Source organism: Parasteatoda tepidariorum, chromosome 1, assembly GCF_043381705.1.
Source record: "Parasteatoda tepidariorum isolate YZ-2023 chromosome 1, CAS_Ptep_4.0, whole genome shotgun sequence".
NCBI classification, from domain to species: domain Eukaryota; kingdom Metazoa; phylum Arthropoda; class Arachnida; order Araneae; family Theridiidae; genus Parasteatoda; species Parasteatoda tepidariorum.
Genome location: NC_092204.1, coordinates 77,355,119 through 77,422,887, shown reverse-complemented (window position 1 = coordinate 77,422,887; position 67,769 = coordinate 77,355,119). Strand labels below are relative to the sequence as shown.

Sequence of the window (67,769 nt, the reverse complement as noted above, 5' to 3'; positions counted from 1 at the left end):
ATGCCGTCTTATATCATTGTTTGCCAAGCACAGGCCAATACATGCATGTGCAATTCGATTTATATATTTATCAAAATTTTTGCTTGCACAACCCAAAAATTAGGCACAGGGAAACGTCCTCACGTCAAAATATGTAATATTTTTTTAACAGATATTAAAATTAAAGAGGTATAATTAGCTCTTAGAATCTAGATTTACTTTAGCAATAATTCTCTTTATAAGCTGACTTAGTCCATCTTATTTACACTTTGACATTGCAACATTTATAGTTTTTCATAACTTTTATTTATTAAACTGACTAGCTATTGTGAGGACGCTTCTAAATGAGTTGGCTGTCAAAGTAACATTATTAAAATTTCTTACTTTTGGAGAAATGACTTGATTTTTCCAAATTACATGAAAGCGAAACTAGCAATTTCGCAATCCATATTCAGGAGTCTGTCCAGGCCGAATTTACTACCGTTTGGTGGTACCTTCACAAATTCAATTTTAGGAAAAACGGTAGTTTCACAAAATGCTTTTTCTTAAAATTTTATATTTGTATCCCTTAAAAAACGATAAATCCATATTTTTGTGTTGATTTTTTTATTTAATTTTTCACAAAATAGGTACCTCTCAGAAAAACCTAGACAGACCCCTGATATTTCAAAGTGACTTATTTTGATAACCACTAGTGTCAGCTGGGGGATATTTCCGTTTTGTAGTCTGTCGCGCCAACTACAATCACCAAGGTTCCAAATAAACTTGCAAATTTAAAAATAAATTTAATTAAAATTGCAAATTTAAAAATAATAAACTTGCAAATTTTTAATTAACCAAAAACCATTTGCCCAGGGGTGACTACGAGTTATACCTTTCGAGTTGGTCCTTTTCTGCGATGTTGTTTTTTGTAGTTTCTCACGGGCCACTGCCCGAAAGTTTCCAATATTTGGCGATTATTCTGCTACAGATCACGATATATAAATCTCCCCATCAGCTGGACAGTCAGGGCTAGATCTGTCATTAGGTGAACTAAGGCAGTTACCAGATATGCATAATATATGGGAACATAGTTTGTGAAAAATATGTCACCGAAAATGATCGCAGAATGCATTTTAATATTACTGTTTACTCCCAAAATGTATTTTTTCTGCCTTACAGTTAATTTTAGAAACTTAAGATGAAGCGGAAAATTTTTTAAGCAAATTACTTGCCCTTCTCAAAAATTAGTTCAATGTTAAGATATATAGAGAAATAATCAGTATGGTTCAGTCAAAAGTTTGCGCTTGCTTATTTTGTGAGGCACTATTTAGAAACAGATAATCTTGTATTCCATGAAAGAAATTACATAGTTTATTTTAAAAAAGTTTTTTTTGTTTGTAGTCCTGATTTGACCCCTTTTTACTATATTATCACTATTTGTTCTTGTAATCCGTGCACCGTCATAAGTTAGTGTTATATGTATGTGCATGAGTCCCTTCGAGTTTTTAATAGGGGTGTAACGAATATTCGGTATTCGGCCCTTTTGCCGAATACTGTAGTTATTCGGCCGAATAATGAAGAAGTATATGCTATTATTAATTATTTAGATTTGTGAAAGCCTTATTGTTGGCATCAAGATATTTAAAATATTACAAAAAATACATCAAGTTGTTACATTTTTTTAAAAATATACTAAGTTTAAAAAAGCAAATTTGTTAATATTTATTTAATTTTTAATTTAAAAATTATTTAATTACAAAATTAAAATTTCAAAAGTGAAACTTTTAAAAAGTTCTTACTTTTCTGAGTTTTAATAATTTTTCTGACAAAAAAAATAGTTAAGAATATATTTAACAGTAGTAAGTAATGACTTCTTATCTTAAATAAAATAGCATATAAATTACAAGTATAACTATAACTAAAATATGCTATTATTAATTATTTAGATTTATAAAAGCCATATTGCCTTGTTATTGGCATCAATATATTTAAATTATTACAAAAAATAAAACAAGTTAAAAAATTTTTAAATATGCGAAAATTAAAAAAGCAATTTTCTTAATATTTATTTCATTTTTAATTTAAAATTTGAAAATTACTTTAATTACAATCAAAAGAGAAATTAAGTATTCGGCCACCGAATATTCGGTATTCGGCCCCGTCACTATTCGTTACATCACTAGTTTTTAAGTGTAGAACTCATTGTAAAGATAAATAATAAATCGGGTAACAAACATTATGTATACAAGAGATACTACTCAAGTAAGTATCAAAGCTCAATGATCCAGATGTGAGCCAAATGGCCACAAAATACACCAGAAACAGTAACTTGTAGGTATTAGGAGTAAAAAGTCTGCAACAGTTCATAGTGTAGAAAACATCATCCATAGAGTTGAATTAAAATTGGAACATTTAGAAACTGTAATTTTCGAATTAATTTTGTGAAGATTAAGTGGTAACGAAAGAATTGAAACTTGTTACCCGAGTGAATAAACTACTTGCAGGAAAATTTTTAACCGAGTTTTAGCAGCTGTCTTGGGGTGTTCCCAATTCAATATCTGATATACTTAAAATGTAGGATTTTTTTCTAACGTCGCTGGTATGCATGTCGCCTTAGACTGAAATTATAAAATTACTGTTAATGATTAATTGAAGATTTAATATGTTATCAACATTATAAGTGTTTGAAAAAATGGAAAATTTTTCTTTACATTAGTAAATTTTATGTACTTGTCTCAAATATGTCTGGACCTAGCAAGGGTCTGTCCAGGGCAAATTTACTACTGTTTAGCGGTAGTTTCACAAAATAATTTTAAGATTTCCCTCACCCCCTTGTTAAATTTTGTTGTATCCCCGTAAAAATGATAAACACCGAGATAATTATAGTTTGTCTAAACTAAGAACTCATCCTACCACAATGTCTGAGGCTGTCTGGTGCTAGGGAATCAAGAATGGTGCACTTTAGGGATGGTAGCTTCCGTCTAGGACTAACACAATAGACAGAAGGAGACCCCCTTTCTCTCGAAACCACTCCAAAACAGTGACCCCCACCCCTACTTGAAATAGTCATACCTCATTACCATAGTCACCGCAACAGGTCCAGAAAAATCTCTGGAGGAGTTTTAATTTTAGGCAAACTATACGCATTTGTAATGGAACTTTTCCTGTGGATTGCTATTATGATGTAGTATAAAAATTCGCTTCCCACAAAGTTTGTAAGTAAAGCGCATTTCCTCTCTATGCATGGTAACTTTTCGGAGTAAAAAGTGCTCTTCTATAAATAGGCAGCACATGTTTGTTCCGTTAGTGTGGTGTGCTAAGCTTAACCCGTCGCTTACGCCATATTAACACAAGCTTTTTTTTAAAAATGAAATGACAAGACTGTTTCTCTGCAAAGTTAACAGGAAGTCATAATTTGAACTATTATTTTAAACATTATTCTACTAGGACTTTATTTTTTTATGAAATTTTTTTTTCTGTATGACCCAGTCAAAAAAATTTTCGTAATGAAGATAACTTTTAAATAACTTGTTTTTATTAAATTCAAGTTGAAATTTAACTATGGACAGTGATTTTAAAGTTTGGATACAATTTTAAGCCCAAAATTTTAAAGTAGCAAAATTGTTTTTGAACATATGAGAAAAATATGTATAAAAATTTACCAGTCATAAATGATTTTTATTTTTAGTGACAATATTTTTTTACTTTACCATATTTTTGTGTTGAATTTTCAATTTTCACAAAATAGGTACCTCTTAAAAAAACCTAGACAGACCCTTGCCTAAAAATTTAATATCCCTTGAATTTTCATTCTTCATAATTATTAGTTTATTTTGAATAACAATTTGATTAGTTATAGATAATTGATTTAACAATTGAATCAAATACTAAGTAATCATATACATAAAAAAAAATAAATGCTCACAATTGCAATAATTAACAATCCAAACAAAATTCAGAAATAAAACATCAACATTAAATAGTAATTCATGCTGTGCTACAGATTTTCTTTTACATGCATCAAACTATGGTCATTTGTAATTTTTTTAGCCATTGATCCTACAGTACAGAACCTCTTATCCGGAAATCAGAAAGAAATTCGATACATTTTCCCGCCATTTAAAAAAAAATAAATTATTTTTTCCTCAAAAGATTTCAGATTTCTTTCTTTTTAAAAAATGTTTGCCATTTCAGAAAAAATCATTAGTTCCCTACACTGTCAAAAGAAGTAAGAGTTTTTAAAAATTATTCTTAAGATATATTTTTTAGTCGAGTTTGACAATAAAAAAAAAAAAACGGTTTTTTGTAGCGATTCAGAAAACCGGAAACAGTTATCCGGAATAGCGATGGTCCCGAATAATCGGTTCTCTACTGTATTTGTTGTTTCTAATAACATTTGGTCAAGCCAAGCTAACCAGCCCCTGGCCATCTGTGAATCAGGTCAAGAAGGTACACCTTTCGTATGACCAAAGAGAGTATCACCATCACAAGGGTGTAAGTACGTCTTAGAATCTCTCGCATGGAAGGCAGCACCACTCATTCGTGAGGCTACATCCTCAATTTCGACATTGATCTGGAGAAAATTCCCTACCTCTCCAAATTCCTGTAGCCATGGTACTTAAAATTCCTAACATTTTACTAGCATCAGAAAAAGTACCTAGTTCTAGTACTTGGCAAATCTTAGGGGAATTGAGGATCAAACCGCAGCCTCTCCAGACCAGAGTTCAGTTCTCTAAGCACTGATTTTGAAATACACAAGATCACATATTTTTCTCATATAAGATACTTTTTTTTAAGTGATTATTATTTCATAGTGGTCTCAGACCAGTAGTCCGCCAATTATTTTAAAAGTTGAGTTAGTCAAACACAAAAAATGAATGGATAGAATTTGTTTATAATACATATTTAATCAACCCCATATAATAATTAAATAACCAACTCTTAACTACCTAACCCTTTCTCTTATGCTCCATTTTTTGTCTGAGGAGTCAAAACTGAACTCAATAAACTATCAATTTGAAGAAAAAGCGCATATTAATTTATTATCTCTCAGCATTCATAACTTTCGGAAGTTCAATTAAAGTTGTTTATTTGAATTCATTGCAATCTTAGTTATTGTTTGGCTTTGAGAAGAATTTCTTCAGACTAAAAGTTTAGCTGCCTTCTGGTATAGTAACAAGATAAAACTATTTACCCCCATATAACTATATTACCCGCAGAAACCCTCCTTAAATTTCTACTCAGATAATGTAGCATTATGATGGAGGGAAAGTTTTACAATTGAAATTAAAATGTTTATATTTTAGGAACAGTGGACCTTAAAACTGTAAGAACCTAATTTATTATTAAGATATTCAAGGTATTTTATATGCAAAGTTTTATAAAAAATATAAGAACTTGCGGGATCAGTTCCACTCACTTTAAGAGTGTTGGTTGTTTAAAATAAAAGGTGAGCTTTTTATTCATTCAATCTAAAATTAGAACATAATATTCTTATCACTATTTTAAATATATCCCTGAAATTTTGAAAAGTTTTAAAGCAACATTATTTTTTCATAACTTTTCACTAATTTTTTAAATCTAAATTCGTAGTTTCAGCAATAACATATCACAAGGGAATTTTCAGACTATCAAATACTTACGGTTCGTTGGCAAAATTTTGCCCAAGATAAATAGCTTCAAAATATTTTTTACGACTATTTCGATAGTTTCTTATAGTGAGAATCCTAATTTTTACTTTTCTGTTTACAAAAATGTCATTTAATTAACATTCTACAATCATTGATTATTATTAATATTTTGAATTATTGATTGAAGTAAAATTATCTTTAACTTTACAAAGAAATACAATTTCCTATTACCCTTATAAAATTTTGAATCACTTTGTGCATGGCCCACCAGTTGAACATATTAATTTACTTAATTTCAGATTCGCTAATCTTTAAGAAAATCAGTCTGAAAATGCAGTTAACAATAAAATTTAAAAAAAAAAAAAAAACAATTTTAAAGAAAATAGGATAGCCAGGCGCTGAAAATTACTGTCTTTACCCAGACAAGGCGAACGAAAAAAATATAAACGCCTGCTTACCTTTATTTTAAGCTAACACTTGTCATTCATATTGTCTAAAACAGTTGCTCCCTACTAAATCTTTTGATAGAACCCAGACTTTAACAAGACAATTTGAACGTACTAACCAATTAAAGACTGTTAAATTTTTAAAATATTTCAAAAAGAGATCAATTTTTTTCATAATTAACAGTTGAATTCACAACCCTGTAGCTGAAAATGAATAAGATAGCTGTATTATGATTTTCGTTGATTTGTAAATTTAAAAAAAAACCGCCATAAAATTTTTTTTTGGCGTGCTGTTGAGACAGCCAAGGTCTGCAAAGGGCTGTTGCGCTCCTAAAGAAGAAGAAACATTTTTTTGTTAACACGTTGACTTGAAAAAGCGCAAAAGAAAATACTATTTTATAAATACACGTCTTAAAATGCATTCCATAAATTCGAATTTTCTCTCTTTATTTTACTTCAATTTCATAAAGGCATAAATACATTTAGAGGTTTCAAAATGCCTAAAGAAACTGGTTTAAAAACTAAGTTTAAGTCCTAGAACCTCTAACTCTTACACAAAACACCACACTTATTTAATTTCCAACAAAAAAAATCCTTGTTTAAAAAACTATTACTGCAAAATATTAATGAAGACAATAGCTATTTGTTATGCTGTGAATGCAGAAGACTTATTTATCCAAAAGAATTAGCTTCTACGTAAAAGAAAAATTAAGCATTAAAGCAAATACACCGTAGCCTGTTCTTTGATTTAAAATTAGCTTGAGAATTAAATATTTTATTCTTATCTTGCATCAATTCTCATGGCAGAGTTTGAGATGGGAACAGTTAAGTTGCATGCGGCACTAATTAAACTTAAAAAAATGCCTTAAGAATAAGACTGTATGTATAGTGAATCTCAAAGTAAAATAAGTACGACTACACAACTCAAGTACATTATAACACAGCTCTTATAACTTGATAGACTTGTTTCACGTATTTTGAAAAGTAAACTGTTTTTTGCCTGCATCAGTTTAATTCTTGGGAAAGAGGGAACTTAATTGTTTTTACAATTTAAAAAAAAAAAAAACTCATTGTGGTGCTCACTTGTGGATTTCAAGATCAACACATAAAAACTTCTAAAAATAACAAGGCCTTAAAAAATAATTAATATTCTCTCACACCAATATTAAATTGAAGCTAGTTATCAAATAATTTAGACTGCTCCTCAATTCATATTTTAAAAATTAGATGATAGACATCAATTTCGAAACTACTTAACTACAAAACCTATAAGAATTGCCACAGATTTCTTAATCTATCACTATAATTTAAAAAAGGAAAATTAATGAGTTTTCTATTAAAGGACAATAAATAAAATGTTCAAAACAAGAGCTGCCTGAACGAAGTATATAATTATTGGCTTATCCGAAATTTTTTAATTAGTTGAAATTTAAGGATCACGTAATATAATGAACATATATGTATTACTATGCATCACATAATCATAAAATATATATGAATGAGCTTTTGTTTGAATTTTCACCCCCCCCCAAAAGAAATGTTTTTAATTGTTGAAAATTAATATATGCTCTACCACACATTTGCAAATGCAAAATATTTTTGTCAGCAAGTAGCTTTTGCTTGACCTATTGGCAGTGACTTCCCTGCAATGCACCCAAGTTTTATCTTAAAACTAGCTGCTTTGAACTTACCCAGACAGCTAATTTACTGATATAAAATGTTTGATTGATCAGTCACTGCATAACTGGAAGTCCCCCCCCCCATCGAAAGCTAGAACTTAAATTTTGTAATTAACGAAGAACGCAATAAAAGTATTTTTAGTAGAAATACACGGATCATATCTATTCTGTTATTTGATACATTCTGTGGTAGATCAATCAAATCTACTTAGCCATTGGAAGTAATAGTTTAAATAACCACTATGTGGAAAGCAGTCTACAAGGATCGACTTCATCCAAAAAATTGGTTTGAGCCGATCATTAACATATTTACAAAATAACCTATTCAAAACAATATATCTGAATGCTATCTTACATGAAAATAAGGTCATTTTCGATGTACGATTAAAGGACTTTACACAGTATGAGACTCCTGCCCCTCTGAATGACAAGGACCTTGATCAGTAAATCTAAGAAAAGCATATACAGTCAAACCCCACTATAGTGAACCTTCAAGGGACCGAAATTTCGGTTCACTATATCCGTTAAGCAGGCAATTTCACCAATGGTTCCCAAACTCCTCCCTTCTATTACATTATATTCATATAAATGACTGAAAAATATTATGTAGTAGCAAAAAATGTATTATTTTTCATCACTCTTCGTCTTGCGCACAAATAAAAATTAGTAATCTTTAGCTAATGAGCAATCCTCTACATCAGATATGGAAACACTTCCCGACTCTCAGATAATTTTTCCTGAATTTCTGGTACTCCGCTTTTTAAACCTGTCTAACCAGCCATTCGAGCACATAAAAGTAGTTTCTACAGATGGTTTTAAAAATCGCTATATGTATTTATTTTGAAGTAGAATTTCAAAATTATTACAAAGAAAAAAAAAAAAAAAAAAAAAAAAAAAAAAAAAAANAAAAAAAAAAAAAAAAAAAAAAAAAAAAAAAAAAAAAAAAAAGGGGGGGGGGAATCAGCCAAAGACAGAAAAAAGTTCATTATATTCAACTTCCTCACTTTTTTGGTTCACTATATCCACTAAAAATAACATTATACGTGTATAGCAAGGCACAGGACCGTGTCTTTCGTTCATTATAAGCCGTGTTCACCAAAGCGGGGTTTGACTGTACTTTTTGCCACAATTCTTCTTTAACGGCCAGAAGTGCACAAATCAAAGCAGCACAACTTTTTTGAGTGTTTGCATCCAAAATTATAAACTTTTAATAAAACATAACAGCCAATATTTTTTCACAATCTTTATTTTTTTAAACAAAATTTCAATTTATATGATTCCAATCTGCAAAGAAAAGAAAAAAATTAGTTTTTATATGACATTGTTAAAACACAATTAGTTGATCAAGCAAAAGAAAAAAAATTATGCTAACTCTTAAAATATCTAAAATATTTTGGACATGAGAAATTCATGTAAAAGACAAAAAATATAAAACACTAATTAAGAACTATAAATTTAACCTCATAATGGTTTTATAATTGAGTCTATACAATATATGTATTTATTTTTAATTTTTTTTTTGGACAAATAGTAAATGAATGTTTAATGAGCACAGGCACCTAGTTTAAAATGAACTACCTCTAACCACAGTACAAGTAGTTTGGTACCATTATCCGGTCTATAGATTAGATTTCAAGAAATACCGATTAAATTTTCTTGATGAATTACTTATGAATGAGCATGCAAAAGAGGGTGAAACATCACCCCATCATATCAATATTTGAGATTGTAAAATGCTTTGCTCTAACAATTTTATAATCTTTAGAAAATGTATAACTTTTATTCTGTGTGATTTTTATTCCCAGTTCAACATGTTTTTGTAGTTTCAAATATGCCATTCAATTAAAATTAATTAAAAAAATTATACTATACAATACAGACAGACTTACACTACCTATTTGAAATTCTATTAATGCTATATAAAAAAATTATCACGAAAGAAATGATACTTGCAGATTTAACATTAATCTTGTTTAAGAGAGGGAAAAAAAAAAAAAAAAAAAAAACAATTTGAGTAAAATTTTTAAGATATTAAGGTTTAAAATTCTTAAATAATTTTAAATATGAAATAACAAAGAAAAGAAATTTACTTTATTGGCTACATCAAGTGCATCATAATCAGGAGCTAAACGCACATAGGCCTTTTTCTGTCCATCGGGCCTGCAATAAAATTATAATGGCATAAGTTACCAGTTCAACAGTAAAAGAATTCAAAACTTATCAGAATAAAAAAATTATTCACATGCTTTAACAAACAAATGCATATAGAATCATTGACATTGATAATTTAAATAAGTTTGACCAACACAGCCAGATTCCTAAGGCAGTTTAAATTTGAAAGAAAGGGGAGTTAGGTTTTGGCAGCTATTAACAGATCAAAGTTAATAAAGACAAAAAAAAAAAAAAAAAACACCAAAAACTTTTCAGAACAAAAGGATTATTAACTTGTTTTAAATAAAAAATTAAGAGCTAACTACAGTATAATCTGCAACTGCTGATAATTAAGTTGTAAGAAAGCCACGATGTTGCTCCTAACAACTGCCACTGAATCAAGTCTTCTGCTATGACTTAACTCACGGTTGCTTACAACACTGCCTCATCCTGACACACTCAGAGATACCTAACTTAGACGGAATAGTATTGTTATTGAAGACCACTGGAAAGTAGCGAAACGCCCCTCGACCAGAGATGGATCCTCCCGACGGTCTGCAACCAATAATCGGATACCATTAACAGTGTAGTTGCAAAAGTTGGTATTTTGCTTGATCATGCATATAGTTTTTAGCTAGTCGTAGGTAATAGAAGAGCTTTCAATACAGGGCGCTTTTGCGAGTTTTCATCCCCAACGGAATATCGCCGAATAGCACCTATTCGGAATTCATATTATGCTAAATTATACAAGTCTTGATTTTTTTAATAACAGGCATGTGTGCAAAAACCTTTTACTAATTTGTTAGAAACTTTTTTTATCAATCAATAAACTTAATAACTAATAATGTTGAACTTTAAATTAGATGCAGGGGTGACTGTCAGCCCACATCAAAATTCCGGAAAATTTCTTGAGTTAAAAAAAGTTTAAATTGAAAAAAATTTAAACTAAGTTTTTCCCCCCTTTCTCAACATTTCTTAGTTTACTTAAAATATTTTCAAAATTTTACACATACCTATGATGACCTGGAGAAGAAATTAAAATTTACAAATGTGTCTTTCTTTCTCGAGTTCATGATTATAACAACTATTTACAGATAAAAAATGAATATTAATCATGAATATAAGCTTATAAAGTATAGCTCTGGCTCTCCCTCACAACCAAATAAAATAAAGTGTTTAAGTTCCACCCTTGAAAATTTGATTTCTAGAAACTTCCGTGATCAATGATTTTCTGAAACGTCTGGACCTTCGATCTCCAGAAACTTCCGGATCACTGTTAGCGAAAAGTCTGGAAATCTGGAGCACTATCAGCCCTGTAGATGCAAACATACAAATATTTGGTATTTAGCCTATGCTGCTGAAAGCAGAATATTAATTTCGGATTAACAAAGCATCTGACGAAGGCAAAACTTAGTTCATCTACACCTGTCTTTCTCTCTTGGTTTATTCGTTTAACAAAACGATAAGGGAGATAAACAAATTTGTGAAGGGTCCATTTTTATGAAAAGATATTTTGTGAAGAGTTCGTTAACGGACCCAAATTTCTTCTAACCAGATCCATGTAGACTGTAATATATTTTGGTATCCAATAAAATGGAAAAATTAAACAAATAATTGAGAGAAAAAAATTCAAGACGTCACATAAAATTATTAAAAGAAATTAAGATTTGACTATTAAAGAAATTTTAACAACTATTTGTTAAGAAAAAATATACCTGATTAAAGTATTAACTTTCTGTACATCTATGTTGTATAATTTTTTGACAGCATTTCTAATTTGAGGCTTGTTAGCTCTCTTATGCACAATAAACACTAGTGTGTTGTTGTCTTCTATCTTCTTCATAGCTGATTCAGTGGTAAGAGGATGCTTAATAGTAGACCATTGATCAAAGCTAAAAAGTAATATATAAAAAAATTTGAAGCAAAGGGTAGATAAAAAACAACTTAAAAACATATTAATGTTTAATTCACTTTTTTAAACATAAATTGTTACAGAATTTTTCCCAGCACAAAAAAATGCTTTTCATTTAGAATTTTTATCATTATCAAATTTTTTTCAAATAAAAAATTAGCGTAATTCTCGAATTTTGAAAATGTTAAATGCTGTAATAATAACTTATTGCCAGTAAAAAAGTGTCTCCAAAAGTGTCCCAGCCATAATATCGTAACCATGCAGACTTATGATCAGGTCATAAAGCGATAATTAACGTGTTGCAATAAAGTATAAAATATATCAGAGTACGTTTAAAATTCCTATAATATGATAAATAATAGCAAAAAAAAAAAAAAAAAAAAAAAAAAAAAAAAAAAAAAAAAAAAAAAAAACTATCACCAAAAGATGTCAATTGTGATGAAATCTACAACCGCAATACATAAAAAACAAACAAACTATAATTTCAAACTGCGCAACATCGCATTGAAAATATCAAATTAACAAAGTAACACTACAATGAAATCACCAAGATTCAAAGAAGTGATAGCCCAAGAACAAAATAAGCATGTCGTAAAAATGTATTATATACTTAAAAATAAATCATAGGGAAACAGTTCAAATATTAATTACGACAGAAAAACATCCATCAAACCCTGTGGATGTACAAGAAATTGGTGAAATATATCTTAATATATCTAGGTGCGTAATCAAGTTCAAAGGACACACGAGGTGTAACGTTTTTTAATATTCAAAGCAAGCAGCGCACCTGCTCAGCAAATCCTGCTTAGAATGAACCACATATTACACCTATATAGATTGAATACACATTATCAATATTACAGATTATTACTGACAAAAAAAAAAAAANAAAAAAAAAAAAAAAAAAAAAAAAAAAAAAAAAAAAAAAAAAAAAAAAACAGCAACATTACAACTGAAAAAATAATAATAATAAAAAAAACTTAAATGCCTCACCGTGGTTTTTTAGGTACACTCTTGCGTGGGTACTTGGGATTTCTCTTCAAGGAGAGAGTGTGTGGTCTTCGAAATTGAACAGTTGTTCTGATTTTCCTCGTTCTTGTACCATGAGCACCTTTGACTACCTTCTTTCTGGCAGCTAAAGCTTTGGCTTTTGACTGTCCAGATCCCAACTTTTTATTGCCTTTTGGTGCAACCTTCTCTGCTTTAGCTCCGGTTTTAGGTGCAGGTGGAACATTTTCTTTTTTGGATTCTTTAGGTTTCTCAGTTTTGCTAGCTTTAGCGGCAGCAGCTGCTTTAGGGGCTATAAAAAAATTCGTAATGAATTTACATAACATATTACATCAATTTTATTAAACACACTGAATTGTAGCTAAAACAAAGGTGTAGTTAAGAATATATAATCTAACTAGCTTACTATTGATAACACAACCAAACACTTCTTTCTGATCCAATACTACAATTTAAAAAAAAAAAAAAAAAATTATTTTTGTAGATATCTCAGCATTGTATCTAGACTGTGTCAATTGTCTAGCTTTTGTAACAAATTACTTAAACAGATCTAGTTTAACCCAGAGAGTTCACTTTCTTTTTATCTAGTTATACATCACTAATGATTTCTTGTTGGTGCTTAGCAGATTTTCTTTTTTGGTGAAACATTTTGAAAAGCTTTATATCATTTCAAATTAACCAAAAACATTAGTATAAAATTAAATAATAAAAATTTCATAACAAAAAATCTTTTTTGTACAATGTTTGATCTGAAAGTAAACTTTTCCAAAAACAGCAAATAAACAAAAGCTTTCTCAGTTCACCTAAATAAAATTACTAAATTTATATATAAAAAGTTGGAAAAAGATAAGAAGCAAATCTTTAGACAACATTTTCACAATCATCTCCTTACAAAACAAAAAGATGGAAAGCATAAGTAAAAAATCTTGTTTGATACTAGCAGTCCAGTAACAGTAACAACTGCTTCAACGAACCAGAAGGTATTTCATTACTCCATGTTGCAGAATTCACAGAATTTAAATACTATGCAACAGAATTAGAGTATACCTGTATCAGAAACAATATTAACGCTACAAGGGTAATTGTGATTTCAGGTATAAATTGTGTACAGAGGGGCACATACATCAATCAACTATAGTCAATTTGTCCTTTCAAATTATTATAGACTAGTTTAATTTTCAAAAATATAGAACTGATATAGTTCAACTTAAACTTTTATAATCTGTGTGAACATCCAACTTACATGTAATAAATATACTTTAAACTATAAGTTGGTTAGATACAGAACTCTTTTTACAGCAGAATTAACAATGATAACTTTGAAATGTAACTTTTATTACATTTTGTATCATTTATAATATAAATAGCATTTGATTTTCAATAGGAATTACGTTAAGAAAATGAAGCTGTCAGAGATAAGGAAAAAAAAACGATGAAGCTAATTTAATTTCTTCTTGAAAAAAAATTGAGGTGTTATAAAAGAAAAACAAGCATCTCGGACACTAGGATATTCAATAACGATAGACAATAATTAAAAGCAGGAAGAGCCAGACATTCAGAAGATAGATAAGAGCAAATTTAGAATATCTTATATTTTAACAATAGGATTATGAATTGCATTGAAATTGAATCTTTTATATCTAATGATAATTAAAAGGTAAACAATATAATTGAGGAAACTTAAATTGCTGAAATGGTTAAGGTATATATTAAATTTATTTAACAAAACTTTGAGTGGACAGTGCAGGACATAAGATGAGGGATGCAATTCGCTAATTTGAAAGGGAAAAAAAAAGTAGCAAACTGTGATAAGCAAGTCACAGTGTTTGTGAAGTCACAGTACTTTTTTTCTTCATTTAGAACACAGTCACGAAATTTGTGGTCTAGACGCGATTACGCTAAATGATATATTAGGCCTAATACAAAATTTAAATATTAAGTGCATTTGCTTTTTACTCAGCTATAACATGGAACACATAATGCTTATTAAAGTTCCTTTTAAACGTAAAATAACGAAATTTAATACCTTCGACAAATTAAACATACAAGTCTTAACCACGAGGATTGCAATAGAAACATGTTTACCTTTAAAATAATATATATTAAGAAATACTTGCTATGAAAAAAAATGTGTCTAGTGTAAAAGATTTTATCTTACGTTTGTCAGCAGCTCCTTTCTTGGTTTTAGGTCCCATTTTGTTAATTAATTAAATATTTAAAAATTACACGGGCCACGTTTCGTGAAACCTCAGTCAACCAAAATGCGGTGATACATAAGACACTGTTGCCATTAAAAATGTGATATTTATGAAAGGACTGAACAAACTGAACGAGTGCAAAGTTTGCGCATGCGTTTTTCGCTCTACTAGTTGTACGTACAGTCATGACTTTCCGGCTCTCCTTGATATGAAGACAGAAATAAACCAACGGAAACGAACTAGGTATCTTCTTTCACTTAGTGGCGTCATCTACTAAAATTTCTCTGAACTTTTATTCTCAATTCTAGATTAATTTTCAAATTCCGGTGTAAATCAAAATATAAGAGGGGGGAACACTTACACTTATTATGAAATAAATAAATGAAATAAACTACTTTTAATTATTAATACTAATTTATCACAAATTTATGTTTTATAATAATTCTATTTATTAGTCGAACTAGTTATAACTGAATCTTTAAATAAAATTCGATTTTTGATTGCTATACTTTCAAGAAAAAACCAGTTTAACTTAAAACTTTTCTTTAAAAAAGTGCATTGATTTTTCTGAAATAATCGTAAAACCCTAGATATTTCAAGTAAAACTTGTTTTAGCTGATTAACTTTTGCAGTTTAAAAGACAAAATTGTACTAACATCTCAATAAAAAGTTTTTTTTCTTCCTTCTATTAATTGACATTTCTTTCCTGAAATTTTTTATTATGCTAATGCATAAAATCACATTGAGTTTTATAGCTTAATTTATTTTCCTGGCTGCAAAATTAAATTATATTTGAATATAAATTGTTTAGAATAATAAATATTAAAAAAATACAAGCTTATTTTCAACTTTTATAAAAATATAATTTCACATTTGAAGTATAAATTATTATTATAAAGAAAAAAAAATTCCTTTCTACACAAAAAATTGTTTAAACTTAAAAGTCTTGCCTACACTGTTCTTTAACAATAGTATTTATTAACACTATATTGTTTATGAAAAATAATAGTGCCTTCTTTAAAATAATATGAAATAAAAAGATCGTTGTTTCTCATTCTTGTTTTTATTATACAATAATGTATTGTTAAAAATACTATGAAATCTTACTAAATTCAAAATATATATTTATTTTATGGATATATATTTTGTACATTTATAAAACTGCTACTAAGCACATGCATATCATTTTTCATCAACGTTAATGAATTAACTATTTTGCGCTTATTTTAATGATTATTTATTTAACATGTAAATGCTCTCTTTTTTGGGGTTAGAAGGTCAGATGACTGTGCATAAGATACTAATAAATTTTTTGAAAAATTATTTGTCCTAAGTAATAAGACCAGTGAAATCTAAAAAAAAACTGGCAGTGAAGTTTTTGAAGAACAATTGAAAACACACGCTTTATCTTTTAAATTATTTACGAAAATTAGTTCTGTTAATAAACCTCTGCCAGAAATTTCTGTTCCCCAAATATTAAATTGGATCCCCTATAGATACTAGTTTTTCTTCTTCTTTATTTTTTTTAAAGATTTTAGAGGGTGCTGGTCAGTTCAAAGCAAAAATGCATGTCCCTTAATTATAAAAAAAATAGTAAAATGCGTTTTATTTTTAAAGAATGAAAGAAACTTTGAGAAGTGTTCACACAATTCATTTGCATTATTATGTTAAAAGCGTGCTTTAAAAATTATTCCATTTATATGAAATAGTGTATAAGTTATGTAAAAATGAAAGACACAAGTTTAAAAATTTTATAAATTTAATAAAAATTCTCACAAGTTTCTAACAAAAATGTATGAGTTAGTACATAATAGTGAATTTTTAGAATAACTAAAACATGACAGGTAAATATCCACATCTTAGGGACAACACAAAAATTTGGAAATTAAAATTAATATAATCTTTTATTTAAAAATAAGCAAAAGACAACATATTAACATCTCATTCAATTACATGACTTTCATGGTAGATAACATAAAAATAAAAAAATGAATACGAACTTTTGAGGGCTTTTCATATACTTAGATAACATTTTCTAAGAAAATTGGTTGTAAATTTATCTTAGAATACAATTTTGCTTTATCTTTATGTATTAATAAATTTAAAACTTCTTTTTTTTTTGTGCTTTATGCAGCAAGAATAGCTTATTTTTACTGTTAATCTTGTTTACTCTGAGTACCAAAATAAAGGAGATTATGTATATAGCAAGAGATTTAAAAAAAAAAAAATGTTAGGTCTAATGTTTAAAAAGCAATGTAAAATCATACTGCTATTTGCTACGAGCATAATATGAATTTAACAAGAAATTTTTTATAAACTTTTTGAAAATTATTTTATTGAAAGACATCAGGAAAGAAAATTATGTGTTTGTAGAAATTTCTTTTTCTACGAAATCGCTTTAAAACTCTCTTTTAGTTGAAATGTAGAATGGAGGGAAACTGAGCGAAGAATATAACAAAATTCTTAAACCAGAACAGAATTTTAAAAACTTCCATTGTATTATTCCTCTTATCTTATGTTTACAAGATAATGAGAGAACAGGTTTGGTTTTCAAAGAAATTTTATCGTTAAGATTTGCATTTAAATCTCCTGAAATAATTTTACCAGTGAATAATTTTAGAATTCTCAGATTTTTCTGCAATTTATAAATAAAATTGTGAGTCGTAAATCGGCTTAAGAAAATTAATATCAGGACACAAAACATGCGTCAGGGTTGTCAAGTTTTGAGTGTTATTTTCAGTTTTTTATGTCTTCAGCTAAAGTTAAATGGATTAACAAATTGAATGGTAAATAGTACACGTCATATTGCAAACAGTACAGCACAATTACAAAATAGGATAGCATATTTTTTATTTATTGATGCCATATTTAGTAACACAGAATGTTATTACGAATTGCAATCACTGGTGGCATTTGTGCTTTGTTTAAGACAGTTCTTCATTCACTGCAATGGGTAACAATGAGAGGACACTCATTTATTTTATTATAAATTACTCAATATGTTGAGAGTTAACAGTGACTCAAACAATTGATCAGTTGAGTCATAACAGAGCAGCAAAAAATAAATAAACAAATAACAAAAATACAAACTAAATTGAAGTAACAAGAAAAACACCAGCATGAGCATGAGATTAAGATGGCCGTGGCTTAATAAAATACACTTTTGTAAAAGATTTTGTTTAAAATAATAAAGTGCTTCAATCTTATGCATCTATGATTCTGATCAAATATTTGAATTTTTGGAATTACATGCTATTAGTAATGTTCTAGTTTATTGAATTTTATTCCATGAGTGTTATATAATGAATAATTGCAAAAAAAACCCAGTTAAATCATAAATAACATAATACTTCCTTCGTAGCAGAGTTAATTAAAATATGATAAAAAATGAACTTTTATTAAAAATTTTCTGGATCACTAATGAATTTGAAAGCAATTATTTCAGTCCCTATGCTTTCGTTATGAAAAAGTTTGAGTGTAATTCAAAAAAGAATTTTATGAACTTTATAATCAAATCATTTATACATCAGCAATCGAAACAAAATTTTATGAGTTAAGAACATTCTCTTGCATTCATATCAAAATTGCCTTTTCAGAATAAAGTTTTTACAAGTAAGCAATAATTTTAAATGACACACATTGTTTTCAAAATTTCAATGAACCTCTCATTTTCCTCTGCAAGTAATGAATTGTACAAAAAAGAAATTTTTTTTCTTTATTTAATTAACCCTATGTAAACGTTTCATATTACAAAAGTATTCTAGATTATCAGGTTAAACTTCAATTTAAGTTACAAATAGAAAAATAGCTTTTAGCAGAGTAATTTGATTTTTTCAACAAAATTTAATGAACAAAAATTATTTCTCTTTTCGCTGTTTTTCAGAAAAAAGTCAATCAAACTCAAAACCACATATGTAAACAATATACATAATTAATTGAAAATCAAATATATAATACTTTCATTTAAAAATAAAAGTATTTAATTATACTCCATTCAAATAAACTTTGGATAATACCTTGCAAAAAGTATACATCTTATTAAACTATATTTTATTGTTACCAGGTTAAATATCGAAATAATGAACTAAATACACCATCTACAAAAAACTCTCAAAAACAAATAAATAAAAGAAGCTTACATGTCCATCTCCACAGTAAGAGAAAATTTTATCAAGTGAGGAAATAAAATTTTCCAAAAGTACAGAGTATTGAATAAACTACAATAACAAGTAAGAAAATATTCCTTTTTTGGTGGAAAAATTACATATGAATCGATAGATTACTTTTATAAGTTATCAATTTAAGTGTATGCATATTTTTATAGACTTTATACAAAGTCAGGAGAAAAAATTTTATAATAGATATGCAAATATCATTCAATCTAAGCTTAAATTTTTACAAGGCTAGATGCCACTTAGTATTCATTTGAGAAAACACAAAATAATAATACAAACGGAAATAAGAGTGCTCAAATTTTGGAAATATCTAAATCAGATCAGACCAACCCAAATGATTTAAAAAGCCACTTTGCTGATGAGAAACTTTTAAGTGAGCTGTACTTCTGATAAACATGTTTTTGAAAATATAATACTGTGGCAGTGACTAAGATTGGAAAGAGAGAGTTTGTGCCAACTACAATCGCCACAAAGTTCATTGATAAACAGATCACATACTATGGTGTCTTTCTATAATGTCCAAATCTATTCTACGTTTTATGTTATATATGTGTCTAAGTTAACAGTGTGGTATTAATAAACAAACCACGATAATACAAATACAGTGAATCCGCAGTAAAATCCCTGTTAATGGAGATTGTGGTGGTTCTTAGGTGTTACCTCCATCGATTTTAAAATGATATAGAAGGTACATGATTTTTTGCAAACGATTTTAACTTTAGTCAGTGTCATTTTTTCGGGTGCCACTTGTCAAAATTTAGCGTCAATAAAAATTATTCTCACAGACATAATTATTGTCTAAAAACAAATTTACCAATTATGAATGATAGAACTATTTTAAATAAATAAACAATTATGTTTTTTGAAGTTTGTATTTAATTTTATATAACAATGAGTTAGATTTAAATGGCGAGAAGAGGTCTGTTTGAGATGCTTAGTTATTTCTGAAAGAACTTTTTCTTCTTTCTAATTTCACTTTAAGCTCTAAAAATGAATCATAGATAGCATCGTCTTTAGTGCAATCTGACTTCAACTTGGGGTTATAAATCTTTTTCACAGATCGTCAAAAAGAACTCTCTAAATAAGAGCTTCACACAAATATTTTGAATATATATTAATATACTTTTTGTTTGGTTAATATTTTTTGTTTTAATAATTTTTTTTTTTGGTGTTTCCTTTTTTGGCCTTTTCCACATTTGGTGCGGAGGCTTACCCAGGCACTGGGAGAAGTTTTGATGGTCTCTCCTAAAGGTTTTCTTCAACACAAAGTCTATGTAAAAAATTCTGTGCCTCCCAAAAGTGGTCCTAAATAGAGGTGGTCTTTCCTGGAAGTTTTACTGCACAAAATGATTCAAACTTCATTATTATATTATGATATAAATATAATAACCTTTAGTAAAAAGGTTTGTTCATCTATGATATTTATGTTCGACATTGCAAATCTTTGCTGGATTTCAAAATTGTGATCAGTTAATAAGAATGCGATGGACTCTTTGAAAAATTTTATCTTTGAAAAATGGTGGAGCCAAAAGCATTTTACAGATAGTCACACTAAATATCTAATGTTGAAGTATCTTTAGGATTTAATTAAAATATTGAAAAAATAAAAATTCTGGACATAGATCAAAAATTTATTTTATATCATTGTTGCACTGGGATTCAATTAACATTATTTCCAGTTTTTTAGAAACATTACTGATGTCAACATGAAATGAGCATGAAAAATCTTCAAACTTTTGAACTTATTTTGCTAATCCTGAAATAAAAAAAAGCTACTAATATGTTAGGTTTCTTTGTTTCAGTAACCTATTAATAGAAGGTCTTGGGTTTACATCATAAATTCATGTGGCTAGCAGGCCAGGTGTTGGCTAGACCTGATTTAAACTTTATGATTTCAAAATTTAAAACAAATACACAGACATAAAATTAATTTTTTTTATTAAGAACAAATAAGCTTTCTCATTCAATTATTTTGCTTTTAACAATGAATAAAGAAATTTGAAAAATATCTCAACACATATAGAAACCTTTCACCGGGAACAAGAATCGTTAAAATTTTTAAATGTAAATAAAATAAAAAATCTAAAATAAAACAAGTATCAGAAATTTTTATGACGGCAATATTATTATAAGTTCAAGTTATAATATGATGCAAAAATATTAAAGACAGTCTTTATTTATCATAATGGTAATGGATTTATTTTTCAGAGTTGTTACTCAAACAAAAGAATGCCACTCTCTTTTCGAGAGAGAATGAATTCATTTGCTTAAACATTTCAATAAAAAATAGAAAAAAAATAAGCAAAAGAATTTTTTAAAATTCCACAGCAAGTATATACCAGCTCTGTTAAGGACTAACAAATATAGTACACACAAAAATAAAAATTTGCCTGACACGTAGCATATATGTCTTTAATTTAAAAATATTACAATAACAGTAAAATAAAATGACAGAATATCAAACACAACATTCTTCACATATACACGAACGGTAATGAGAACTTTCATTGCCTTTTTTCCCCCCACTTAAGATAGGATACTCATATTTCACATAAGTCCAAAATTTTTTCACCTTTTCCTTGAAACGTTTTAATTTTGAATAGCAACAAATTAAAATTGAAAATTAATATAAGGCTTGAAATCATAGAGAACTTGCAGCATATCTTGTCTCTCTATGACACGCCTGAGTGCCAAGACACACACACACTTGATAACTAGATTGTTGTTCTTTAGGTACAAATACAACAAACCAATGTTATACATTTTAATTTTTTTCATTGATTAATTTCAACATTTAATTTAAGATTAGCAATATAATTTAAGATTCGTTAAGTTCCCATATCTTTAAACGAGAGACAAAATTACAAAAAATATAATTTGTTTTTCCTTGCTTGTTTCTAAACTAGACTTTTTTTTCTTTTACCAATTAAATGCAGGAAGTGATTATAATGCCAGATGTAAAGTTTAAAATATAAAATACGATGAAAACATGCTAAAGATGAACAAATAAGTATTAAGTTTTTAATAAGCATTTTTGAAAAGTAAGCAGAAATGAAAGAATAACTAAAAACAGATTTTTCTGCCCCTTTTAAACTTATGTTTTATGATATAATGATAGTTCCACTACATGAGATGACCAAATAAATAGTTTAAAATAAAAGCTGGTGTAAGATTATGATAAATCCCAATAAATAAATATCACAGAACAAATATCTTAATACTGAAGTTGTAAGGAGATCCATATTTCAAATTATACAGGATTCAGCCAGATCCTGAATTCGAATCCTCTACAGACAATGCAGCAGTGCCAGAATATAAATCTGAAAATAAATAAATAGGAACAGAATCTTTATGTTATGGTTAGGATTTAAAACTTTTAAAATCAAAATGGCAATTATATCTTTTAAAACCAGATAATTTAATTGAAAAAGTTAATTAAAAAAACAAAACTGACCACTGTTATCATCAGGTTCCTTCTTGACAGTCACTTCTCCAAAGTCTTCATTCTTTTTTCTTATCATCTTTTTTCGACCTACAAGAATAATATAAGAGAAAACAACTTTCAGTATTATGACACAACACAGCAAAAATTCCCAAACTTTATAGCTAAAGGGGCACACTGACTTTCATATGACTACAATAATAATTATTTTTAAAAAATTTGGGTAAAATTAATGATTTTTATTTATTAATCATACGATTAGAAAAAAATTTACTTCTAAATGACACAATATAGATATTTTTCAAAATTGATCTCCACCTAATTTGAAGAGCAAAAGAATTTAATTAGGATATTAATGATAAATATATTATGTACCTTTACACCAGAATGATATTTACCTCTTTTTATTTTTCCAGGCATTAGCTTTTTAGATTTCTGGTTATCTTCAGTTTCTAATACATGAAAAAAAGAGAGCATTCCTTAGCAAGTAAACAGAAATACTTTATTAAAACCATACAAATAAGTAGTTTCAAAAATAAATTATGTATCAGAGAAAAAAAGAATAGCCACACGTTTAACTGGTAAATAATTCCTTTACACCATTCTTTTACCAAGCATTGCAAGAGGATGTCTAGTTACAAAAGCTATAGGAAATGTGAAGTAACAAAATTTTTTGCATTATATTATTAAGCCCTAATCAAACAAATGGCTTCTTATTTACATCTTAGTAAACTGGCGATTAATAAAAGGTGAGAATCGTATATACAGCTTACAGTATAGGAAGTAAACATTAGAGTAGCATCAAAAAATATTTCACATCAACTTATAATAGCTGTCATAAGTTGCTTTTGAGATAGTATGCAAAATGCGATCGATATTAATTAATAAACCTTAAGAATGCTTTTGTTGCAAAGTTTTGTTTCATGTTTAATTTATTTCATGGTTTTGTTGTGAAACGAAGTACTATAAGTTACTTTATTGCCTATATTTTAATGATACAAGCTTTTTAAGTAATACCAACATATTTATAGCACACCATACCTTCTGAAAGTTCAGTACCGTTTTAGGACTGATTAATGTAAAGGCTAGAAAGCTGACTACAGTGCTTGTTCTAAAATCTAAATTTTTTAGATTTTCCTTCATAAAAGAATGCATGAACCCTAAAATTGGTAATGTATATCACAAAATTTTTTTTGGAAATTATGTAACACATTTTTCGGGGTAGAAGTTGACCTCCTATTTTAAACTTCAAAATGGAAGATTTTGCATATTTTTGGTGTAAATGTAAGCCACTGAATTTACTTTAGTTGAAAAATAGGATTCTAACTTAAAAGGATGATACGACAAGCAAAGTCCTTGTAAATGACATAGTTGAGACATTTTAAATCACTTATACAAAATCAGAATACGTATGGTACTTTTCTAAAAAGTATTATTTTTAATGCAAAATGTTTGACTGTGTTATAATTGCATTACATTTCCTGTATTTATCTAAGGGATCGGGTGGGCATTTAATGTGGTATTGTAACAGCTATAGTTAGACACTTTTTTTTAGGCAAAGTGCTAAATAGTATTTAAAATGCATACCCCACAACTTTTTACGCTTTTCAAAAAAGTTTTTCCTAGATGTAAGGAAATGCTAATTGAATTGAGATTATAAGCTGGTGTTGGATTAAAATTTAAATGACACTTAGAAGCATTTTCAAAGACCTAGAAAACAGACCGATCATGAAAATTTCAGTATACGATCATGTAAATTTCACTACACATTAAACGCCAAAAATAAAATCTTCCATAAAATTCAGAAGAGTAAGTAAGTATGCCAATGTATAAGTGGACCCTCTACTTTTCACTACTATTTAGAGGCTCAATAGGGCGACTTATACACCATAAAATATAATTACATGTTCTTAAAACATCTTTAATTGTAAAATACAGGCAATAAAATTAGTTAAAAGCATTCTTTTAATTAAAAAAAAAAAATTTCACAGCAAAGCCTTTCAAGATTTTAACTGATATTTGTCAAATTTCTCAAAGTTACTATTTTGAAAAAAAAAAAGATTTTTACTTAAAAAATATTAAAATAAAGATAGGAAAACAGAAAGATACAATTGAATTTACCATCAGATCGTGGTGGTTCCAATCGGTAACCCAAAACTTCACACCATCCAACAGGGAATAAGTCGGGACTTTCGCAATCACACCACTGGTCATACGCAACATCCCAACCTTCAAAGTGAATGCGCAGAAGGCTCCCAATCACTTTGGTCACTGAAGCTATGCAAATTAATCTGGGTTCCATTAAATCCACCGCTTCAAGGTACATCCCTTCAATAAAACCATGATTTGGGATGTCCTACAAAAATAAAAATAGATTAGTTGCACACTAGTAAGAATTAATTTAGTTGGCAAGTATTCAAAAGAATGCAACAATTTTTGTATTTAACCCACTAACAGTTTTGACATTTCATTTTTAATGATTTCAAATTTTCACACTTTTTTTAACACAACTGTGGTTCAGGTTAATCCCTCCGTTTAACCAGAAAACTGTGTTATGAAGTTGTATTATTTTTCTCCATACTAGTTCTAGATAGGGGGGTGTTTAATATTAAAACAAATCAGAGGATTTTTCTATGTACAGGTATATTAATAGGTAGAAAATAGAGTGCAGGTGTTTACGTATACAACCATATGGGAAGGTAACGCCAGTTGGTGAAATTAATACAATCAAATAGTAAAGTAATCAATATTAATTTGATCAGATTTAAAGAAAAAATAAAACATTTTAAGAATCCGGAGGTTTGCAAGAAAAAATTAGAAAACAAAAACATAAAGCACTTTTAAACTTAAAAGCAACTTTATGAAATTGTACTATAAACTTTCAAGAATTTTAAGATTCTAATTAAAACCTTATTTGATTAAGTAGAAGTTTACACAAGGACTTGAAATGAAGTTATATAACTAACAAATTCAGTAGATATGAAACTGTTGGAGCCAGATTCTAAAATTGTTAAGACGCATACAATGATTTTAAAAAACAAAATAAGGAGTAATGTTTTTAATACTGTACTTACTCTTTGAAACAGTGCGTAGGGTGCTGGTTTTGCTTTCGCTTTCTTCAAATATTCATGCCATTTAAATTCACCTTTATAGCCTTCAAAAAGAAAAAATTCTCAATCAATTGTTTTTCCACTAGAATTTTAGTGTTAATTAATTTTTAAAATAACATATTTTATGCAAAACTTTTTAAATTTTATAATTATGTTCTTGTTTTAGCTTTGCAGTGTTAAAGAAAATGCCTCAGGATTACTAGCAACAGTACCCTCATATTTTAAAACTATCTAGCTACATCAGGGGTTGCCAAACTTTTTTGATCATCGACCCCTACATAATTTTTCGAAATCTCCATCGACCCCCATAAAAGTAATTTTCTGTTAATTAAAATAAAACTCTATTAGATACTGTGCTTGTACATTTATTTTATGATTTAGAGCATTTATTAAAGTAATAGTACATAGTGTAACAATAGTTTTATGAAAAATATATTAATGTTGAAATTTAATACCTTAATAATTATTAAAAAATAAGTAATTATAAGTAAGTAGAAATAATAAGTAAAGTAACTACTGATTTATTGCTTCTTAATCAATGACATGGGTGTGTCTGGTGTTTTTTTTTTTGCAAGGTTCGTTATATTGGGTTCAAAATTGGTCAATTTTAATCTTAAATCCCCTCGAAACTCCACATTTAATTTATTTCTGTTCTTAGTTAATATTGAATTTACGTGACTGAAACCAGCTTCAACCATATAGGAACTTGGAAATGCTATCATAAATGACTGAGCTATTTCGTAAAGTTGTACATATATTTGCATTATATTTATATTTGTCCAAAATTTGCTTATTGTTAAATTTTTAAAAAGCGTCTTTGCTTCAAATCCCCATAATAATTCAGCAAGCTCATATTGCAGGTTGATGTCCACGTTTTCAATTTGAGCAGAAAATGGCTCAATAATCCAATCAGGGATGTCAATGTTTTCCAAATCTGAGCTACATCAAGCTAAATTACAATAAAATCAAGCTAAAATTTCCAGAAAAATTCCATAATTCTTATTATATATACAAATATACAATTTTAAAAGTTAATGTTATAACTATATGAGAGATGTATTCCTAATAATAATTCAAATATGAATACAATTTGAAAATGATTAAAATTGTCAACTTGAAAATTTTAAAAACACTCTGACATTTTGAAGTTAACATAAAATGTCCCAATTAGAAAAAAAAAAAAAAAAAAAAAATAANATTAAAAAAAAAAAAAAAAAAAAAAAACCAAACGGAAATTTTTTTTCCTTATAAAGTTTCAAAGACAATACCAGTGATATATATCTTATTAATTTTATAACTAAATATTAATTTTTATAATTAATTCACAAATTAAGTAAAAAAAACAACTTATCTCTAAAAAAGAAAATTTACTCAGTTTCTAAAAAGTATAGTAAGTTCCTCACCTTTGGGAGGAGTTAGATCAATTGAATTAGATTCACAAAATCCCACTGGAAAGATGTAGGGCGACGATGCATGATAACAAAATGAATCTGATCCATCTGCAGTAGCCATGCCATCAATTCCAATCATGAGATAATTGTCTCTCAATACTTCTAACACAGTAGCTACACATATTGTTGATAAGTTAAGAGGATCGATTGCTTCGAGTTTCATTCCTTCCTTATACTTCATGTTTTTATTGGGATAACATGCCTGTAGTGGATTTTAAAAGATAATTAGAACACCACAAATGATACACTTATAATTTCCAAGAGTTATGAAAAAGTTAAGTCTTTTGAATAATTTTCATATTTTTGATAAAAGCTTATAGGAAGAAATAAGAGAAATCCTAAAAAACATAATTTAATGGAGGTGAGTCTGTGATATTTATTTATTATTATTATCATGGATTGGGTCAGCTGATTTAAATGGCCACTAACATGAACCAACATGTTAAATTTAACATGCTGAATGATCTTACTTCTCAGTCAACATCTTTAAGATGAGTATGCTCCTGATGTCCCTCATTCTCAAGACAACAACAAAAAGCTCAGCAGGCTGTCAGAGCATGGGACTGGTTTAATGAATACTCAGACACCCTTATTTGCTACATTTTAACTGGCCTGAAAAATCACCTGATTTTAATCTCACAAAAAGAGCCATGGTGGCTAAGGCCATAGAGTGTTTGCCTCCCAATGAGGTGAATCAGGTTTGAATCTCAATCAATTCTGCTTCTGGCTCTCACTGATCACAGAGCTGACATAAAATATCCTCAGAGGTTGACAAATCACAGGTTGGAATATCCTTGCCATCGGGCTATTGGTGGGAGATTTTCATGGTTTTTCCTCTCCATGTAATGCAAATGCAGGTTAGTTCAATCAAAAAGTCCTCTGGGAAGGCTAGTTTGTCCCAATGCCTGATCCATGAGTTCCCTTGTATTCCGGTTCAGGTTCAAAATTACAAGATTAAAGAGTTGAACATTGATAGTCATCAATTCAGAATTAGGTTGGTTGTTCAACGCCGGTTATAAAATAAAATAAATCTCTCAGAAATCTGTGAGATATGTTGACACAAGAGGGAAAATGGCAAATTCAGCATCCTACAATTTGGTAGATTTGCACAATCAGTTCTTAACAAATGGTTTAAACCTGATGCAACAAATTTACAAAATCTTTGCAACTCACTTTCTGACTAAATTCAGGGGGTTATCAGGTCCAGAAGTAAAGTTACAGGGTATTAAATTATGTTTCTCATGGTTTCTGTAGAGGTGACTAATTTTTTGTTTGATGATTTTATAATTTGGTCTAAAGACAAAAGACTGCTGCTAGCCTACCTGTCTAACTACAGTGCATTGAGGGATGAAGTGCAAAAGTTTTAAAATAATATAAGTGGTTTGCCAAGGCTCAGTATGGCATGGTATGGTTTTAATCTAAAGGGAAGAATTCAATTGAAATTTTTAAACATTTGTAATACTTTAGAAATTAAGAATGCACTGCAAGAGGACCTTAAGACAAGTATTTAATTAATTATGATTTTCGATAATTTGTACTGAGTCTGCATGCATTTCAATATTTTTAAAACTTTTATGATTTATCCATCAATAACGAAAATCAGACTAATAAGCAAAACTTAAGTTCAAGATTACAAATTATAAATACTAAACTTGATCAAATTATGAGTTAAATGTTAAAATCAATATTTTGGTTGATGTAAAGTGAACGTGTTTCTTCTAAAATTGGTTGAAAATATTAATAAAGCAAAAAGTAATTATAGGAAAATAGTATAAAAGAAAGGGAAGGCTCAGTTTTAAATTCCATAATAATGTCTGATGCTTTGAAACTTTTAATTTTTAGCAAACGGATAATTGTTTTTAATAGACTTATTAGCTTAAAACTGTGAAAGAATTTTTATTTAAAAACGCAGTGCTAATATAAGAGTCTGTTCATTTTTTCTAACTAAATGTATGAAAAAGAGTTTTAAAAAGAAAGAAATATAAACAAGATAAGGAAAAAAAAATAGAAAAACTGGTAACATGTTTTGAATTTTCATTATTGAATTTTAGAAATGAATGCTTTCCGAATCTATACATATATTTTACCAACTATAATAAAGGAGAGAATTTTAAAACTAGGTTTCTTTTTGATTAACAGCAATTTTAAAGCTATTTAATTTTATTCATAACTACCTTTTAAATTTGAATTCTTTATTACAAATAAGTTAGCTATATTCCAGTCATCAGAAAAATGTGCATCTTAAATTAAAAAGATGCTTATTACCATCGAAACTTGAATATTTTATAAAACTATTGTACAGAAAAGAACCAAAATTTATATTTTTACTGCTAACTATGGTTGATATAAATTTTGTATGAATACAAATAACTCCATTTTGGAAAACTTTGATCTTAAAATTACAGATATGCTTATTATATAAATTTCCAAATGCAAAATGTAATGAATTAAATTAAGGTACGAAGATAATACAATTCTTAGTTAAAGCGCAAAAAGAGGGGAGGTATAAGCTCAAAGAAGGTCTGTCACACCGAACAAGTACAAGGACTGAAGTTGTTGGTCAAAGGGGTCATGGAGGTCAAGTCACCATGATTTCATAATCAATGGAATGATGGTGGCAATGTGGTCAGTATTATACATCTGCTGTCTCTACTTCCCAGACAAGCTGGCACTCCTGGATCTGAAGCCGCCTGAGCTCCAAGCTGTCACTGGAGGATGAACCCAGGACCTACACAATGACAGTTCAGTGCCAGCTCTGATTATGTATACACTCTCATCACTCTCCATGCAATGCTTATGTTCAAAAAGTCATCACTAACATCATTCTTAAAAAATAAGAATAAAAAAACAAACAATTTCCTCATTTTTAAACAAAAAAGATCAGAAAAATATTTTCTAATACAATTTATTTAAACACAATTGATTGATTTCAGCACATTCAATTTATATGTATTTTTGTTACCAATTATTTTAAACCAAAATGGGTGCAATGACTATTTCTTTCGTTAATGTGTTACTCCTTTTTATTATTTAGTAAATGAGAGTACATATTTAGAAAGGGAATACTCAGAGCTCCAGTACTTTATTAACAAAAAGATATTCCTAATTCAAAAATAAATTTCTTATACTATATATTAGTACATTAATGGAGACATGTATAAACTGAAAAATAACATATTAAAATTTTTTTCAATTACTTACAGGTAAAAACATGTCCCATGTTGCATCATTGGAATCAAAAGTTCGAAACAATGTTTTTTTCAAAGACTGCATAGCGTATTCTGAAATTTATTAAAATAATCTTGACAAAACAATATTTTGCAAAATAATGAGAAAATCAATACATATAATTTAAATATACTTATATAGTTAGGGCTTGAATACGAAAAGTTTTGTGGGCATATTTTTATGCACGCTCAAGATTCACACATTAAACCTACTGAGTTTTTTCTTAATTACGCCACAATGAAAAACATTACGGCAATGAACCTTATTGCCCAATGTGCAAAATAAAAAATTGAATTATCTCTGAATAACTTTTGATCTAATGATAGGTTTTTCATGTACTAAGTCTTAATCTTAATGGTTCGAAGGCATAATTTTTAATATGCTAATTAATTACAGTCTACATTTTATGTTATAAAATTGGACACAAATTTGGATTTTTAAAATTCAAAATATGTAGCTCCAATTTGGAAGATATGGTTCCCAAATAATTTAGGCAGGAGAGCAATTTTAAGTTTTGACCCTTTAATGTCAAGTTTACTATTTGTGTATTAAGCAAATTAAGAATATTTTGTACACAACTCAAAGTAAGATTGTAAAACTAAGATTATCTGAAGATAATTCCTTGTGAATAACTTATAAAAATTATTTAATTTTACTAACTATTTTTCTTAATTTTCTTTATAATAATTCAAAAAATTTTGAATTGTAAGGTATAGAAATTTTTACATCATTTTAAAGTAACTTTTGATAAAAAAAAAATACGAAATCTGAATGAAATCGGTCATTAGTTCTTGAAATTAATTTACGACTTATTTATACAACTATGGAGAATTCAGTTAAAATTTCTGTTAATCACTAATACTAGGCAGACAACTTTATTTACTTCGCACTAGAGCTTCACAATGAATTATAGGCCATGTAAATATTTTGCACATAACTTTAAAGATAATTTCATGATTAAGATTATCTAATAATTCCTTGTAAAAATAATTTTCAGTAATTATGTAATTTTACTAATTATTTTATTTATAATAGCTCAAAAATTTTGAATTGTAAGGTATACAAATATCACAGTTTTAGAGAGGAAACCTTGGAACTGATCATTTATAAAATGTTTGCCGAACCACAATGTTGCACAGAAGTGATTTAAACTTTAAATATTAATAAAATAACTAATTATTTAATAAATGACATAGCTTTCAATTTCTTGAAAGTCTCCTTTCTGTTAATAAATTTTTTTAAATGTATCTGACATTTAACCTTTTAACTTCATAAACTTAAAATTTACATCTCCACGCAATTTTATTTTCTATTTTAAAATGGTCCTCGTTTATTTAATACTGAATTAATTATTTTTGTAATTTGCTTTAAATTTTGCTTCTCCCTGTAAATATAAACAAATTTTTATAGACTATTTTGATTTATATTTTAATCACAATTTGAAACAAATGCATTTTGAGTAATTTTTATAAAAAGTTTTACAGTATTAAAACGATTATTAAACTAAAATTTTTAACTCTCTGACAGCCTTGAACCAAGAGTCATGTTTTTTTTGGGGATTTTCTTCCCCACAAACAAGATTTTTCTTTTTATTAGATTAGAAATTATACATAGGCAAGAAACATTCACAATCATGGTAACAATAAGATTAAACAAGGTTTTCAGTATTATTTAAAATAAAACTCAGAATTATTATTAAAAAAAAAAAAAAAACTCTAAATAATACTGCTTATTTTACTAACCTGGTTTAGATTTCAAAGCATGTCCAATAATCTGAGCCCAGCCGACGGGATGAATTAATGAGGATTTTTCATGACACCAAAAACCATCATCAGACGCTTCTGTATCATCATATTTCACATGCAACCGGCCTCCAATCACTTCACTAACTGTTGCTGGTCTTACAGCCGATATTAAATTTTTATCGACTACTTCAAGATTCATTCCTTTTTTTATTGTGGTATGTTTGTGCTCCTCAACCTGAATAAAAAAAAAAATAAATAAAAGCCGATGATAGGTATATTTTTCTGATCATAACATTAGAAAAATACTTACTTACTATAATAGAGCTTTGATAACTTAAAATAAATTTTAAGTAGCAAGCTTTACATTAGATTATGTATAAGTACTTAACATAGAAATTAAGGTGAACAATTAATGATACTTAATTTAGGAAAAAGGAAAATTTTACGCACAAATAGTCCAATCAAATAACACAACAATCAAATGAATAACTTTAACTGTTACTTAAAATAAAATGAAACAATGTAAGGAGTTAAATACATCACAGGTGTGGTGCAAATTATAAATTTTCCTATTTTAAAAAAGGTGTTTAAGTACACCAACTTTCAGTTTCATTCTTTATAATACTTAACCTGAAAATTATAATAGTTAATTTGCTAAAATATTACTTTGTAAGAAAAATCAGCTGGTATTGTACGAGATCTAGAAATCCTTCTCATTAAGTAATCTTTCCAATCAGTGTGTTTGTCCTCAATACCTGTAAACAATTAGTTAATGAAAAATCAAAATTCATTACAAAACATGAAAGGTCAGCAGTAAAAAAGAGATAGCTCAATTTTTAAGCTATCTCCTTTAACCAACTCAATCGTAATTGTCAACAAGACTCATGTAGTTTTGAGTCTTGTTGTACACCATGTTAATGTATAAAGAACACTTTATTTTGTGAAAAGATACGCAGTTGAAAGAGTTATAGTGTTACTCAAGATGAACATTCACTGCTTTTTTAATTTTTTATATCTATATCATATGCTTTTTCAGTTTTTTAAAAAACTGAGACTCTTGGAGCTACAACTCTTTTTCATATGAAACTCATATTTTAAAAGAAATATTCTTCGAATAATTATTAAATAAAAACATAAAGATTAGTTTATTACATAAAATTCAAAGACCGACATTTAAGATATTTATTTATAAGAGAAACTATTAAAGGAATGTCAAGTATCATGCAATAAAAAAATAAGTTTTATTTACATTTTGGGGGAACCAATGGCATTCCATTTTCAGCACACCAACCAATAGGATGGATATTCGTATTTGAACACAGATTAAGCCAGAAATCTTGACTACTATCAGATTCAAAACCTTCATATCGAAGCAAACCTAAATAACCTGTATTCAATAAATAAGTTAAAGGAACAGAGTTATAATTAAAAGTTATAAAATAAGTAGTTATTTAAGTATCTCAAGGGATAAAAAAGTAAACTAACAGAGACATATGGAAATATTTAACTATTCACAAGATTACCTCAAGCGTTTTAATACAATGACAACAATTTTAGAATTTTTTTTTATAACATTAGAAGTTTGGGTAAAATTAAAATCAACCTATCAAATAAAGAATTTTAAAATTACAAAGAGATAAATCAAAAATTTAACTATATATTCATTATTAAAATTATAAAAAAGGTATAAGAAAATACAATAAATTTTTTTTTATGAATGGTTATATTGTTCTTATTATACAATTTACTTCAATACTATAACAAATTTATTTACTTTTTTAAATGATTTTTCATTCAAAATAGTAAATTTGGTGGTAAATATTTTCTACAGTGACCAATTTTAGGCAGTTTTTAATTTACATATGTCTCACTTGTATGAAACACATGTATGAAGTTAGGAAATTTATAACAGTTAATCCCAATATTGAAACTAATAGAAGCGATTAAAGACACAATATTGCAATATTCTATGTATTAGAAAAGTTTTTCTTCTTTGCTTTTGAAAATTCTCACTGTAATCAGCGTAGGTTATATAAGTAATATGCTATAACTATTAGATCTGTGAGATATGGTGCAGCAAAGCAAAGGGAAGTTCACAGTTAAAAAACTTTCCAGCAATGAAAGTTTCATATAAATTTGTGAATTCCTTTTTTTTAATGAAATAAATTTCATAAAAAAAGGATTAAAGACACAATATTACAATATTCATATGTATTAGAAAAGTTCTTCTTCTTTGCTTTTGAAAATTCTCACTGTAATCAGCGTAGGTTTTATAAGTAATATGCTATAACTATGAGATCTGTGTGATATGGTGCAGCAAAGCAAGGGAAGTTCACAGTTAAAAAACTTTCCAACAATGAAAGTTTCATATAAATTTGTGCAGTCACTGCACATAATTAAAAAATGTATGTAATTGTAATTTATAACTCATAGAATTCGAAATGTAAAAAAAAACAGCCAACTTGTATTTTTTTATAAGAAATTAAAAAAAAATCCATATAAGAATACAATACTAATTAAGTTTTATGTTCATTACATTTAAATAAAATATGATAGATAAATAATTAAAGAATAACTGCTTTTGATACCAGACACTTTAACAACTGCAGCAATCCAATAACAGCAGGGAGTAGAAGGACAACAAGTTGTACAGTCGGGACTTCTGACTTCTACTAAGATACCTGCAGTTATGCTATCCCAACTTCTAGATAAAGCAACCTCAAATGAAATGAAAATTATGTAAATAATAAATAAAAAGAAATACATAGAAGAAAACATGCATATGACAAAAGAAATCAGAAATTTCCAAGAAATATATCGGGGTAAAGAGCATATATCGAACAAAGGACAAAATAGGTTTTTAAAGGCATTGATACATTTATATAATACAAATTATTTGAGCTAAAATTTAAAAACTGCTCAAATGGATAGATATAGTAACAAAGCCTCTGACTCCCGAATATTGAACAGAAAAATAAATTTCTGCTATCTATTTCATGAATCTTTTGCTGAGGGTGAAATCAGGGTTCGTTGATTTAAATCAGCTTGATTTAAATCACGATTTAAATCATGATTAAAATCAAATGATTTTTTTAAAAAAATCATTGATTTAAATCAACTGATTTTTATATATATATTATATTGATTTTAAAAGTTAAAAAACAGTGCTTTAAATTATTGATACTTTTATTATTTTCTTTTCTTAGTTTTAAAATTTATTTTAAATAAATTGCTGCATTAATTAATTTTAGTTAACGAAATTACTTTCTTTCTTGGAGTGTGTTAAACACATTTAAAATTACATGTTTAAAAATCTTTTGATTCTTAACATTGAAAGTACAGATTAAAGTAAATATTTAATGCTGTCTTAATATAGACTTGCATAGCTGTAGAAAGTAAATAAACATGCTTTTTTTTCAAAAAGCAAATGTTAATTAAAATTCTACCTTTTGATTAAAAAAGCATGAAATTCAAATCTACATTATAGTTTATTGATGGAAATTTCTATATTTCTAAAGCTTGAGGTTATATTAAAAAGAAATTACCTTAATATGCCAAAAATAGAAAAAAAAAAAAAAGCTGAGTTCAGATATTTTTTTCCTGATATAGTGTCATTCTTCCCTATCAAAGTCTATTTGAAGCAGTAGGGTTATTAACTGGTTTTTATTTTTCTTCTCATAATATGTTTACGGTATCTTTGAAATTATCAGATTTTCTTTTGTGAAAAAAAATTCCAATGAGTACATAGATTTTTTTAAAAATGTTTTTTAGCTTAACTTATGTATTTTGATAAAGGATTAAAAATGAATATTTTAACATAAAAATATATAGATTGAATATTTATTTTTTGATGAATAACAACATTTATAAACACAATCTGTTGCATTTATTTTGCCATTTTATAAATCATGAGAAAAAAAAGAGATCACAATTTTAAATTAAAATTATGCTGTGCTAATTGAAACTTTGTGTTATTAGTTAAAGTAGTATTCTTTAAATTATCTATTTTATCTTGTCTTTTAATTTCAATCATGCCTTTGTATCAAAATGGTCGCTATGCATTATAATGAAAAATTATTTTAGTAAGTTAGAGCTTCTAAAATATTGTTATAATATAGTTTTAATATTAATTTAATTTTGATTAAACATTTATAAAGTTTTTTTGATCATAAATTAAAGCTCTTATAGTGTATTTAAATAAAAAAAAAAATCTGATTTAAATCAAAAAAATCCGATTTAAATCAAAATAATCCGATTTTTTCGATTTTTTTTTAAAAAATCAAAAAAATCACGAACCCTGGGTGAAATGCATATGAAATTAGTTCAACAAGATGATAGTTTTAAGGATTAAGATTTTAAATGTTTAGCGATCATATCTTCAAAACTTTGACAAATTTTTTTTCCATACAATTTACATAATTCGTTTGTATAATAAGCAACCCTTTTTAAGAATATTGTTCAAATTTTATTGTTTGCTATGAGTTAAATTTAACAAAATTAAAAACTTTGTAACTTACATGCTTGAAACAAGATACAGGAGCAGCTACAAAATCATTCCTCGAGAGGTAACTACGCCAATTGTGGGAGCCTTGAAAAATGTAAAAATATTCATATTTTATTTAGTATAAGTTCAACAAATTGATCAGCATATATTATTATTTTATTGAAACATAATTAAAAGTTTAATAAAAATATAAAATTTTAGTGTTAGTTTCAATTTAGATAAAATGAAAAGCTTTCTGCAAATATAAAATGTCAATTAAAAAACTTTTTGAAAGGAATTTATTGACTCTTTTTAATAGTTTCAACCCTTTTGTCACCATCTAATTTTGACAAAAAACACTGTTTGCTTTTAAAGTTTCATAATTTTTATAAAACTCTAAATTGATTATTATATATATATCAGCATCCATTCCTTGAAATTCAACAGTTTTTGGAGGTACAAAGTTAGTTATTAACATCACAAATTTTTCATTGTTGCATCTAAATTTTCTAAAATTGTCTGCAGGATAGAATATGGAATTTTTTAAAAATTTATTTTTATAATGAGTAGTATTAAAAGTCTTTCAACAATAGTGATGAATTTTTCATGAACCGTGATCACACATTTGTGCACATTATGCATTTCTTATTCGGGGATGTCGAAATCTAACTTCATTCATAATGAAATAATTATTTATGGTCCCCTAAGTCAAGAACTAATTACAATTGAGTTTAAAGGAATGGTATGCTGGTTTGGTTAAATTAGTGTTTCTATTACATACATCATACTATATTATAATTGAGAAACCTATTTTTTTAAAAAATTTTCATAATGATTTTGTAATTTTCACTCTATCCCGTGAGTTGTGGTGGCTCACGGGATAGAGTGTTCTCCTTTGAATGAGGTGAATCGGGTTCGAATCCCAGTGATGGCTGGTTGATACGAATTTCGCACCCAACTCATACCGTTAACAATGACGCAAAAATATCCTCAGCTGTAAATGGATCACAGATTAGAGTATTTGTCGTCAGGCTAACAGTGGCAGACTTTTATCTACCTGTAACATAAATGCAGGTAAGTTCCATCAAAAAGTTCCCTACGAAGGCAAACTTCTCCTAATACTCATTAAAACTTGACAAAATTTTGTTTTATGTGAAGCTTCAATAGCTATTTGAATTAATTTATTTTGCTGATTAGGAAGATTTCCGAATTGCGATTTACATGAAAATAATATCCAAGTCTTGGTAACTTCTGGGCAGTGGCACGTGGGAAACTAAAAAGAACATCACAGTAAGGGACCAACTCAAAAGGCATTACTCGTATCCGCCCCCTGGCAAAGTTTTTTTTCCAAAAAAATTTGCCAATTTAAAATCTATTTCACACCTTGGCGATTGTAGTTGGCGTGACAGATCACAATATAGAAATATCTCCCAAACTACAACATAAATTGTTTGTTTTTCAAATTTTTGTAACTTAAAAAGCGTTTTGGTGCATAGGGGAAGGTAGGATGGATTTGGAAATATCCCTGAAGATTTAAATTCAATCGAACCTGTTTATCTCGAATCTCGTGGGAAAGGCAAAAAATTTGAGATAAAGAGGTTTCGTGTTATACAGGTACTTTAAAAAAATTTAATTTAATTAATAGTGCTTTAATTGTTTTTAGCAGAAAAATATAGGCATTTCTTTAAATTAATTATACCACATACATCTATTTACATAATTTTTTTTAAACAAGACTGAAAATAATTTTTCGAAGATTTCTGACGTATAACCTTATTTGTTTTGATTATTCTTTTAAGGTTAGAAAGAGTGCAAATCCCACATAGCCAACATTTTCCTGGGATTCAAGAGTAGTTTATAAGAATACTACAGCTTTTTCTACCTCTTTTGCATTTACTTTTTGTTTATCAATATGATCTTCAGCTTCTTCCTCTTCATCTGATATTCCTTTGACATTATCTACGATTTTCGTATCTTCATTGTTCCGCACGTTGCCAGGCAGTTGTCCACTAGTAAAAATCTTCAAAATTAATGTCAAAAACTGCATTTTCAGAGCCAATAGTTCCTTTTTGTTTACTGATGCCTTAAACTTCTTGTTCAACATATTCACAGCTATTATTAAACCCAGCTTTTTAAAACCATTTTGGATAGTTTTTAGAGACACATTTCTCCAGGCATGTAAGAAGTAATTTTGATAGCATGTAACATCTTTATTTTTGGAAGAGAACTTTTTTCATCAATGGCATCTACAAGTTTGCGTACCATTTGTTTTCTATTGTTCACTTTAAAACTTCATAATTATTCCTTGATCCATTCCTTGCAATTTTGAGGTAAAAATGAATTTCTATTCTTAGTTTTCTTATCTATGTTGAAAAGCTAACCCCTGGTGGTCATTACTCATTAGCCCCTCACTTACTGCCAGAATCATTGTATTCCCTTCTAGTTAAGGAAGTGCAGGGATAGTGATTAAAATTCAAAGAAACACCCCCAACCTGCTCATCCCTACTTCCTGTGGGTTCACGAAATTCATCTCTGTCTGCAAGTTCCATATGAGTGGACAAGTGATAATGTTTAGGGACTTGAAAAATTTTTTGGATTTAGATCCTTTGGACCAGTAACTAAATTTACTTAACTTTTTCTCCTATATTACGCAGAAAATAATTGTTTTTAAGGATTTAAATTTTCTGTCAAGTTATATGGTGGGATATTTCCATATCCATAGCACCAACTACAAGCGACAAGGTGCCAAGTAGATTTTAAACTTGCAAATTTTGAAAAAAAAACAACAACAACAAGATGTAGCTGTTTGCCTGGGGCTGGATAGGAGATTTACACTTTGCGTTGGTACCTTTCTGTGATTTTTTTATAGTTTCTCTCTGGCCGCTGCCCGGAAGTTGCCAAGACTTGGCGATTATTCTACCACAGATCAGGATACGGAAATCTGCCCTATACATATTCAAACTCTCGTCAAAAGGCCAACAGATCATTAAAATGAAAATCAAATTACAGTAGGAAATTATAAATGTTACAATGGGATGTCAGCCTGCTAAATTAATAATGTACCTACACAAATTCAGGTAATTTAGAAGAATTTTGCAGTTAAATTATAATTATCTAGAATGCTTTGGTATCATTTATGATTATCTGTATCAGCAATTTTCTAATTTATCTAAATATAGTCTTTCCTTACCTTTAAATTGTTATAAAAAGAAAAAATTGTTTACCTTCAATCATTTTACTGACTCAAGCTTAAATTAGACCCTTAATACTGTTGGCTGTCCTAAAAACTAATGAGAAGTTTTATTTAGATCAAAACGAAACATTGTAAATTTTTTGGATAGAATTAATTATGAGGATATCGCAATGCATTAAATTACAAATAACGATTCTTATCTTCAATAACATGCTAAATATTTGAATCGTTTATATTATTTTATTTATTTAACTCGATTTAAACTGGCAAACAATCTGGACTCCAAATTCCTTGGTTTGTTTTTGTTTACAACTTGCATTAAAAGTTCATTGCCAGAAAATAAAAAAATAGTTAATAATTACAAGTGGTAAAATACTTCATCTTAATCTTCAAATAGCATAAAAAAATACATAGCACATGCATTAAATGTTGTATTATTATTTTTTGAAATAATAAATTTTCATCCTTAAAAATTACAGAAATCTGTTTGGCATTCGTAGCTCAAAAGGAAATGCGAAACTAATGTTTACAGTTTGCAAAAGATAAATAAAACGAGAAGTATTACTATAACATCTTACTGAATAGAATACTCTCAAAATTTGAAGTCGTAAATTAAAGCCATGTTTAAATAAGAATTTTAAGTATTTGATTAAAGGAGAACTAGATCATAGAACAAACTATATCATGGCGGACAATGAACCACAACAAGCCCTCATGGTAAACGGGGATCTCACAGTAATTAATAATATTTCGAATTCCCAGTTATCCTCAGATCTTCAACAAAAAAACGATGAAGTAGTATCAACATCTGATATTTTACAAAGAGCTTTTGATGAAGCTGGGGGATTTGAACAAACTTTATTAAATCGACCTAGCGATCCCAGTTCTGTGCAAGAAAACAGTCAACATTTGACTGATCATTCATACATTCACACTAATTCAAATGCTGATTCATCTATCACCTCAACAGATAGTCAAGATATAAATCCAGACTGTAATGATTCAAATAAGGAATTGAATTTACCCAATATTCAGTTTTCAAGCGATGTTGATTTAAATGTTTCCCATGGGTTAGAAACTAGTTTTACAAATGAAACAACCAAACTTAATTTGTCTGTCGATAAATTAAAAATTGTGGAGAATATTTTAGCGAAGCAGATTATTACCACCAGCAATACAGTAACTCCATTGGATCCTATGTCCTCTAATAATTTAGTTATAGAATCAGAGAAAGTAACACCTTTGCCATCTATTTTAAAGAAGAAAGTTGAATCCTTTTCTTCAAATGCTCCATCCTCATCCTCGGATAGTGTAATTTCCCTGAGATTGCCATTGTCTGAGAATTTAAGTAATTCTTCCTTAGGATCGCTTAGGAATGAATTACCAATAAAAATAAGTAATTCTTCCTTAGGATCTCTGTGCAGCAATGATTCTGCTGATTCTGTATTTCCAAGTGATTCAAGTATTGTACAGAACCCAACTGATCAAAGTTTACAATTTGTTTTAAAACCAGATATTCAATCTACAGCTAATACGTCATCTAATAATGCAATTCATGTCACAAAGGTACTAGCAAAGCCAACTAATGCACCTTTAGGTTCCGTAGGAAACCCTATACAAATAATTCATAACGGAACATCATATTTATCTACACAAATGTTAAGTCAAGCACAGCTGCAGCAAATAACTCATGTTCTTCAGCAACAACAAGCTAAAAAGCTAGCAAATGGCGGCAAATCCTCAATATTATTCGAGCCAAATACTAGAACTCGTATTGTTTGTAGAGTCGTTCAACCATCAGAATTACAACAAAAATTATCTAAGCCCGAGACTTCTAAGGCTAATAATTGCCTTCCTGCAGTAGGCAAAGGTCGAGGACGTCCTAAGGCTAAAGACAGATCTTCCCAAGATGACGAAAGGAATAGCAGTTTTTCTAAAGAAGAGCGAGAAGAGAGAAAAAAGCATCGTCCCCGGACTAGATCGGGCCGTATATCGAAACCACCCAATCATTTAGCAAAAGACTATAAAAGGATTCATCCTCTAGATTTAAATGAAGAAGTTTATGATGACAGTGATGGAGGCTATTCTGATTATCACGTGAGTGATGATGAAGTCAAACAGAAAGAAGCTAAAGCAAGTAGCTTGCCCCCAGGTGAATATTTTGTATTTTTGCAACTTTTCAATTATCTGTATGTAGTTAGTTAAAAATAACATTGTAAAAACTTCTGTTCAGCAGTAAAATTTTCTTTGTAAATTGGCGATTTGCATACACATTATAATCTAAAATTTGTCTTCAATTATAACAATACCAGATCAACTTTAATGTCACAGAAAGTAGGTTTGATTTAAACAGTGTATTCAGTGCAGAATAAAAGATGGGAGAGAATTTCTCACCCTTTCTCAAAAACAGGGTGAGATTTCAAAAAGTTAAGTGAGATTTCTAAAAATTAAAAAAATACGAATAGACTTGGAAAAAAATTTTTATCTTTATTTATGATAAATTTTTCACATCTTCTAATATAATATTTTTGCTGCATCATCATATGGAAAATGTTCTATATCTACTTTTTCATCGGCTATTATATTTATTTGGCTGAAAAATATCCGTATTTGTTTCGTTTTGACCGTTTCTACCGACATTTGTTTAATTTTCATTTGTCCGTTATGGAGTAGAAGATGTCGCCTTAACAAGGTATTTATCCATCTTACATTCATGCATAAAAAATGTAAACTTCTTACATGGAGAAACCTTACCTTTGGTGAACACGTGGTTGCAGAGAAATGTGTTCTGAAAGGGTTTCGGAAGGGGGGGGGGTGTTCTGCTGTTCCCACTGGTTCTGAACAATACTGATAAATAGGGAGGCTAGATAACAAGGACCAATGTTCAAAAAAATGAAAGACAAACAGTGTATTCATTGCAGAAAAAAAATGGGAGAGAATTTCTCATCCTTTCTCAAAAACAGGGTGAGATTTCAAAAAGTTAAGTGAGATTTCTAAAAATTAAAAAAACACAAATAGACTTGTAAAAAAATTATTTCTTTAATTATAATACATTTTTCACGTCTTCTAATTGAATATTTTTGCTGCATCATCATATGGAAAATGTTCTATATCTACTTTTTCATCTGCTATTATATTTATTTGGCTGAAAAATATCCGTATTTGCTTCGTTTTGACCGTTTCTACCGACATTTGTTTCATTTTCATTTGTAGAAGATGTCGCCTTAACAAGGTATTTGTCCATCTTACATTCATGCACGAAAAATGCAAACGTCTTACACGAAGAAGCCTTACCTATGGTGAACACGTGGTTGCAGCGAAATGTGTTCTGAAAGGAATTCCGTGGTTCGGGGGGGGGGGGTTCTGATGTTCGCACCGGTTCTGAACAATACTGATAAATACAGAAGGATCGATGTTCAAAATAATGAAAGATCAAGGAAGAAAAGTGAAACGGATTTTATTAAAAATGGCAAAAGACGAAATTTTTTCCAAAATTCGTGCATTTTGAAATTGATTAGTAGAGTGCGTGAACTTCTCGCGTTAATAATTTTTTATTGCGAGAAAAGAAAAAATTATGCGAGATTCTGGCATTCTCGTGCTGTAGTGAAAACACTGTTTAAATTTACTTTTACTAGTCAGCGAAATTTACATTTACTGATATATTAAACAAATAGAGCAAAAAGAACTACTGCAATTTAATTGGAGTTGAAAGTTTAATGAATGTTTAATATCAATTTATTCATAAAAACTTTTCATGGGACATACTTTTATAAAGATTTCTTATTAGTTTTATGTAAGTTTAATTATTTAATATGAATTTAATTATTGTAATTTAATTAATTTGTAAAATTTAAATATAGTATTATTTATAAGTCAGGGTTGTCACAGGCGACCAAAATGCGACTATTTGCAACTATTTTCGGCATGAGGCGACTCTGGCAACTTTTTTTTTTGCCTAAAAAGGCTATAAAAGCAATTATTTTCAGGAAAAAGAGAATATTGGGAAAATTTTCTGTGCTCCTATTGATATTTTTTTAGCATCTGCATCTGATGGGAGCTTCTGAACACAATGATTTTTTTTTTCTTAAATAAGAAATTTTGCAAATTATGAATTGCATATTTGAGTCATCAGTTTTTAAAGCGCTCAATTTGCACAGACCTCATTACAAATAAGAACAAAATAAATTCATTAGAAAAATAAAACATTTATTTAAAAAAATTTTTTTTTTATTAGATTGTCTTTAACTTTTCAATCTAAAGAAATTAATAGAAGTAATTTTTTTTTAATAAATGTAAATAAAAAAGTCCTACTAATTTGTAACATTTGCGTATAATTTATTTTCCCTAGGTGTTACGACAGCTAAGCCACGTAAATATTCTTGTGTGGTATGTGATAAAGCCTATATTGGCCGTGGTGGCTTGTCTCGTCATTATCGTTTAAATCCTGGTCATGGTAGCTTACCTGAAGGTGAAGATGCTAGTACTCAAGGTAATATATTTTTAAAAGAAGTATTTTAAATATTTTTTTAAATGATTTGGAAAGAGAACATGCATTATTAAAAAACAATATTTAATTAAATTGTTAATGGTGTAAGTTCAATAAGATTATTGTTTGCCTTTCAAAAATTTTATTTTCATATTTTTAACCCTTTATATCTCAACAACTCTGATTTTAATAAAAATTACTCATACATTAGAATGCATCATTCTAAGCATTTCTTCAACATTATGCAAAATGACAAAGTGCTTGTTGCATTCCTGCAACATTGTGAAAAATGGCACTAAGATTGAAAGATTCAAAAATTTTAATTCATATCAAAATTTTTAAATCAGTTGTTACTTTTGTTGTAACAAAGTCCTACACCACATTTCTCACAAATAGTTTGTGTAAATCCTTTGCATTTTGGGTATTTGCATCTGACTCTTTTGTTAGCCCAATTTCTTCTTGGCGCACTGGTTTTGGCCGACAATCGCCGAAATCGTCCTTCAAAATTTATTGGGGCAAGACACAGGCTTTTTGTGTATGTTGCAGATATGCAACATGGTGATATAAAGGGTTAAATGACAAATTTTTTTTACAATTTTGTGTCAATTTAATAAAATTTTGGTCTTGTCTTTATCATGATATGCATAAACATGTAAAATGAACATCTTAAAAATGATTTCAAAAGTTCAGTTTGCTTCACATAGAAATGAACCCTTTTCCTTTTTTATAGTTTTACTCCATGACTTATCTCTTGTTTGCTATATTTTATACTATTAGTAGTTACGAATATTTTGATATCTCTGGCAGAATTTAGTACAGATTTTGTGAGCATATATTTTTGCTATTGCAGGTTATACATTAATTTTAACTTAGGTTACAATTTGTGTACTTATCAAGGATTTTGTACTTTTAAAAATTTTAAGGATTTTAGAAATTTTTGGTTTTTTTGTAAAATTTGATATTAGAATCAATAACTTTAGCAGGATATAAAAAGTTTTATCCGATTGCATGTTTTATGTGTATTTTATACATTTTATCTATTTATCTGAATACTGTTAATCCTTTTTTTCTATTATGTTATGATACTTAAGGTTTTTGTGCAGATTTAGCTCGAAAATTTTGATTCTTGGAAAATCAAGTACTGAATCAAGAAGATTGCTGACTATTGTAGATTTTTTTTTAAAATTTTGTTTACAGATTTTAATTCTACTTTATTTTTTACCTTTCAAATAAATTTTACTGTAATTCCTGTATTGACAAAATGAATTATTTGTTTGTAGTTAAAAGCAATCTTAGCAGCATTCTTAATAAATTCGGATAGTTAATCTTTATATAAATGTAATCAAATCTAACCATCACTTGATAATAATGACTCTTGTCACTCCAATGAAAATGGTTGTTAAAATGTGATACCATAAAAATAATCCGAACATAAGTTTTTAACTTTAAAAAACATTATTTGTTGTTAAAAGGTAATATGAATTGATTGCAAAGTTTCATGCTGCGAGAACAAATATGGCTATATGGTACCAAACTCAAAATGCTTTAGAAGATTATTTCTAGTGCTGTGAAAAAATATCTTAGTGATTATGAAAAAGTATCTCTAAAATTTGGTTTCTGTGATCATTATTTTATCCTAAAAGAAGAAAATATGCTATTCAAGTGGTACATCAGATGCATTATTCTTATTATTACGTTATATATGGTGCGTAGCGTTTTTAAAAAGTGCTTAAAGGTGCTTTTTTCATGAGGTGTTTTTAAAAAATGCATAATTTTCCCTTTTCGAAAACGAGATTTTTTTCTTTACCATGTTGATTTTCGCTGTGTCTTATACAAAAGCCTGGTTTTCACATTGTTCTATTTAACATTTTCACAATTCATTCAACTACAATCCATTTTGGCATACCATCAGTTCGTAATGTATGAAGGCGCCAATCTCGTTACATTGATGAAATACTTGAGAGTCCGCATGTCTGTCTACTGAGCTGGATTCGGTGAGATTCTTGCACTTTTATGTGCAACTCAGCTACATTTTGCAAGATATTCTAAATTTCAGGCTTCATTTCCTACACTTTGCAATTGAACTGAAAAATCTCTATATCTTTTTATGGTGGCTAATATAATTAAGAAAAGAGTTCTTTGTCAGAAACTAGTTATTTTATCATGATCATTTAAAGCCTTTGAAAATTATTTTGCATTTTGTTAGTGTATATAGTGTTTAAAAATATTTTTTGAATGCTTAAAAACTATTTTAAAGGTGTTAATTTTTTATTGAGAGATTTGGCTACCTACCCTGTTATAGATTCTTGAAGATTATTTATTCTAATTTTAAAGTTACCTAACTTTAAAATAAGAATAAGATAAGAATGATAAATAAGATTTATGTTTTTAAAAAAGCTATATCTTAGATTAGAATATAATGCAATATGTAAGGAACGATAGTATTCAAAAACTTGCTGAGATTTTAAAATATTCAGTGTTTTCTCAACAACTCTTATCAGTGGTATGACTGTACATGTAATCTTATCAGTGCTAGCGAAATACTATAAGAGGTTGGCTTTAACAAAAATGCTATCTTTTGCTATTGATTACTTTGTATTTTTCATTCAAGTTTTTTGCATATGAAGCAATTATAAGGTCATTAAGGAAAGTTTAATAAATTAAAAGGCTGCTTCACTATCAGATCGATGTGTAAACTGTAATAATTTCAAATAGATAAACTGTACAACCAAAATAATAACTTAGTAAGGCATTTAAAAGTAAAGCATTCTCACAACAGCCTATTATGTGCCAGGAGTTCATGGAGTTACAGCTCCATACTTTTAGTATCAATGGCATGATGGTAGCAAGTGGTCAACACTGCACACTAACTGTGAAAAGGCATCTTATGATTCAAAAAAAGGTTTAACCTGTATTATAAAGAAGCAAGTGTTACTGAAGAAATTTTATAATTTTTAAAAAATCCTACTGAATTTTTTTAAAGTTTAAATTTTTTTTGTTATTAATTTATGATAAAATCAAAGCAGGTTTTTAGTTTTTTAAGGGAATAGATTAAGGTCTGTATACTTTAGAAAGTTTTCCTTAAACTGAGAATGAGTTATGATAGTTGGTGAAAAATATTCATAACTATCATGTATATTTCAATGAATATTTTTTCAAACTATCATGTAATATGTTCAATTCTCACATAATAATGTCTTTTAGATGAAAATTCAAACAGCTCAATGGCTTCATCTATTTTAAGTAATTCCGGCAGCAACACAAATAATCAAAGTATTCCAGTAATTCCAACTCCAAGCAGCACAAAACAAGGGCCTTCGATACTACAAGAAGCTCTGACACAAGATAGTTTCCCTTCGGAACAACAGAAGCCTCAAGCACCAGTAAATGAGATAACTCCCCCTATCGATAGAAGAAAATCTAAATTAAAAGAAGTATGAGTAACCTATTTCTACTAATTTATTTTCATTATTTATTTTTTTAAGCATATCATATTAAGTAATACAATATAATTATTTGTATCTACTTTGTTGATAAGTCTTCGTCAGTTAATTATTTTTATTTTTTTTTAAAAAGAAAAAAAGATATTGGTCATTTGAACCACTAAGCATCAATATGTACTGTTTCATAGACAACATTACTGGTCCACTTTTTCACTTATTCTTTCAATGAAATGTATAATTTACAAATTTTCATAATATTTCTTATATTAGTTTTAATAGTATTAATTTAAAATTTAATTTGCTTGTAAACACTATTGCTTAAATAGTCTTATAAAACATATGAAATTAAATTAAATGCATTGAATAAACCTAAATGAAATCTATAAAGTTTTATAAATGTGTTTATCAAATTTAAGTTATTTTAAAATCCAAAATTTAAATAAATAATAGAAAATGGGCCTCCTAGATCAACTAAGGAATGATGGAAGAGACAGGCAGAACTAGGAAATTTGAAAATTCCTTATGTGAACTTTATTTATTTCACAGACAAAGAAAATTAGTTTCTGGAATTTTAAATTATTCTTTATAATTTAAAAATGAATCCTTCTTGAAAGCAATTTTTCTTGTGTTCCACGTATTCTCAGAAAGTATTTCATGATTTTTAGAAAACAAAAATTGTAATGATCCTTATAATTAAAAAAAAATTATATCTTTCTTTTTATAAAGATAATTGGAAATTAAACTGTTTGATTATAAGTAAATAAATCTTAAGGTTTATAAAGGCATTTTATTATTTGTGAAGTTTTAAAATTGATCATGTATTAGAAAAATGTTAATCAGCATCAATATTTTTTCTCCATCTTCAGATTTTGAAAGGCTACTCTACTTCTGAATTAGTTGATGTTCTATTGCCTAAATTTGCTGAAGAGGTTTCAACTTGGAAGTTTTTTACTACTAAATGCCATAGAGAAACAGAGGGTGAAACTCTATTTGAAATGCTAAAAGAATTTGAGAAATTCCTTACTCCTATGCAAAGAGTGTCTTGTTCTTGTTTGTCTCGAGCATCTGAAGCAGATCGTGGAAAAACAATTATCAATGTATGATAATGTTTTTATTTTCATAAATTTTTTTAATATCCATCTCACATTCAATATTAAGAAAACTGCTTTTATTTTATTGCAACACAAGGATTCAGTTGCTAAATGTTATGAAGCATTGTTATTCAAAATTAGTTGTTATTTCTAAAGACATTTGCAGAAGCCAAGTCCGCCAAGCGCTTCTTTAAATTATTGACCTTTTGTGAATCAAGTTAGGAAGGTGCACCGTTTAACAACTGCTGGGTGAAGTGTGTCTTAGGAACCCCGGAGATAGATGGCAGCACCACTCATTTGAGAGGCCACTTCCTCAATTCAGACGATTCTGAATGGGAAATTTTTTTTCTCCAGATCCCTGTACAGATCGTACAACTCAGCTTTTGATTCCTCAGATTTTATGAGCACGTATATTGCATGTACTTGGTAAGTTTTAGTGACTCCTTCAGATCGGAAACTCCGCTCCCCGAATTGGAGTTCGATTTTCTAATCACTGGGCTACCAGGGCCCTTCAGAATTAATAAAGCATGGAGATAAAAATTAGAGGAATAGGCATAACCTCTCAAGTGAGTGAATAGTACTGGAACCACCAAAATGTTATGCATCAGAAACATTACAATGAAAGCAAGTGTGATTAAAGTATTATTGAACAAGTATTGTATTGATACCGTGTACTGCATTTAATCAAATTAAAAAAATTCAATAATTAATTTACCACTGAAATCTGTAAAATTTAAAGACTTTGAAGAATAAATTAATGACATATAGTTAATGTAAGATCCTTTCCCTAGAAATCTTAATTAAAAAAAAAGTCATTTAGAACCTTCTTCAAAGCTCTTTGTGAGAGAAGATGCATTGTTCTAATGAAGGAGAATTATATTATCTTTCTGTTGCTTCTAAATAAAAGAAATATCAGTTATTTAATAATAATTTACATTTTTATCTTGCTCTCAGTCTTTCCTTACCTGCTTTGATTGTAATTTCTTATAATGTGAATTTTTCATAATTAGTTCAAATGCTATTCTAATTGCAAGCAATGTATTTGGGCTCAAAAACTATATTGCACGTCATGCCAGCGCCATGTAAAAACTGTGATCGAGCATGCTTTTTTTATCCTCTTGTGCCTGACTGTGCATGTAAATAATTAAAAACATATAACAAATGTAAAAATTAAGTTCCTCATATATAATAATATTTTTTATAATAATGAAAGTATATTATTATTATAAAAATTGTTAAAAGATCTGATGGAACAGAAAAGCAGTACCAAAAAGGAGAAAAAAAAAGAAAATTGTCATTAATAATAGTATTTCTTTGTTAATAGTGTTTACTCTATCAATACTTGATCATTAATAATACTTTCTTTTATGAATACTTTTGATTTATGCTGATGATTAAAAATATTATGCAGATATAATGTTGTTGTAGGTATATTGCTGTTGGCATAGTTTTTTCCCATCAGAATTTAATGGGTACATTTATATATTTACATGTATAAGCAATCACAAAAGATATTTTGGCATGTAAAAGTTTCATTCAGGCATGTTTTTTGTAGATTATCATGCCTGATGGTGCATGTAAAAATTTTGAGATTTTTTTAGCGCTCTGCACTGTATTACAAACTTTGTTTTAATAAATGTATTTGTATTTTTAGATAACTAGTCAACGTCTTGCTGAAGTTCTAACTCTTGAAAAAGGATCATACACTGTTAATAGTACAGAAATGGTAGTAACAAACTTAAAATCAATTGATTTTCGTCTTTCAAATACTGTGCCCTTGTCAAGTGCGGAATCCGAAGTACCGAATCACCCATTGCATAGTTTCCCCAAACGAAAGCGATTGGATCCCAGTGTTGTTGATGTGAATGCTGGCTTACCCGAACAGATATTGAGTGATGCCCAAGAAAGCAATTGTCTGGATTTACCTATGTCTGAAGAATCATTTTCAGAAACTGCTGATTTTCATCATCAACAAACTAATCTCTTAAATGTTTGTGTTGCTAAAGGAGCAATACAAAATGATTTAAATCACAAAAACTTATTTGATCTCAATAGTTCTACCATTGTAACTCCTAGCTCTTTATCATCTGGGTGTTTAAGTGCAGTAAATTCATCTGATTTACAAAAAGGGATTCAGCTACAAAACATGCAGGTTAGAAAAATTCGATTATTGAATGCAGCACTGCAAAATCAGACATTTTCAACTGCAGCTAATGCAATGGCTCTTAATGGGCTTGCTTTATCATCTAATAGTATTCTTGGTGGTTTGACCAGTCAAACACAAGTAAAAGATAGTGTGGCAGTCCAACATCAGGAGGATTTAGTGAGCAGTAGTTCTGCTATAGAAAATAAAGCCTTTCGTGCTATAGGCTTAGAATCAGCCGCTGGTATTTTTAATTCTTGTCCAGAGTTGTCTCAAGCAAATTTAATAGATACTCATCAATCATCTTCAAATGCTGAGCCTAATGCTTCGTTTGTAAATTCTTTTCATATAAACAATAGCTGCTTGCCTGCAGATTCTCATAAAGTTTCAGTTCAGTCAGATGTCCAAGAAAACTTAGCTAATTGCCTAGTTGTTGCAGATATTGCCCATTCCTTGGAAAATCCTAATACTTCCATTAGTGAAAGTGATATTCAAACATGTGTATCTGCTGGTATAATTCCTGCTAGTTCCCATCCAGTGGAAAGACAGTTTCAGGTATATTTTTTTTTCATTTTATTTAAGACTGGTTTTACTTAAGATGTTTCATTCCTTGTGATAGAATTCAGCTTTCAAAGGAATGTGGACAGAGGGGAAAAGTTAAACATGCTTTTATTATTAATATTTAATTTTCACGAATAAATTGATAATTGTATTTTTTTTTGGCTAGTTTTTTATTCTGGGCACATCTCAAAATGCATGTTTGAGAAAATAGACCCAGCTTAAAATGCATGTTTAGGATAATGAACGTAGCTTAAACATGTTTAAGAAAATTGGCAGAGCTCAATATGTGCTTCTTTAAGAAAATGGATGAAGCTTAAAATGCCTGTTTAGGAAAATGGACGTGGCTCAAAATGCATGTGTAAGGAAATGGTCACTGGTATAATGAACATGGCATATGATTCCATTTTTCAAATTTCTCTTATGATTTTTTTAAAGAAAAAACTAATGAATCTAAATAAGTTAGTTCATGATTTACATGTCGTGTATTTGCCTAAATCACTTGGTACTTTTTTTAAAAACTGGTCTTTTTTTTCTTGAAAGATTTTTAAAATCAACAGTTGATTTTACAAGGTTGTCACAGGTCCTATAAATTTGTAATAAATTAAACTCAGTGGCATGACAGCCCATGGAGGACCAAAACTTCTGTGCTGATTCCAGTTTTCTTGACCTCAGGCTGTAGGGTGCAAGAGCAGATGTTCCAGTTGGGTGTTCAGTAGAACACGGAACACCCAGTGTTTAGTCTCCAAGCATGTTTGGCTTGGTACTCATTTTATTGACCCACTGAAGAGATGAAAGGCCGAATCAACCATGGAGGTCCGTGGATAGAATCCTTGACCTGAGGCACTTGAGGGTGAAGCACTACCACTTAGGCATTGGGCCAAATTTGTAATAGTGAAATTAAATTAACGTTATTTTTTTAAAAAGCCACTTAATAATAAAAAACACGTTTAAAATTTGCTTTGTTTAAAAAAATGCCTTTTTTTCTAAAAGAATATTATTAGAAAAAAAAGGAGAAACAAAATTATTAGTATAGCTTCCAGTTTTAAAACACACCACATAAGCCATGGCTCAAAATATAAAAATTTTTATGACCTATATTTTATACATATTTTGCTAAAAGCAGGGTTGGAGTTTTTGCCGGCAAAAAGGGGTTTTTGCCAGGACAGTGGCAAAAACCTGGTAAAAACCGGCAAAAACTGGTAAAAACCGGCAAAAACCAAATTATCTAAATTGCTGATTAAATATTATTACAAAATACTTGAAACAAATTTAAATCAATCATAAGGAATAATAATTTTGATACATTACATGAAAAAATTATTTTTAACATATTAATAATTAATATAAGGGTAATAATTTTTAAAAGATTGAAAGTTTTTGATCTCTTTTCATTTTAGAATCCTAAAATAAATGTTTTTTTACAAATAAATAAATATTATTATTTGTATAATATTATTATTTATTATAAAAAATTATTATTTGTACAATAATTAACTACACATGTTGATAGATATTTTATGCTTTAAATTATAGTTATATTAATTTAAAATAAGTTCATTTCACTGGAAAAAAGAGAATAATCACAAATTTTCCAATCAATAATGTTTTAAACTACTAAAATGATATATTATTACATTATCATTTAATTATGGAATAATAATTTTGTTAATTTTTTTGTAATTATTTATATTTATAGTATATATTTCAATTTTAGGAATAATTTTGTATCAAAAATGTGTTTTTGTCCTCTCATCTTGGAAAATATAGGTTTTTGCCACTTTTTGCCAATTTGCTTGGCAAAAACCTGTTTTTGCCAGGACGGTTTTTACCGGTATTTACCATGGTTTTTTCCACCTGCGGCAAAATCTTGCCAACCCTGGCTAAAAGTGTTTTAAATTGATACATAATGGCTACTTGAGTTTAACTTTAGTTATAAATAACATTTCAAAAAGCATATATTTTTTATTTACAAGTATTTTATTAAAACCATGTCTAATTCAAACTGATAAAATTTAAAGTTTTGATATCTGCTGAGTTTTGCTATCATAATAATTTTTAAATGAAATTAAAATTTTTATCATAGACTGATTAATATATATAGAATTAAATTAAAATTGGAAAAGAGTAGTACAATAAAATAAACGAAACATAAATGTGATACAGTACTTCTTCAACGTGCCCCCTGCAGGCATTTATGTTGGAGCTTTTCTGTAAATAGCTGTTTAACAAAACAAAACTGCTATTTGTGTCCCAAAGGTCACAGGTTAAGCTTTAGTGCTTCCTCAGGTTTGACTTCGATTTTTTTAATTTTGTTTTTAAGCTACTCATTCAAATTATTTAAGGGTATTATCATTTTGAGTTTGATTTAATTTTTATCATAGGTTACTTCAACTGATATTGTTTCTTCTGACAATGTGAAGTCCCCAGAGCAGGCTGTACTTAGACAATTAATGCTTCCTGATGGACGCATAATTGGTGTTTGGTCATCTGTAGATAATGCAGATAAGGCATCAAATGAACAGATTTTACAAGGCTTTTTGCCTGGCAATTTAATTCTAGTACAAAATTCAGATGGATCTATTCAAGTGCCTCAAAATCAAGGTGCTGCCTTGGAAACTTTGCAAGCCTTAACCTCAGCAGATTCAGCAGCATCTGACGAAGCAAGGTCTATCGCACACACCTCTGTTAATATGTAAGACTGTGTAACATTGGTTGTATTGTTATTGTGTCACATTGTATATGTTTATTTATTTATTTGTTATATGTTGTGAGATTTTTATGAAGTGTTTTTAAAAATGTATATAATTTGTTTTTAAGCGACAAAGTTTTAAAGTACTTTGTAAATATTTATTTGTAATATATTGTATAATAATGCCTCATTTTGGTGAAAAGTAGTACAAATGTTTGTAGTTCAAGCTAAAGAGTTTCTTCAACTGAAAAAATATTGCTTTATTTTCTGTTACATTATGCTATTTTCATTTATAAAAGTTGCACTGCAATATTCTTTTATTTTTCTATTGAATTTTCTGTCACATTTACTTGTAAAAATGTTATTTATTTAATTAGTGTATTAATTGTTTTAATTTTTATTATTAGATGCAAAAATTACTTGCTTCTGTGCATTTTGAAGGGAAGTTTTCTAAATTTTTAAATTGTGTGAAATTGCATTGTTATTTATGTTGACGTGAATACTATTTACGTGAATACTAGTGTAAGTTTTAACTTAGAAGATAATTTTATATGGTATACTTTCATTAACTGATTTTAAAAATAGTATCATAATACTGATCAAAAATTACGAGCTTACATAGTTTGAACTCAACTTTTTGATGTCAGTTTAGTTTTAGTACTGTAGATTTTATTATTATTTTTCATGAATTCATTTATATTTCATTTTGAGATTCATATTCAAAATACAAATGCCATAAAGTTAATGTTTTTTCCAAACAATTTTTAATATCGGATCATTATATAGTTTTAAAAAAGTTGCAATTTATTTTAAACCTTTTATGCTATTTTTACATAGTATAGTTTTTGGTATTTATTTCTTTTTATTGTAACATCGAGTTTATAAATTTATTTTACATTTAAGTAGTAAATCTATCAATAGTTCAGTAATAATAATGTGGGATTTTGAAATCCTTCTATTTGAAAAATTTTTATTGTGCAAACTTTCATGTTTACTAGAAGAATCATTTTTGTTATTTGTTAAAATTTTTTTCTTTTCCCCAAATAACATACACACAATGATAATATACATAAGGAAAAAATTCTAACATAATGTCATTCTTATTTCTTTGCTGAAATATTGTGTATTTTTATGAATCATAATATAAGGCCAAATCATTTTCATCTCCCTTATTAAAAAATCTACCTTAGAAATATACATATGATAATCCAACTCGAATTCACCACCTTACTAATTGCAATAAAATCTTAAATTCGGAGAAAGAAATAGTGTTTTGGTAAACGAATTTTTTTCTATGAAAAAGGAAAATATACATTCTCCTAGATCTTGGAAATTACGTCAATAGGAATATTTTTGAACAAATATTTTTTTAATTTTGTTCAAAGACAGTAATTTCCTTCAGATATGTCGCATAACTAATTAGAATTATATTAAGTTCAGATAATGTAAGTAACAAGAAAGATTTATGTAGATGTAAACAAAGGGAGAGAAACTTAAAATAAAGATTAACACATTCGTTGCCGAGTCACGTGATATAGCGTGACGAAACTCTTTCCGACAGTTTGTGTCAATAAAGCAGATTAAATAGTAACTAGATGCATATTATCATCCAACTATGTTTGCAAAAATTAAGTTTTCTCATGACAATTACATATTGTTTATGAAAATAAATTTATTGTATAACTTAAAAACTAAAATGGTTGCTAAAATAAGAAAATCTAACTTTGATTTTTTAATGATTACAATAGCATGAGTAAAAGACAAGTGGATGAGTAAAAGATAAGGGAGACAAAAGAAATTCTTTTTATAAAAAAATAAACGACTTGAAAAGAATGAAACGTTTTATTTAAAATGAAATATATTTATTTAAAAGATAGTCAAAGTATATAAAAACATGAATAATTGCTTCAGGTTTATCGTTATATTGCTGCTCTAGTCTAAGAAGTTATCAAAAATTAACGCCAACCTATTTTTATTTCTTTTCCTCTAAGATGATGAAGCATCTACATTTTTAATCCTCTTCCCCAACTGTAAAATTACTATTTGAATTTGCATTTCTAAAATAGCTCAATTTATAGTAAATTTGTATTTTGACTTAAAGTTTCCTGTGGGAAAAAGAATTAATTATTAAAATTTGTTAATATTTGCCTTTTGAAGCTAATACTTTTAAAATTTGGCTAACATTTTTGATATTTGGCTAATTTACTGGCTAATAATTTGAGGTCCTTAGGACGGGCCCTGCATATGTTTATTAAATAAGTGTTAAATACTAAAAAAAAAAGGAAAAACAAATATTTGGAAACAAATTGCCAATATTTTTTTAGACATGAAAGAATAAAATTATTTCTGCTGCATTATTAATGTATATTAATATTACTTTGTAATCAGTACATTAATATTGATTTTACTGGACATTATAATCAGTACATAATTATCCATTTTACTTTTATAAATTAAGCCAAATATTTAAAGGGGAAAATTATAAAAATTATAAAAATTGAAAGGGGAATTAGTTTTGATCTTTTATTTTTTTAAAATGAAGTATGTGTTGTTTATTTAGTTATTTGGGAAAAAAGCTTTCACTTTATAAATTTGTATTAAAAAAAATTGCATTTGACCTCATCTGTGTAAAGCAATTTATCCTAGATCACAAATCTTAAAAATTATTTTAAACTTATTTGAATTTATTTCAAAAAATAACTATCCCTGTTTTTTCAGTGAAATAATTTTTAGCATAATTTTGTCGTGTCTTTATTTTTAATGTATTTATACTGCTGGTGATAGTTGCTATTGATTGCAACTTTAAGAAGTTTCTACATTTGTTATTTATAGTTAGAGGAATGTTTTATTAAAAAAAAATATTTTATTTATCTTCCGTTACTTAATATTGCACCCTTGTACTTTTTAATCAACATTTTATTCTGACTGTTATATTTGTTTATTCTACCAACTTAGTGAATTAACCTTTTTGCTGCACATGTTTCCAAATGTTTATACTGTTAAACAAAATTATGCTTAACTTTAATTTAATAATAATAAGAATAAATGTTTGTAATTTTTCCTGATTTGTTATTATGAGGTGGACAGTTGTTTGTGAGAGCAATTACCCTAATCTTCCTGTTAGAATTCTAGTTATCCTATGCATCTTCACACCTTTGTTTTCTGCTGAAACAGGGTTGAAGCTTCATCATTCCAGATATGTAGTAGAAATCAATGGTTGTACCGAAAATTGAGTGTAGGCTTGACAGTATAGGGTAAAATTAATGGTTGCCAGTTCTTACTGAATATAAATGGTAAAAAATCAGTTTTCTGTCCAGTAAAGCAAACTTGTCAAGCCTAAAATGGAGGGTATCAGCTTAAAGATTGTCTTCTTGTCTTGTGGTCAAACAAAATTTAAAGAACTAGTTCCATATGCTTTAATCTATCATAAACTGAATTCTATCACATTCAGTACAGCTCTCTAATTCAATTTATTTTTAATAAATAATAAAAACAGTTTTCTTACTGAATAAAATGGTAAAAAATCAGTTTTCTGTCCTGTAAAGCAAACTTGTCAAGCCTAAAATGGAGGGTATCAGCTTAAGGATTGTCTTCTTGTTTTGTGGTCAAACAAAATTTAAAGAACTAGTTCCATATGCTTTATTCTATCATAAACCGAATTCTATCACATTCAGTACAGCACTCTAATTCAATTTATTTTTAATAAATAATAAATTTTCAATGGAAATACCTATTAAAAATTTAATGTATAAATGTTATGCTACTGAAAAAAAAATTATCCTATATGCAAAACAGTATAAAAGTTTCTTAACAAACAGTCTTCATTGACCAAATCAAACTTACTGTTTGGCTAGTAGCACTACCCAGATGGTTAACTTGAATCTAAATTTGTCTGTGATATTCTGTTGTAATTAATTGTAATATGATTTAAATTATATTAACAGTACTACGTCAGTGATTTTGTTATATTGTGCTTTTAAGGGGATTGGAAAAGCAAGGTATAGACGTATCATGGGTATAGCATCTTTCAAATGCTATACGTCATGGTTGAGGATAATGACTGCCTCATTATCCTCAACCATGAAATGAAATAAAGAACCGGCCACGAAGCGAGAGGGATGTCTTTAGGAGTTCACCTGAAAGCCGCTCTATACCTTATTGCACTATAAAATTAATAACTGATTACAACTATATTCTTTACCTCTTTTTCAACTGTATGAAATCGATCAAGTAAATTATCCTTGATGCAGGATGATCAGTGGCTTCATGTCCTTGCCGTCAATTTCCATCTCTATCCAGAAATAGTTTGTTTTTGTTTAGGTATTATAGTATGAAGGGAATTTTTATATTTTAAATTAAATTGATTAGAAAATGCTATTAATATTTTACTAAAAAAATATAGCCCCCCCCCTGTGAAATTTTTGAAAAAATACTGTTTAAACTTTTGGTGGATATGAAAAGGGTGATAATATTTGAAGTACTTTATAATTCAGTGTTCCTCAATCTAAATATTGTGGCTTACCAGTGTACTATGCAAGATGGTCACTGTAAGAACTCTTGACAATAATTAAGGAAGCTTGGGTTTGGTAATTTATACAAATGCTGATTTTAAAATATTTGATTTGATGAAAATTTCCATTTCAACACGTTTTTATTTTAATTGATAATGTTGGAAAAAAAAATTCCGCAAAATTTTATTTATCAAACTTGGGGGTCATCTACTAATTATGTGAACAATTCAATCAAATAATATTCTTACTTTCGAGATTCATTGTTTCAAAAATTTTGACTATTCAATCATTTTATGAAAAAGAAAACTCTCTGTTTTACAATAACAAATTATCATCATGATGAATTCTTTTCATTTATTATTTTCAGCAAATTCAGTCTCATAGGGAGGAATTTTGTAGTTTCACAATTATTGATTTATCTCTTTCATCTGATTTTAAAAATGATTCTAAACAACAGTTAGTAATCAAATATAGAATTTTTTCAATGGTAAGTTTAGGGATCATCCACTAAATTACTTTTTTACGAAAATATAAGCAGCATATTTACTGTATTTTCGTTTCAAGGTTATTGAAAAAAGCTTTAGAATTATTACTTTAAAATTATGTAACTAAAAAAACCTTTATTATTTAACTGAAAAAAACTTTAAAATTATTTAACTAAGGAAAACTAAAAAACTCTATTACAAATTTGGCTGAATATTAACTTATTGCTACCATTATTTTTTGTTGCAACAGCACTATGAAAAATTTTCAATATAAATTGATCATAACATAACCAGTTATGAATCAATCAGTGCTCCACTAATAAAATTATTCTGGAAAGTTTTCCGACTTACTGTTATAAACAAAGTAATTCTGAAATTAAAAATAGTTTTCATTGCAATAAAATTTGCATTTTATTATACTTAACCAGAGCAAATTTTACTTTTTTTTAAAAAATTTTTTTTTTTTAAGAGTAGCCTAGCATATTCCTACTGCATCAAATATTGTCTTGATTTTTTGAAAAATGTCCTGATTTATTTCTTTAGACCACTATATGAAGCCTGATTTACTTTATGGCATTCGAATACTTTATTTAAAAGTCTGGCTATCTTAAATACATATGAAATGCGTTAAATTAAAAAAATAAAATTATTGTGTAGTGTTTTAAAGTGCTGGTGCATTTCACAGTTTTTCCTCTCTTATTCCCATCTTTAAAAAAGAGAATCATTTTTAAGATCTGTTCCAGTTAAATTTTAGAAATAGTAATTTTCTACTAAATAATGTGTTTATTTATAAAATGCTTCTTTGTTACAATACAGTAGGCACAATAGATGTTCAAAATTGCTACCATAATCAGTAATATATGCTTGGTAACGACGCAAAAGGAATTGGCGAACACATTAAGAAAGGCAGGCATTTGCGCACGCTTTCATACGTAATGGATATTTGTGTAACAAAGACCTCCAATGAATCAATAGGAATCCCGTAAATGATGCCCTTCAGATGTTCCAATTAAAAGAAAAAACAAAAACATCCATAGGAGTCTCGTAAATGATGCCCTTCAGACGTTTCAATTAAAATAAAAACATCCATAGGAGTCTCGTAAATGATGCCCTTCAGATGTTCCAATTAAACGAAAAAACAAAAACATCCAAGTTAGATATATCTGGTGAATATTTATTGTGAATGCTGTATTGCTGCAAAGAAGCACATTAACACATTTTCCCTACCCTGTAATTTTTTGCTTGTGTTCGTGTCTTAACAGGTCCCTTTAGAACCTACATTCCTGTCCAAACTACATGCTCTCAACTATCCCTCAAAGTTAGTCCCATGATCATAGAATCACCCTGTAGTGTCATAATAAAATATATTTTCTTTCATAAAGTATCAAAAAAAAAAAGCCATTGCACAATTAGATTAAGAAAAATTCTAAATAATTTTCCTAAAAAGAAGAAATATTTATAATATATATTTATAGAAAATGTATTTTTAGAAAGAAAATAACTCAATTAATCTAGGGAAAATAAAGCACGCTATTTATTACTCGAAACAGCAACAACAGTTTCTGATTATTTTTATTTTTTGATATCAAGACAAATCGAAAATTGCAAGGCAGCATGCATTTCAAATAATTATCAAAAAAAAAAAAAATTTTGTATTGTATTAATAAGCTTAAATAGAAAAAAAAAATCTCGCTTGTGCAGTTTTTCCCACTGTAATTATAAGATAAATTTAATTATAAGATTTCTACTTATAAGTTTAGAAAGATATTAAAGAATGAAATCAAAGTGAGGGGGGTTGAGAGGAGACCCTAAGTAATTAGTTACTTTTAAAACAGAGTATAATGATGCAACAATTCTTTTCGGAAAGGGGAAAAAAACCTTTTTAATTTCATTTGAGAATTACTTTGATAAGTTAATTTAGGTTATTCACTAAGTTATTTCCTTGCTGTAATTGACATGTGTTCATGGTTCATTGTGAGACTTTTAAACAGAAACTATTGTATTCTGTGTTGCCAATACTAGTGTAGAAACTTTTATTTATATCTTTTTATAGACTGCAAGCATTTTAAATTTAATGTAAGCATCGGATGTTTTGATATCAATTTAAATGTAATGAATTGGGATATCATAAGCAGTAAAAAGCTGCTTGATATGTTTTTAAAATAATTATTCTGTTTCCAATTTGATTTGTCAAGGTAATTACCTTTTATTTCTTGTAATGCATGTATTAATTTATTTTTACCAAGATTTATTTGCATTGTAAACAATCTAACCATATCATGATTTTAATTTTGAAACAGGCTTCTGTATATTTCGATTGAAATTATTATCAGTGGGAAAATTTTGTGTATTGATTACTAACAGTTGTTTTTGTCTTAAAATTTCATCAGTGTTTTTTTTTCCATAAAATAGTTACAATCTGTATGACAAGATGTGAAAAAAATCGAGAGAAAAAAATATTGATACATTTATTATTATTATTAATATTATTTTTTTTTTGAAAATAAATGTTCAGATTGTTGGTCTTGTTTATAAGTCTAAAATATGTTCTTCATTATTTCTAATTTTTGCTTTATATTATTTGAAGTAAAATGGTAACTTAATTTTGTAAAATCCTTGAGGTACTTCTTGGGGTAAAATTTTACAATGCAGTGCCCTTCTTATTTTGGCATTTTTTGAAAATATTCTTACAGAAAACGGTAAAGGATTTAGAAATGAGATACAAATAAGAGAGATACATGGGTAGTTTTTTGGTTATCAATGGGCAAAAAAATTCTAATTTATAAAATTTAGTCAAATTTTAAAATTAGTTATGTTTTTGGAAGCATCTATTTTGTTTAGTGTTTAAAAAAATAATTATAAAAAAATTCGCGGGGGTAAAAATTTATCAGCGACTTTTCGCTTGTGACCGGCTTACCAAAAAGTACCATAACATGAAAAAGGAAGATTTTGCATACTAATAAACGTTCCAAGAGCCGTGGTGGCTCTGGGGACAGAGCGTAAACCTTCCAAAGAGGTGAACCGGGTTCGAATCCCAGCGATGGCTGGTTGATTCGAATTCTGCACCCGAATCTCATCGACCGCTGTGCTGACGTAAAGTATCATTGGGGGTAAACGGATCATTGGTTAGAGTCCCCTTACTGTCAGGCTAACCGTGGAAGGTTTTTGTGGTTTTTCTCTCCACGTAATGCAAATGCGGGTTAGTTCTATCCAAAAGTCCTCCTCGAAGGCAAAGTTCTTCCAATACTTGATCCAAGAATCCGCTTGTCTTCTGGATTGGGTTCAAAATTACAAAGCTACCGAATTGAATATTAGTAGTCGTAGACCAAAAAATTGGGTCGGCTGCTCAACGACGGTTATAAAATAAAATAAAAGTTCCAAGGTACGATAACATTGGGAGCGGGACCTTATTTTATACTCTAACCCTTTTTGATTAGCCAGGCGGAAATCCCCCGAATTATATATATATATTCAATAAGTTCTTCATAATAAAAGAATCACTTCGCTTATATTATCGTTAATTATTTAGAAATGTAATCTAAATTTATAAGAAAAATTTATACTGACTGTGAAGTCAGATGTCTTTATGAAACCGAAATATCATTCAATATAATAGATATTTTGAGATTTTAATGCATATTCACCTGGTCTAATAATTAATTATGACGGTGTTAAACCTAACAAATAAGTCTGGATATTTGGATCATATGACATGAAAGAAATAATAACTATATGCGGCATGAGAAAAAAAGTGCACACTTCTCTTTTGCAAATGAATCTTATAAGTCTTCAGGAGCTTCTGCTCTATGTATATTTGTAAATCGTTTCATTTCTTCGGTCTTTTCCATAATAAATATTCACTAAAAATTATAATGGAATCATCATTATACAATAAGAGCATCAAAATTTGCAAATAAAAATTTGATAGAAAATTGAATTTGAACTAATTTCCGATATTATGGTCCTAAAGGATAAACTCGGCACAGAAGCATAACATCTATCTATCTCTCTATATATACATCGAAGAGCCATTACATTATGACCACCCTCCATCTATAACAATGGGCTCTCCCAGGTTTTCATGGGGGACATTAGGACCCATAATCCTCATAGAACAATTCCTGACTTCTGTGAGCTACTTGAACATAGTTGCAGACCAGGTTCACCCATTCATGGCAACAGTTTTTCCTGCGGGAGATGGTGTTTACCAGCAGGATAATGCACCATGTCATAAGGGTCGAATCGTCATGGATTGGTTCGAGGAACATTCCAGTGACTTTCAAGTCATGTCTTGGCCCCCAAATTCACCTGACCTTAATCCAATAGAGCATTTGTGGTCCTAGTTGGAAAACCAAATTCGTGCTGCCACGCTACCTCCTTGCAATGTGAGGGAATTGCAGGGCCAGTTGGTATATATATATGTATATATATATATGGAAAAAAATAACTTTGCAAAACCCACAGAATAATTTTTACCAATAATCGGATTTTCACGTACAAGGACTCAATGGCTCGAGTATCTCATGTATGCCAATTAGTGCTGACAATATGTAATATTATATCTTATTTTATAACCGTCGTTGAACAGCCGACCCAATTTTGGGTTTACGGCTACTAATACATTCAATTCCGTAGCCTAGTAATTTTGAACCAATCCAGAAGACAAGGAAACTCCTGGAACAGTACCCCCAAAGGTATTGTTTTGTTATGGGAACATGGAGGACTTTGCGACTCGACAGATTTTACGTGCATGAGTCATCATTCACTACACGGGGAGTCTTCGGTCGTCTGGGATCGAATCCACGAACTCTTGGACATGGACCCAGTACCAACCAGGCTATCCCGGCCATCTAACAATATGTAATAGTAATAATTACAAATGTATTTTCTCTGAATATTCATACTTTTTTTCCTACTGATTATGGTTTCTAACCCCCTGTTTTGTGTAGCCGCTGTTTGAGAAATATGGTCCCAATAGTTTAATCAGGAAGTTTATTTTACTTTTCCCCTTCCGGTCCCCGAAGTTTATTTTACTTTTCCCCTCCGGAAGTCCCTTACAGTTAATTTTACTTTTTGCGTATTTCGCTTTATCGTGAGAACTTTTTAAGCGAATTAAAAACTTTTCATACACAATTCTAAAATTCGTTTATCCGAAGTTAATTCCACTCAAAAAATAAATTTAATGATTATTTTGTATTGTTTTATTTAATAATAGTGTAAAAAATGTTGAAGTGCGAGGTACACAAATTTTTATATCATTTTAAAAAATGTAATTTTATATGGCAAAATACGAAATTTGTACGAAGTCGGTTTGAAAGTTCTTAAAAAAAATCGAATTTTAAACGTCTTTCTTTTTTATGATTTGATTTCTCAAGAATTATTTGATCGATTTCTTTTAAATTTTGTAATTTGCTCTATAAAATTTCATTCTTTAAAGTTCTATAAAAATTTGTATACATTGTACTTCGAAATGTTTTGACTATTGTTAAACAAAATAATAAAAATAATAAATAATTATTATAAATTATTTTTTTGGGGGATTATTTTTGGAAAAACAAATTTCATAATTGTGCTCAAAATTTTTTCAATTTGCTTAAAAAAATTGTCTAGATATGACGATATACGATTACTGTATTCATGCCAAAAAATACCCTGTAATATAAGTAAAATTGACATTAAGAGGTATATTACAGATCTTTTGACCAAAATATTGGGACCATATTTCTGTGATTATGGCTAACCTCTGTATTTTGGAGGGCCGGAAATCATAATGCGTCTAAAGAAAAGTATGTTTTTTTTCAGAGAAAGAAAGTACGTTTTTGAGTCGGGTTTCGTAACTTGAAATATCGTTTGCACTAATTAATTAGCAAATTTGTGTTCACCCCTCTTCGGAAGATTTAGACAGAATCCTATAAGGGGCCGTTCAAAAAGTACGTACACAAAAATGGAAAAATTTTAACCCCCTCCCCCCCTTCGTACATTACTGTACATAAGGTCTTACTCCCCCCCCTTAGAATACGTACATTTTATTAGTCTACCCCCCTTTCTCATAAAAATTAAAATAATTATGTTTTAAACAAAATTAAATATTTATTTAAAATAATTCATTCATTTAAAAGATTTAAACAATGGCACCCAACTTTATCTTTGAATCAATAAGTAAAACAATCTTATCTGATCAACATAATAATTTCCTACAATCAATACAATTAATCTACAGTATTTTCCCAAGGACATTCCAAATGCTTCTCGAGAGATACCAATTCAGCGTTACTCTTGTCTGCGACTGATGAAAAATTTAGATTATCTTCATAAACGAGATCATCTTCGTTTTCCTGGTTTTGGAGGATAACCAAAAGTACTAGTTTTTGAGAACTGATTTACTCATTCTAACAAGTGGACGCCGTGTGAAAAAAAAAAAGAACAAACATATGTATAATACATGTGTAGGAAAAAGTCAAATTTAAATTTGGTGTATGCTTATAATGTACGTACTTTGTATAATACCTCTCCCCTCCCCATCGTACAAAATAGCAAATCCCCTCCCCCTCCTTCAGGTACATACTTTACATACTTTTTACATACTTTATATGTACATACTTTTTGAACGGCCCTTAAGTCAAAATCCGATCATTAGATTAAGCGTTATTAGGGTGTTTCGTTTATTTTTGTGCACTACCTTATACTAGAATTTAGACGCTCTTATTCCGTAGATAAATTTGTCCACCCTTTCTGTAATATTTTTAAAATGTTCTTTTTTTTTAAATTTTTAATTAAGTTGCTAAGATTTGACAACTATTTTTCGTACCATCCCATACGATTTTATTTCTGGTACCTAGCTGACAAAAGTCCTTATGTATTTAAAGTTAATATCTGAGGTAGTTCGCGAAAAACGCAATATTTTGTGCATAAATTATTGTTTTTTATTTAATGGTGGCCGTACACGTTTAAAATGTGATTATCAATCTAAGCTCCCAAATAATTGTTTTTATAAATTTTTGCACTGTTGTTATTTTGGTACAGAATTTTCAGCTAAACATAATCGAAGGATATGCCCACCTTAAACTGGTATACGTCTATTAGATATGTATATTAATGTTGAAAACTTTCTGGGCCATTTAATGCTTTAAAAACTTTCTGGGCCATTTAATGCTATAACTTCTGAAAGGACATCTTTTTTATGTGGGGGCCTAAATGTTTGAAATGCTTTTGGATAATTTATGTGTTTTCTAGTTAAATATAAAATAATAAACACATCTATACGAAGGCAATTGAAATTGGACGAAAGGGCAATTATCTGTAAAGTAATATGAAATGTATTGTGAATCTTCATAGAGTCCTTCAAAATAATTCGCAAGTGTTCGTGTCAGTTAATGAAGTTAGGGAGCATTTCAAGTATTACGAAACAAGGGAAGACGAATGTACAGGTTATGACATAATTTATGAGCCATTCAAGATTTGTTAGCGATTAACAATGCAAATTTCAGTCTAGATTAAACAAAGGATTCAAACGTCTGTTGTAATCAAAGGGCAAATTAAAAGAGAAATAGAATTTGTGTGGCAGAGAAATCATAGGAAGTATTTTACAGTCGGTATATTCAGGATTATTTCATTCCTAGAAATATTTCAGCTTTATTTGGGATGATTAACCGTGATTTTAAATGGGTGATGGGCAATAGTTCGATAATTAAAAAAATGTATGTATTAAAACAATGTATAGCATAAATAAGACCGTTTTTTCTTAAACCCCCCCCCCCTCTAATTGAGCGATTTTCTCGGGCTTTCATAAATTAAGGGGCTAATGCAGTAAAAGTCCGTTTCAACGACAACCCATAGTAGCAGATGGAATTATCGTAATAGAGAGTTCGTCGTTATAAGCAAACACATACATTTAAGATAAATAAGTAATAAAGAAAACTGTAGTGTTAAGTTGGAATTAGGATAAACTCCTCTCGCCACAAAGTCTAGGGCCGTCTGCTGCTGTAGAAAACAAGAAATGGCGCATTTCAAAGAAGGAAGCTTCTTTCTCCCCCGATTCCCTTTCTATCGTCAACATGAGCCAAAACCTGTCTTAAATGATACCTGACTCCTACCTACAACACCCCTACCTGAAATGATTAAACCTGGTAACCACAGTCACCGCTACTGCTCCAGACGAATGACGAGGGGAGTTCTTTCCATAGACAGAATATAATTGGCCCACAAAAGACACATCCATTTGAAGTGTGATTCAAAATTCCTGAAAATAAATAACGATTTTTTTCATTTGCGATTAAGAAGATGACTTGGTCCGTGGTCACTAACACAAGTTTGCTTTCTTAGCTCAACGGATTAAGATTATAAGACAAAAATAAGGTGTTTTCAATTTTTTTTTCACTTTTTAATTCCAAGAGCTTTTATTTTGAAATCAGTCAGTCCTCTGCTGTATCTTTGATACACAATGTGTTAAGAATGAAATGCGATTGTTTAAATCATTTGTTTTAAGTAGGCAGAAAAAAATCGACTCAAAACTACCTAGAAATGAATGTCTGAACGTATCGATTACCCT

At 28.7% G+C, this 67,769-nt stretch overlaps 3 protein-coding genes across 4 annotated transcripts; 1 reads left to right on the top strand and 2 right to left on the bottom strand.

The window, feature by feature from the left end:
* Positions 1-8,944: 8,944 nt before the first annotated feature.
* LOC107453011 (ribosomal protein L23A) lies at positions 8,945-15,159 on the bottom strand. Its single transcript, XM_016069667.3, has 5 exons — positions 14,946-15,159; positions 12,773-13,079; positions 11,583-11,759; positions 9,807-9,876; positions 8,945-9,000 (listed from the first exon to the last, which is right to left on the bottom strand). The coding sequence occupies exons 1-5, from the start codon at positions 14,980-14,982 to the stop codon at positions 8,986-8,988; spliced, it is 606 nt and encodes a 201-aa protein (XP_015925153.1). The 5' UTR covers positions 14,983-15,159; the 3' UTR covers positions 8,945-8,985.
* Positions 15,160-20,779: 5,620 nt separating this feature from the next.
* LOC107453010 (MBT domain-containing protein 1) lies at positions 20,780-40,132 on the bottom strand. The gene is made up of 13 exons (XM_016069666.3): positions 39,844-40,132; positions 36,654-36,724; positions 34,725-34,854; positions 33,386-33,523; positions 32,803-32,891; positions 32,134-32,371; positions 30,365-30,444; positions 27,116-27,365; positions 25,677-25,756; positions 24,724-24,958; positions 23,001-23,054; positions 22,615-22,692; positions 20,780-22,480 (listed from the first exon to the last, which is right to left on the bottom strand). Exons 1-13 carry the CDS (start codon positions 39,851-39,853, stop codon positions 22,422-22,424), a joined length of 1,512 nt encoding a protein of 503 aa, XP_015925152.1. The 5' UTR covers positions 39,854-40,132; the 3' UTR covers positions 20,780-22,421.
* LOC107453009 (uncharacterized) lies at positions 39,915-55,687 on the top strand. 2 transcript variants are annotated; one of them, XM_016069665.4, is made up of 6 exons: positions 39,915-41,964; positions 44,161-44,301; positions 47,503-47,732; positions 48,608-48,838; positions 50,487-51,530; positions 53,918-55,687. In XM_016069665.4, exons 1-6 carry the CDS (start codon positions 40,497-40,499, stop codon positions 54,230-54,232), a joined length of 3,429 nt encoding a protein of 1,142 aa, XP_015925151.1. In that variant the 5' UTR covers positions 39,915-40,496; the 3' UTR covers positions 54,233-55,687. The 2 variants fall into 2 exon arrangements, with proteins under 2 accessions (XP_015925151.1, XP_071038909.1); XM_071182808.1 differs by lacking the exon at positions 48,608-48,838.
* The last annotated feature ends 12,082 nt before the right edge of the window (positions 55,688-67,769 follow it).

Coding starts and splice junctions, on each gene's coding strand:
- LOC107453011 (XM_016069667.3), bottom strand. CDS start 14,982: ATGGGACCTAAAACCAAGAAAGGAGCTGCTGACAAAC. Junction 13,080..14,945: donor GAAAGGAGCTGCTGACAAAC/GTAAGATAAAAT, acceptor ATTTTTTTATAG/CCCCTAAAGCAGCTGCTGCC. Junction 9,877..11,582: donor AAAGTTAATACTTTAATCAG/GTATATTTTTTC, acceptor ATTTTATTGCAG/GCCCGATGGACAGAAAAAGG.
- LOC107453010 (XM_016069666.3), bottom strand. Junction 32,892..33,385: donor GCCATTGGTTCCCCCAAAAT/GTAAATAAAACT, acceptor AATTGTTTACAG/GTATTGAGGACAAACACACT. Junction 32,372..32,802: donor CAGCTGATTTTTCTTACAAA/GTAATATTTTAG, acceptor TTTTTTATTCAG/GTTGAGGAGCACAAACATAC.
- LOC107453009 (XM_016069665.4), top strand. CDS start 40,497: ATGGCGGACAATGAACCACAACAAGCCCTCATGGTAAACGGGGATCTC. Junction 41,965..44,160: donor AGCAAGTAGCTTGCCCCCAG/GTGAATATTTTG, acceptor TATTTTCCCTAG/GTGTTACGACAGCTAAGCCA. Junction 44,302..47,502: donor TGAAGATGCTAGTACTCAAG/GTAATATATTTT, acceptor AATGTCTTTTAG/ATGAAAATTCAAACAGCTCA.